The sequence below is a fragment of the Telmatherina bonti genome (assembly GCF_933228915.1).
Source record: "Telmatherina bonti genome assembly, chromosome: 3".
Classification (NCBI taxonomy): Eukaryota; Metazoa; Chordata; class Actinopteri; order Atheriniformes; family Telmatherinidae; genus Telmatherina; species Telmatherina bonti.
The window spans coordinates 14,323,599-14,395,687 of record NC_136621.1 but is presented as its reverse complement, the minus strand read 5'-3'; the positions used below and the strand labels follow the sequence as shown (position 1 = coordinate 14,395,687).

The 72,089-nt window shown below is 39.9% G+C and overlaps 3 protein-coding genes across 4 annotated transcripts in view; all 3 read left to right on the top strand.

Annotated features, from left to right (window-relative positions):
- Positions 1-40,049, top strand: part of LOC306774461 (ras and Rab interactor 2-like) — a 61,220-nt gene extending 21,171 nt beyond the window's left edge. The window contains exons 3-13 of one of the 2 annotated variants that reach the window (XM_079264500.1): positions 9,914-10,008; positions 11,790-11,979; positions 12,064-12,178; positions 17,611-17,683; positions 18,273-18,364; positions 26,153-27,520; positions 34,761-34,843; positions 34,941-35,166; positions 35,302-35,433; positions 37,793-37,956; positions 39,149-40,049. In XM_079264500.1, the coding sequence (XP_079120626.1) occupies positions 9,914-10,008; positions 11,790-11,979; positions 12,064-12,178; positions 17,611-17,683; positions 18,273-18,364; positions 26,153-27,520; positions 34,761-34,843; positions 34,941-35,166; positions 35,302-35,433; positions 37,793-37,956; positions 39,149-39,475 (2,865 nt within the window). In that variant the 3' untranslated portion in view covers positions 39,476-40,049. Of the gene's footprint in view, positions 1-9,913; positions 10,009-11,789; positions 11,980-12,063; positions 12,179-17,610; positions 17,684-18,272; positions 18,365-26,152; positions 27,521-34,760; positions 34,844-34,940; positions 35,167-35,301; positions 35,434-37,792; positions 37,997-39,148 lie in introns of both variants that reach the window. The other variant, XM_079264501.1, reaches the window with a different exon arrangement.
- A 3,665-nt stretch (positions 40,050-43,714) lies between these two features.
- Positions 43,715-61,156, top strand: LOC306774784 (NACHT, LRR and PYD domains-containing protein 12-like). The gene is made up of 9 exons (XM_079264955.1): positions 43,715-43,831; positions 46,310-47,952; positions 49,089-49,433; positions 50,723-50,890; positions 50,987-51,157; positions 51,279-51,494; positions 51,581-51,751; positions 60,337-60,510; positions 61,002-61,156. Exons 2-9 carry the CDS (start codon positions 46,328-46,330, stop codon positions 61,015-61,017), a joined length of 2,886 nt encoding a protein of 961 aa, XP_079121081.1. The 5' UTR covers positions 43,715-43,831; positions 46,310-46,327; the 3' UTR covers positions 61,018-61,156.
- A 5,155-nt stretch (positions 61,157-66,311) lies between these two features.
- Positions 66,312-70,821, top strand: LOC306754208 (elongation factor 1-alpha 1; the record flags this gene model as incomplete). Its single annotated transcript, XM_079238134.1, has 7 exons — positions 66,312-66,455; positions 67,113-67,292; positions 67,383-67,679; positions 67,860-68,010; positions 68,829-69,085; positions 69,180-69,414; positions 70,697-70,821. 7 exons carry the CDS (start codon positions 66,312-66,314, stop codon positions 70,819-70,821), a joined length of 1,389 nt encoding a protein of 462 aa, XP_079094260.1.
- Positions 70,822-72,089: the final 1,268 nt, after the last annotated feature.

The following is a 72,089-nucleotide window of genomic DNA, read 5'->3' as shown; positions in this document are numbered from 1 at the left end:
TGGTACCCATCTTTGCGGTTCCATCTGACCCAAAAAATGGGTCCTTTCAGACTTCAAAGGTTTCTGTTGATCCATCACAGAAATCTGAAAACCTGAAGAATCTCCCGATTACATTCGGAGCCCCAGGATCTGAAATTCCTGCAGACCTTTTTGAGGACAGGAAGCAGCCCCGTCATGAGGCTGACAAACATTCTGAATGTCTCACCGACAAGAGCCAGAGAGACGACAGAGAGGTTTGTGCAAAATCTGAAAAGCTGGAAGATCCACAGATCACCTTTGGAGGACCAGGATCAGAAATCCCCGTAGAACTTTTTGCAGACACAAACTTGCCGTTTGATCAGACTGGGAAAGACCACCGCATCAAGAAGGAACTGTATAGTTTTATCTTAAAGACGGGGTTACCAAAAGATCAAAGAAAAGTGAAATGTGGTAAGAATGTGAAGCAACGTACACCTTTGGTGCCCATCTTTGAGGTACCATGTAAGGCTACAAATGAGTCTCTACAAGAACCAGACTCTGCTAAAACTCCATCAAAGCAATCTGGAAACCTGATTAATCCACCTGTAACTTTTGGATGCCCGGAATCCAAATTACCAGTTGAGCTCACTGCAGAACCATTGGTTCTAACTCAAGAGGGTGAATCACAGCTTGAGAAGACAACCAGTTCTGTATCATCACAGACTGAAGAAGCTGTTTCACCACCTCAAAACACAAACCAGTTCTGTCATCAGGCAGAGAATCCAACGTCTGCCCATCTCATAGACAGGAGTCAGACAGACAACACAGAGGCTGAGCTGGAGAAAATATCATCTGAAAAAGAAACAAAGGTTCAGGAAGTAAAATTTACTGAAACCGTTTCATCTACGCAGCCTCCTGTCAGAAAACCTGATCACGGTTTATCTGTGATGTTAACTGACAACATTTTCCAAACACCTGTTGCAGACCAGGTACACCAATCTGGAGCAACTTCAGAGCAAGCAGCTGGACCAGACAAGCTTGCTACCATCCCTGCAGAGCAATCCATACAGGCTTCAACCAAAGCTACTGAGAATGAAACACCAGTTGCACAAGAAACAAAGTTTTCCATTGAAGAACAAAGTGCAACTGATCATCAGACTCAAAGGAAACGACGCAAGAAGTCCAAGAAAAATAGACCTATGGAGCCTGTCTGGGATCTGCACTTGGAATCGATGGACAAATCCTACGAGGATTATCCAGAGGAGTTTCCTCAATTACCAAAATTGGTTAAAAATCCATCAGATTTTCAAGACAAAGTGGAGTCCAACTCTGACATTTCTGTCAAGAGTGGACATTTTCCCACACTGCTGACAAAATCATCTTTAGATCATGAAAGTCAGTGTGACGACACCAAGAGCGATGATTCTAAGAACCACAAGGATTCTGAGAACCAAGAGAATCCCCTGATACCACCTGGAAACCCTAAAACGGATGTCCTTATTGAAGACCCTTCAGAACCTGTAGTTCTAAAACAACCAGCAGAACCACAGCCTGAATCAGTCCCTTCATTATTAGCATCAACACCTGAACCATCATCAGCAGAACTACATCTGATCCTAAAACTTCTGGCCAAAACATCAGCAAATAAGCAATCATCCAACATGAACCATGTTGAAGAAAAGGACGTCTCTCACAGCCCAGGTCTACTGATGATACCAGAACAACAATTTCATCAAACCTTGGCTGCAAAGGATGAAAAGATTTTAGCTCTTCAGAGAGAACAAAATTACTTGCTGAATCAGCTAAAGGAACTACATGATCAGGTTCACAAAAGTAAGATCATGCATTCATCAGCTTCGAAGCAGGTACAAAAACTACAAGCAGAACTATGTGAGGAGAAACAGAAAAGGGAATGTGCCGAGGCTTCTTTATCTGAGCTGCAACTTGAAACAGACCAAGCCATGACTGAAGTCAGCCAAGTTTATACCCAACTTCAAGGTAAACATGACACCAACGAAGAGCACGTGGCTCTCATGACTGAAGTTGAGCAGCTTAAAAGACAAATGAAATCTCAACAATCTGTTTCTGAGAAGGAGACGGCCATCCTCTACGCTGAAATCAGGAAGAAAAACCAGCTACACGCAGACTTCTCCATCAGAGTCGGTCATCTGGAATCAGCTCTCACTGCTGAAAGGGCAAAGGCCTCAAAAGCTGAGGCCTGCTTGGCCCACCAAGAGGAGGAAACATCTAAAATAAAGGCTGCTCTGGTCAAAACCCAAGAAAAGTACGAGGAGCAGAAAGATCACTGGGAGATACACAAGCACCAGCTTCTGGTTGAGGAAGAACACAGTGAAGCCTTCTTCGAAAGAGAACTAGAAAAGCAGGAGCAGCAATGGCAGAAGGAAAAATCAGATCTTTTTGGAAAAATACTTTCTCTGAAAAAGTCCATAGAAGAGAGAGAACAACGTAAAACCTCCTCTATGGAGAGCTTACACAAAAGAATTGAAAAGCTGGAAAACCTGATAAAAAGAGAAGAATGATCCCCAAAAACCTATCAGAAAGTGTTTTCTCCATGCTAGACATGGAGGAAAAAATGCTCACATGCTCCTCCAAATGCTTCTGAATCTTCGAAGATCATGGAGGAATTTATTCCTCAGACCTGTTATCATTACAGGTCATATATCTTGTCCTTTAACTAATCTCTTGACCTCTATCTCTTCTCTTTACCCCTACTGAGCACACCTAGGTCTAAAATACGTTACACTTGCAGACAGTTCCTGATTGTACTTTGGGAGTATAAAGGGTTGTGACTAGGGTGTTACCCTCAAAGATACTGCAGTTGTCTCTTAGCAGGGCAGTATGTACTTTCTAAAGTCCACAAAGCCTGTAGAGGAGTTTTGGTCTTTATAAGGTACAAACTGTCCTGTTAGGGTGCAGCGGCAGTGTCTTTAAGGGTAACACCCTAGTCATAACCTTTTGTACCTCTAAAGATACGATTAGGTAGGTCGTACTGCAAGTGTAGCTGTGTAGTTCAATGAAAATGCACAGCAATGAAAAATGCACAGCCACTCGATGATGACAGAGATGATGATTTCTTCGTGTTCAGCTGGTCTTTTACTTTATCCTTTATTCTTAAGTCTTTACCCTCACTTTTCTTTATCTTCCTTTCTTTTCCCTTAAAAAATTTAAATAAAAAAAAAAAACAACAAAAAAAAGAACTGTTCATTGTAAATCTTTTTTTTACATATTTTTTTTCAGATTATCAAAACGTAAACATCAAAACACTAAATGCAACAAAAACGTCATACATCATCAAAATAACAATTAGGAAAATCTTTAATCCGCTCAAACAATTGGCAGGTTTTTTAACACCTTATTATCCACCTGTCTTTATCGCTATTGTCTTGTGTAAATTTATGACACAATTTGCACTGGAGGAACTACATGAGTTGCTGTTGTGCTTTGGACTGTCGCTTATTGATAGGGTCCCCAAAGTGAAGCATTGCACATTTTACACCGGATGCCCTTCCTGACACAACCTTCTGCATTTATCTGAGTGAAGGCCAGTGGAGAACAAGGAGCTGCAGCAGCGCAGGGAGCAGGACTTAAACCGCCGACCACCAGGCTACATGCCAAGCAGCTTTACCACCCGAGCCACTGCCTCCCTCAGGAGGATTTATGAGTATTAAAATATAATCTTGAACACTATGTGTTGTCACAGTTTTATACCAGAATATGACATCAAGACTATTTGCAGCAATCACAGAAAAACAATAATAATCATTAAAAAAAAAATTTTTTTACACAGTGCTTTACATCAAGTAAATGGTCTGAAAGGGCTTTACGGTGGATAAAAGCATTAAAAACAGTTTGCTGTTTATAACCATGATGTGAGAAGGTGGAAATAAAGAGTTTTCCACTACGAGCAAGCAGAAGATGAAGATACAGGATCTCAAAATAAACGTTTCAGAGCTGATTTTTTAGACGACCTCCTTCCACAGTAGGGTAAAATGGCTGCAACGCCCCAACTTTTCTTTTTTACCTTGATGATCTTCTGGTTCAGGTAGCCCACAGACACTTTTAACACTAAAACTCCTTCAGGCTGAAGTTCCTCATTAAATTATGTACTGTACTGTAAATATCAGTCTATTAAGGCTTTCCTGGAAAAAACGTGTGGCAGGTCTCTACTACGCTGTCTGGGACTTCCACACAGTTATAGCCTCACAGTAGTGGAGACTGTCATGATATTATCAACATTATTGCCTTCTTTCCACCTGCACTTGTTTTACAAAGGACGACAGCCCGATGGCAGCGAGCGTTAGGAAAGAGCAGCAAAAATATTTCTGGTTCTTTTTCCTTCTTTAACTCTGGTGGATGCTCTTCAGCAGAAGCTTGTTGAGTTTCAGTGCACAATTCTCACTGTACCAGTCTCTGCAGCAGTTGCTGTGCATTGGCCTTCTGGGTGGCTTGTTTGAATATTTTTTATTCTGCTTTGGTGCTCCTGTTCTGTTTTTGCACCGTGAGTTAGGCGTATGTGTAAAATATCAAGAGTTCACTCTCCAGCATCATACCCGTGGCCCTGTCATGATACTTATTAGCATGTTTAATGTTATGGCACAGTTTTTCTATTAGGTCCCCTAGAGATTCCTGCCTCCTCTGGATGAGCTGGTCAGCTTAGTCACTATCTTAAAATCCAGGAGGAAAGCTTGGACTGATGCTGTTCCAGCAGACCCAATGCGGACCTCTGCCTGGCAAGCGGGGCTCATTTCAGGATAAGAATCGTCATACCGGCGGTCCACTGGTTCTCCTGGTGGAGACAGTTTTGGGGAAAACCATCTAATCCTCCCCACTTATGATGTCTGAGTGTTTTCTTTACCCCAAGTTCTGGTGATAGAGATAAAAATCAAATTGAACCGAAATTCAAAAATTTGTTTAGATTTCTCTTCGAACTTGATGACATTTCAAAATACACATGATTACATGATAAATTCCATGGTTTCACCAGAGATGCTTTATGTATACGGTGGTTTATTCACTGTACAATGGTGGTGATAATAAGATTATGCTGTGCTCTCATAAAACAATCATATCATAATGAAATAACAATTCTGCTCCATAATTTCAATAATCTGCGCCGATGCTCTATGAGCAGTTCAGAAACGTAAAAGTAATCCCTTAAATTGCTACTAGATCACCCTAAAATTATCACAACATCATGCACTCACGAATCCATGACAGATTCATCTTAGTTTTTTCCACTTAAAAATTAACATGTTTTTCACTAATTTGAGTGGCATCTTCATCTTTTTTGTATTATACATCAGTAATTACACATTTTCGCATTCACACTTGCTGTTATGTATTAACAGCCCAATTCTAGTTTTTATAGGTTAAGGTTATTAGCTTTGTAGCTGCAGTCATATTTACTTTGTAGCTGTATCTATATAATCTGCATTAGCCACAGCTTCAGGTAAATTAGCTCAGTTAGCTTTATAGCCGTAGCTGTAGTAGCTATTTTAGCTTGTAGCTGCAGTTATATTTACCTTGTAGCTGTATCTATATAATCTGCATTAGCCACAGTTTCAGGTAAATTAGCTAAGTTAGCTTTATAGCCGTAGCTGTATTAGCTGTCTTAGCTTGTAGCTGCAGTTATATTTACTTTGTAGCTGTATAATCTGCATTAGCCACAGTTTCAGGTAAATTAGCTCAGTTAGCTTTATAGCCGTAGCTGTATTAGCTATTTTAACTTGTAGCTGCAGTTATATTTACTTTGTAGCTGTATAATCTGCATTAGCCACAGCTTCAGGTAAATTAGCTAAGTTAGCTTTATAGCCGTAGCTATATTAGCTATCTTAGTTTGTAGCTGCAGTTATATTTACTTTGTAGCTGTAGGTATATAAACTACATTAGCCACACCTTCCGGTGCATGTAGCTGCAATTATGTTAGATAAGGGGTGTTCAGCTCCGGCCCTCGAGGGCCACAATCCTGCAGGTTTTCCATGTATCCCTCTTCCAATAGCTCAAACTAATCACTCATTGTGCAGAACTTCGTTGGCTGTTGAATCTATTTAATAGAAGCCAGGTGTGTTGGAACGGGGAAGCACTGAAAATCTGCAAGACAGTGGCCCTTAAGGACCGACTTTGGGCACCCTTGTGTTAGATATATTACGTTTGTAGGGAAGCATATTGCCTTGGTGCAATCTTTTTTTATTTAATCTTTCAAAGCCAAATTAAAAATCAAGTCAAAGCTTAAATAATTGTTGCTTTAATGTAAGGAAACAAATACAAACTTTTAATTTCCTTGGTAGCCTTTTCCATACTCATCAGCACTGTGAAAGCCTCAGTATGTCTGTGTTTGAAAACCCAAATACATAGTTTCCCACTGACTCCATGCATGGCTTTAACAGCGGCCCATGCAGAGAATCACTTACCTCCACACATGCACACAGAGTTGGATAAACTCTCCCTTGTGTTTGTGCATGGCAGCTGCAGCTCTGTTTTCGTCTGTCTAACTCTGCATCCTGTCTTATGAAGCGCGAATGAAATGCATAATGAGTGGAAACAAACCCAGATGAACTGTGCTCCATAAAAGTAAAACAAACTTGTGCTGTTAAATATTTTCCTGGATTATAGTCATGTTCCTTTAAAACTCATCTGCTCCACAACACTGTTGGCTAAGATCCAGTCGTTCCAACAGTTTCCTTTTTCACTGACTCTTGACCTAGGAATTTCCAGTCTTCTGCACAAGTTTAATTAAATGCCAGTCTCCCAACAGGTTAAGGCTACTTCAAGTTCTTTCCATGGCTGGATTAAAACTATATGAGGTCTAAAACTTTATGAACTTGTACTTTAGAAAAATAAGCTTCCATATATGATAAGAGTATAACCTACATCATCTTTGCTGTGATGGTATGTTAAAACACAATTTAGGTTTCTATATATCGCAAACCTTAAGCTGTTTTAAAGGTGTAACATCTAAATTGCTCCCAACAGCCACTTTATTAGGTACATCTGTTCAGTTGGTTGTTAACACAAATAGTTTATCAGCCAATCTCGTGGCAGCCTGGCAATCGGTTATTCTGTATAAGAAAATGAATCATTCTGTGGATATTTTTCTCTTTTTCCAGATGATATGACACTGTTAAGACATTTTACAAGACAAATCATTTGGTTTAAATAACTTGAGCGAGGCTGAATGCAGCTTTAGGGAGGTCTCAGCTTTGTCATGTCAGTCCTCCAGCTTTGTTTTTCACCGTAGTTGTTTCAGAGGCTTAAATCTTATCTGAATATGTCCATGAAGAGAAACATAAACAGCCTTATCTGGAGTTGTTTAATCTCAGAAACAGGCTTTGTTGTCCAGCATTAAACGTGCTCTTTAAGGAGAATTTCAAGGTTTTGCTGTTTAAGCCATCTGTTTACAGTGTTTGGATTTGTGTTTCTCAGGTTTTTGGTGGTGGTGGGTGTGTGGGGGGATTTTTTGTGCTAGCACATTGGCCGTTTTCCCACTTTTCACCAGCTGATGAGATTGTTGACACCGATTATCACCAGGCTGAATTCCACAGTAATGATGGAGCATGCTCCTGTTGTGAAATAAAGTTTTAACCTGACAAAAGCTGAGAGTTTGTGGCTTTAAAAAGAGCTGGCTCCACTTAGTCATGCAAGGGGAGGGGGATTGCAGAGCCTTGTGGTCTGGACTGGAGCCCAGTTTTCAGAGGAATTTTTTCCCTTTGGGAAATGATGCCTCCTAGTGGCTAAAATGTGGAAACAAATCTGTTTTTGTGTTTTTTTTCCCAGGAACTTCAAGTATCTCTTTGAAAACTGTTTGTTTAAGTGGATTTTACCACAACAAATGAAATGTTAAACATATGGTATATATATCTTATTTAGAGCTGGTTTTGACATTCTATGTGATGTGGCGAGATCCAGTCCTCTGTTTGAACTGCATGACCTCAATCATTTTTAAAGGCATTTTATTTCACCAGCTGCTCAGATCCAGGAGCCTCTGACTCCCTCACAGTTTTTCAAAGTAATTGGATGTAAAAATAATGATAACAATAATGAAATATTAAATTAGCACATTTACTTACTGGCTGAATTTTCAGCTGTGCCTTTTAATTGGTCTTAATTTGGTTATTATATGTTATATTAATGACAGCACTGTTATGGACTGGCAACCTGTTTGGATTGAAAGCTGTAGTCTTCAAGGACCCTGCACTGCATGTTGTAGTTCTTTCCAGCTGCAGCACAGCCTGATTCAGATTAATTAAACTGCTTGTCTGCTAAGGATTCATTTGGTTGTGTCAGGTGTATTAACGTAAGCATGTTTTCCTCTCTGTGTTGGCACTGGTGACCTGTCCAGGGTGTACTCTGCCTCTCGCCCAACGATTACTGGAATAGGCTCCAGCTTACTGCGACCCTGAATTAGAACGGTTAAGAAAATGGATGGATGGACAGATAGCTGTTTTAGTAACCTAATTGTACTTGTTTGCTTCCATGTTTTATTTATTGATTCTTGTCGTCTTACATTAAACTTTTGAACCACATTAACAAGGATTACTGTGGAAAACTTTCAAAGTTCTACAATTCAGAGATACATGAACAAATACATCAACTTCTGTGAGTTCTGAGGCATCCTGGATGGACCGTCACATCGGGGGTGATCACACATAGTGCTGGATCAGGGTTCATGTTGTTGGATCAGGGTTCTTCAGCCTTGATGAATAAAAAAGTTCTCATTGATTTTACAGAAACTTTTGCTGCCTTGAAGGCCACATCTTATTCAGGGATATCCGTGCAGTTGTCAATAAGATGACGAGGAACCACATTCGGTCTACATAACGGCACGGCTGTGGAAGAGCAGGGCAGGGGTACTGGACTGATCTGCAGTCCTTACAGGTGCTCAGTAGAGAACATTGGATAACTTAGAGACAATCCTGTACTTTTAAACAACTTAAAATGTGTTTTCATGAAGAATGTAACCCAAAAAGGAAGTTCATTTCTTCATCTGTGTCTTTGTCTGTGTCTGATGGATTTCAGAAGAACTGACAAATAAAAGATTCTTTCTTAAACACCTAAACTTGTCACAAGTAACATTTGATATAAGTGATGATTTTTTTTTTCATACATGAAGTGAATTTAAATTGTATTTGGCACCATCTTGATAAAAATAATTAACTCTGTCCTAATTATGACAAGGGAAATTAATTAGAGTTTGATTTCTGTTTCCACGGTTACTCCACTTCGGGATGAAGCGTTTCTTTGACTTGGGACGGTCTTTGTTTTACATGAGAGGCAGGGTGGAAGCGAAGTGGTTTGTCATCTGTGTTGTAGAGCAGTGACAGACTGTAAACAGGAAGTAGTGCGAGCAAATTCTGGTTGAATTTACAAATATAACTTACAAAAACTACTGCAGTTGTATCCTGTGATCTACATTGTTTGCCATTAAATTCCTGCTCTTGTATAGAAGTAAATACAGATATTACTGTCAGTGTTGGACGTTCTGTCTCCTCTGTTCTTTATCTCCTTGACTAATGAGTCCCAAACATAGGCCGAATTCAGGGTGATTTGTCTTATCTCTGTCAGCCTAAAAGTAACTCAACATGATACGAGCTGAATCCTCCAGGTCTTCCTGTCCAGTGTTTATGTTTCTGTTTCCAACACGAGGAAATCTTCCCTTCAATTGTTGCTGTGAGTCACTTCTTTGACAAAGTTGTCTCCGTCTTCCCTGACTGCAGGAAATGAGGTCCATTCACAGGAAAAATTACTAACTGCTTCCTTGCCCTTTGTTCTACATTTGTCCAGTCCAGTTCCCCCCTCGTGCTCCAGGCTCAGAATAGTGTTTTGTAATTCATGTTTAAGCAATGCTGTTGGTTTCATTTACCACTGTTTGCCCTCCTCTTGTCTATGTTGGACTCCTCCGTCAGTCAGAGCTTGTCCTTCTGTCTTTCCCCTTTAGCTGATTGACACATTTGCGTTGGAGATCGGAGAGCTGAAGAAGGAGATGGTCCAGACTTCTCCGGCTGTGGACACAGAGCCCATGTTGTTACCAGGGTAAGCCTGTTGTCACTCATTTCGTTCTTTTCTTCTTGGATTCAGATCTGTTTTACACGGCAGACACGCACATCGGGACCCTTTACAGTGTGTCAGAGGAGTGAGGATAATGGTGGTATTTCGTAGGAAATTCGAGCGATAGGGGAAACGTGTCTGTACCCGGTCAGAGTTCGCAGGAACTTTCAAATCCTGTTATGTACTGTTGTGGTTTGTTATTTTGTAGTCAACAAGGATCTTGAAAATCTCAGCGATAACATGCTGACGCCGGTGACCCTCCCCCTACAGCTCACAAATTAGTCCAGCAAGACTTCAGCAGTCCTCTGCTTTCAGGGCAGCCTGCTCGATTTAAAACATTTGCCAGTGAGTATGAACTGATTGTTAATCTAATGTTTACATTCAGGCTGTGACAGAGATGTCTGATGTGAATCCTGAAGGAGAATTTGTTGCAGAGCAGTGGCTCTCAGGCTTTTTCAACGTGGAATTATTTTTTATCCTAGTTGACGCCTTGAATGCATCTTAGTTCAATTGCTACATTTAACACAAATATTTTATAATTAAATTTCATTCAATCATAATAAAAAAAAAAAAGTTAATATATTACATCTTACATTAAACATGTAAAAGAGATGTTCAGACATCCAGAGGACATGTGATTATAAGTAAGTCGTCTCGGTCCAAATTCGAGACGACAAGGAAAAAGCAACAAAAAGTACAGACACGTTTAAGCTAAGTGAGTGGCAATATAGAAAAAAATGACAAAATTATAATCAAATATACAATAACATCATCATCATCATCCAGCTACAGTCTCATAGTTACATACAGGAAAATGTGATCTCCAGTTTGCCGGACCAGTAAAATATCACCAAAAATAACTTAGAAATAATAGCAGAAATATAATAACATAACATAATAAAATAACAGAAATAAGAATAATAAAAAAAATTCCACATTTTTAGCTTTGCTTTTGGTGCAAATCGGTACAAGTATGTTAGCAGAATGTTTACATTTAATAAATCATCCTTTTAGATATTATGAACAATCTGGAGTTTCTGAAAAATAAACTGTTTCACCAATATTTTGTCTGAGTTTATTATTTACACATATTATCTAATTCCTTATGGGCCCTGCAGTGTCCTCGCCCTGTGTGCCCAGTTGGAGCCCATCGGATGTGTTGCAGCAGGGAAACTCCTACAAATAAGAAGGCAAATAAGTGGAATATTCTGCCATGGCATGCCATGAGTCAGTCATCAAATCTCACCCAAATGAACCCTGAATGTTTGGGGAGAACAGCCGCAGTAAACCAGTGTTTAGTGATGTCTGCAGAGGATTTTGAATAAAATATGAAAAATAAACATTTTATTTACAAAGTGTTAGTTTTTCAGTTAATTTTGAGCCGCTGACATGAGAAGACTTTCCATAAAAATGGTCACAATTCCTAAAGGCTTGATGAGATATTTTTGTTCGGCTCTTTGAATCAAATCGAAACGTCTGCAGTTCGATTACAACTCAGTTGTTTCTTTTCTAATCCACCATGGCAACATGCAGAACCTAAATCAGGAAAACTGTGTTATTGTCCACATATTTCTGCACCTACCTTAAACACATTGTTCCAACTATTACTAAGGTTGAGAATGAGGTGAGAAACTACCTGGGACGCTACCTGACCTCTGATAATGTTCCCACTTTGATTTCACTCAGGAGTTTTATAAATTCTGCATCATGATTAGTTTCACCAGCAGGCGGCAAATGTTTTCAGTTTCAGCATTTCTCATCTGCAGGTTGGAGAGCGGAGTTTACCTGCAGGCCCAACACTGTGGCGGGTCGGGGGGCGAGAGGGATTCTGGGTACGACTCCTTGCGGAGGAAGATGAGCATGTTGGAAAGGTTGACTCAGACTCACCCGGTGTGGCTGCTGCTGCTGGTCAGCGAAGAGGAAGCCACTCGCATACTGCTCAAACAGCCGCCAGGGGTGAGGGGTCGCCGTCCTCACGTGCATGTGGGTGTGTGATTATTTTCTGAGAGGATGTTGTGTTTAATGTGTTCTGTGAAGCAGGTGTTCCTGGTCAGGAAGTCTGCCACTCTGCAAAGGAAAGTTCTCTCCGTGCGCCTGGATGAGGATCAGTCAGAGACTCCCATCAGCCACTTCCCCGTCAGGGAGAGTCAGTACAGTAAGTTAGAAGTCTGTTTTTACTAAATTCTACTGAAAATTACTCAGAAAAGGTTCTCACACTGTCCTTTCAGATGTTCAGAAAGTGTTGACGTCACAAATCAAACATCACAAAAAGCGTTTAATAGATGGTAGATAATAAAACTGCTGTTTAAGTTTCTTTTTTTTTTCCTTCCAAGTTTCATTTCTTCAACTCAAAAGCCTTCGTTACACTGAACTCTGAATCAAACGTCTGCCTCTACATGTTGTGTATAAACACACACACACACAAAGACACAAAAAGAGAAATGAAAGTGTCACCAGAGGCTGAGTGCAAAGCTGAAATGAAGCTGTTGTCAGATCTGAAGTGTGGCCTACCGGCTCTCATGACTCACGCTGCTCAGCTTTAGATCAGATGTTTATGTTCAGGACCGCGGTGACCTGAGGCTTGTTGCACAAAACCGAGACGAGGGGTTAAGCTGGGATATCTCAGTCTACCTGGCTCAACTCATCCGTTATGCTCATCAGTCACACAGAAATGGGACAGTGGAAAGTGGGATATGTTATGACACAAGTTACCATGGAGATATATTCTGTGAAGGGAGCCTGCTCCAGACCAGGCTAAGTTCTAGGCTCTATTTAACCTCATCCCTTATGACAGTCAGCAGTCCCCGCAAATATAAACAATATTTATTCCCCTGTCCTCTGCACATTGTTGTCACATTCAACTACATCCACCGTTTATTGTTTAAACGACTATTAATTTGAATGATTCTGATGAATGATTTTGGATTCACATTTTCCCATGGACTACATATAAAATACACCATTCATATAAACACACAAAGAGTAACATGATGTTCATTTATTAAATAAAGATAAATATGAAGCTACAGAGCGCTCCACTACAGTGGTTTCCGAACGACACCGAAGATGCTCCATGATGTGAACAGTGATCATTAAACAGGGTTGTGTTGCTCATCTTGCGATAGGTACTGATAGACTGCAGAGCTCTGAAAGACTTGGAGTCATGGTCCAAACCAGGCCACTTTCCCACAACGCTGACTGATTAGCTCTGAATCACAGGTGTCAAACTCCAGCCACCGAGGGCCGGTTTGCTGCAGATTTCTGTCATCTCTGTGCTCCAACACACCCGACTGAAATGAATAAAGAGGTTGACAAGAAGCTGCTGGATCCATTTGATTAGAATCGGATGTGTTGGTAGAGACACACACTAACCTTATCTAAATGATAACTTATCTAAATGATAACTTATCTAAATGATAACTTATCTAAATGATAAGATGTAGACTGTTAAACCAATCAATGCACATCACAAGCAATGTAGTGTTCATTAAATAATATGAAAAAGTACCCTCTACTTGAACATTAATGCTGTGAAAGGATTTTTTCTTCATGGCACCTGTTTGGGATTTTATTAAGTGGTATATGTGGATCTGGTGTACCATTGTAACACAAAGCAATGAGTCTTCGACTATGACTGTCCTGTAATTTGTCATTTCTGTTGCCTGCAATCCCATAAAAATCTTCTGATAAAGACATTTGGTGGTGCTTTAGTGGCTACACAGACATTTACACCATTTCACTCTCAGTTTCACCTGCAATTTAAACCGATTCATGATCAGAGGACGGGTGTGTTTTACGTTTTCAGAGATGTCAATGATTCTTCACAGATTATAGTGGAGATTGTTCCAATATTCAGGCAGTCTGCAATACTTTACCATGCGTTCTCTCTTTGTGTTAAAATCATAGTGGCGTTTCCTTCTTTTCATTTGGTCCTTGACTTCATACACTTCCAGGAGGATTTCCTGCTCCGCCGGAAAGAACTACTTTCCGGCAACTTTTGTTGCCGTGGCCGATTAGTGAGTCTGTGATAGAGGGTCTATTGAGGAACTCACAAAAGCTGATCCAGGATTGGTTTCACTTGACTTGATGAATCCACGTCTCCTCATCCAAGCTTGCTCTTTTTGCAACCAACTATGCGTGGATGGTTACTTTGGATGCAGCTTAGTTGTTTATTCTCCACATCTGAGTTCTGCCTTTGTGCAACAGGCCCCTGAAATTTAAGTACAGTGTTTACCAGCCATGTCTGAAACAACAGCTCTTATTTACTTCAGAAAGATGTACAATACCAGTCAAAAGTTTGGACACACCTTCTCAATCAGTGGTTTTTATTATTGTTTTTTAATTTTCTTAATTGCAAAGTACAACTAAATACATTCACAAAACACATGTGGAAATGTGTAGGAAACAAAATAGTGGAAAATAAACCAGAATATGTTTTATATTTTAGATTCTTCAAAGTAACCACCTTTTGCTTTGATGACAGCTTGGCACACTCATGACTTTCACTAAATCAACTTCATAAGGCAGTCACCTGGAATGGCTCATCAATAGTCTCAAATGAGTTCCTGGAGGTGTTGAGCACTTGTTAGATGCTTTGCCTTCACTTTTTGGTCCAAAACATCACAAACCATCTGAAGTGAGTTAAGGTCAAGCGATTGTGGAAGCCAGGTTGTCTTATGCAGCACTCCATCATTCTGTTCCTTGGTCAAACATCCCCTACACAGTCTGGAGGTGTGTTTGGGATCATTGTCCTCTTTAAATACAAATGATGGTCCCACTAAGTGCAAACCAGATGGGATGGCATGTCGATGAAGAATGCTGTGGTAGCCATGTTGGTTAAGTGTTCTTTGGATCTTGACTAATTAATCAACTGTTTCACTAGCAAAGAACCCCCATACCATACCACGTCTCCTCCTGCATGCTTCACCGTGGGAACCACACATATAGGAACCATCTGCTCAACTTTTCTGCATCTCACAAAAACATGGCGAGTGGAACAAAAAATCTCATATTTGAATTCATCAGACCAGAGCACAGATTTCCACTGATATAAGTTCATTCCTGATGTTTCTTGACCCAAATTAGTCTGATATTCTTAATTTGTCTTTTATAATCTTAAGTAGGCATTTACCTGCCTACACATTTATTTGATAATTTCTGATTTCATCTCAATTTGTGGCTTCCCATCTACCTAACCCTAAAGCTCACGGCAGGTAAGAAATACATGCCAAACATGGGCCAAGGAAAAAACACACCAACAATGATCTTAGAAAAGCAAATGTCTGCCCATCAATCTGGGAAAGGTTATAGCATAAAGTATTTGGAGTCCATCATTCTGCAGAGAGAAAGAGGAAAGGAGTGGACATTCCAGCAAGTTATATGTAAGCTTAGATCAGGGGTGTCAAACTGTAATTCACAGAGGGCCAAAATTAAAAAGAGGAACAAAGTAGAGGGCCATACTCATTTTTTTTTATTCAGAAAGTGAAAGCTATTATTCGTGTTTTTATTAACTTTGAGATACAGTACTGTATTAAACATTATCATATATTAAATAATAGGCCTACTTTTGCTCAAAGTGGAACTATTATGCATTCCAGGCTAATTTATTTTTATTTCTGAGACCAGAAGGGCTGGGATTGATCGAGTTATTGTCACAAATCGCTTTATTTACTTCAGATCGACCCTCTCCGTAGGCTGTCAGATCAGCCTGTGGGCAAAACGAGTGGATTGAGACTCTTCCGCATTAAGCCCCGCCACCGCGCTACATCGGGAGCGCGCACCGCACCTGCTTTCGCCGTCATTGTAACGTCTCATAAACAGAAGGATTAGGCTAATATGAACTCAATAAAAAACACAAAATACAATGTCAACACATAGCATACAGCCCTACATGTTGGAACCTGAATCAGAGCCTGAAAACGAAGTGGAAAACAGCAACCCACAGCAACAAATGCAGCAGGATGTCTCTCTTTGGTAAACTCACCAGCCATCGTTGGAAATAACTTTATCCGACGTTTTCCACCTGCCTGATGTATTTGTACATGCCCTTGTTAACCAGTAGAAGGTAACCAATCACCGAACCTTATCCCCCGGGACGTCACAAGGATTTCGAAGTAGAAAAAACTCTCTAAAACGACGCGTTTTTCATTGCCATGGAAACCGAACACAGAGAGTGCTGGAACTCAAACTCAAACATGCGTTTAGGTGATAAAAAAAACAGTGCCGTTCACATGTCTGATGAGGATTCAACACTGTAACACTGTAGAAAGCTCAGAAAAGTCCAAATACCATCATAGCACCCCTTTAAACACTGAACCCAGAACAGGCTTGAAAAACTGAAATAAATATCAGACCTCTCTATCTGGAACTTTTTAGTAATTTTATTTGTAACCTGAATCTTTTCATCACAGACCATCAAGGCCAACATCTAAAAAGAAATCAAATCTACATTTTTTGGCTTCAAAGTCGGCAAATCGTCGGGTAAATTCAGCGCTAAGTAGATCGACTTTTTCAGCAAACTGTGCAAAAGGCAACACGGCGGTAGAGATCTGCTCTCTCATGACTCTGCAGCACAAAAAAATGAGCCAGGTTTTCTTGCTGCATCTGACTCTCCCACAAGCGTAACTTGGTTCTAAAAGCCCTCACGCCTTGTAATAGTGATGACGTGCGTGCGCCCCTGAAGCTGCAGATTGAGCGCGTCGAGGTGGGGGCGTTTTCTGGTCCGGAGTCTAGCTCACCAAGACAGCATTGTGGGACTTGTACAATTAGTGGCAAATGCGCTGTATAATGGATCGGCGGGCTAGACGTGATACATATTTAAAAATCATCTCGCAGGCCAAATATAATTTTTGTGCAGGCCAAAATTGGCCCGCGGGCCTGAGTTTGACATGTACGAAGAAGAAGCCCAAGTTCATGGCATTAAATTAGAAAAAGACTGAAGAAGCATTCTATTCTCTGTAAAACATAACATGGCTGCACAGCTCAGGTTGGTAAAGCTGCATCGGAACAAACTCCAAAATCTCTAGAACAACGTGTCCCTTGGACAGACCAGACCAAAGTGGAGATGTTTGGTCACAATGAGCAAAAACCAACCTCATCATGTCAGCACAAAAACCTCATATCAACTGTCGCGCACAGTGGTGGAGGAATGATGATCCGGGCTTCTTCTGCAGCGACAGGATCAGGAGACCTTTAACTCCTCTGGATACCAAAGTATTCTGGAGTCACATCTAAGTACATCTGTCTGACGAAGACAAACAGACCGACTCCAAACACAGCCGCACATCTACTCGACAATGACTGAAAACTAAAAGATCCAGTCAAAGTGCAGACCTCCACCGGGCTGAAATGCTGTGTTGGGAAGAAACAAATGCTGGAAACTGCAATGAACTGAACCTACGTTGGACCAGAATTCACGGACATAAGAGACTGATGATGTCATACACAAAACCATTTCCTCAGTTTTACATACTACTATATGCTGGCATATTTTATGTTGGTTTTTATGTCATATTGTTCATGTTGCCTTTCATCTGCAGTCATATGTTTTTCATTCTAAGACCATTTTCCATTTCTGTTTGTCTGCAGCCTTTTCTCTGGAGGGATCTGGGATCAGCTTTGCAGATCTGTTCCGCCTTGTGGCTTTCTACTGCATTAGCAGGTAAATCAGCTTTTGTTGTGTCATCTGGCTTCTGCGTTTTTTACTGCAAGCTGCTGTGGCTCTTTGATTGGACAATGGAAAATCTATGGGTGAAAATAACGTTTGTTGACTAAGCAGTCCACTCTCACTTCTTGTTTTAAAGCATCCCTTTCCTCAGGAGACACAGACGCACTCCAGCAACACACACAGGAAGTTAGCTGCACTGCAAACAACAGCAAACACATATATACGTCTGCAAAAATCCACCACCAATCAAACATTCATCTAAAACATCCGAAATGTTCAGGATTTTTTTTATCAGTGTGTTTTTACTTAAAGTTCTGTTCCCACTACGCCTGTGACTTAATGGAAACAGAGAGTATGTCACTGATGTTTGACAGCATTTTCACTTCTCTGTATATCAGAGTTCAGGGTGTATTTTGCCAACCAAAGTTGTGGCATCATCAGATTTGTTCATTTTCAAATAAAAAAAACCAACACACTTGTGTCACACTCCAATCTCCTTGTTCTAACGTTTTCCTGTTTTTTCTGAAATACTTTGATCATTTCCTTCTCATATTTTCTATCGACATTGTTTTCTTTGGCTTAGAGATGTCCTGCCATTCATGCTGAAACTCCCAGAGGCCATCGCGTCTGCAAAGACCCAGAAAGAGCTGGAGGAGGTGGCTCAGCTTGGACCAGGTAACATCATCCGTCATCTGCTGCAAGTTTAGCAACAACTTATTGACTTAAAGCTGGGGTAGGTAATCTTGCTTAGAGACATTTTTTTTCCCACTCTGGGTGAAGTGGTTCCTCATCCTGATAGTAGTCTATACATTTTGTAATCATGAACAATAAGAAATATAGTTAGACCCCTCAGTTTACTGTAAATCTGTAAAAACTCAGACCAATCCAAATGTTCGGGCCGAAATGAAGTTGTTCATTTCCTATATTTCGTAAGCTTCTTCTCCCGGCTCCCCTCCTCCCCCTCCTGCAGTACATACCTGATAGCTACACCCTGCATTTGAATAGCATGTTAGGATGAAAATACAAAGTAGTGAAGAAGAAACTCGGAAGCATGGCTGAGAAAATGCAGAAAGGATTTCCCCAACCCGGCTCGGTTTATTCGGCTCCTCCCGTTAAACAACTGAGAAAGAGAAAATTGATGGTGGAAAAAGCTGCGAATAAAAAAGCCTTGGATCATGCAAGGAGCAAAACCAGAGGGGGAGGAGCCAAGACAGGGTGCCACTTTCACATCTTGCTAGCTCCCCAACATTACCCATCCCAACTTTAAAGGGTTATTGTGGTTACATTTAGCCAAGCATTTTTGCAATAATGCCTCTTTGCCGGTCTGCTATCTTGGCATTATCCGCTCCGCTGTTGTAGATATTTCAGATGCAGGTATCCTGAAAGATCTGGAAGAAGATTATTTCAAGTCTAATTATTAATGTTTGTGCTTCAGATTGACTGAAAGTAAACAGAGATTAGTAAGCAAAGAGGGAAAAAGTGGCTTTCCTGTTGATTTACATTTCACTGATTAAAAAAACAAAACAAAAGAAGTTGAGACAAAGTTGAGATTTATCTATTTATTCATTTAATCTCAGGAAGTAGCTCCAAGAGCTGTTTTTTTCTACTACCCTCACCTTGTCCACAGTGGGAACCATACAAAGTTTCATGAGGTACTTTTACCATACAAAACAATCTGGGCAGAGTGGTGTTACTTTTCAGTTTACCACAAACCTTCCTGGGGAGCTGGAACAACTATGGAGTTTCTAAACGGTTCAGCTTTTCTTTTTATTTCCATCTCTCTCTGTCTCCGTTTGAATGAATGACTCAACAATATCAAGTCAAAGTTCAATTTCAACCTCATGAAAATGTGAAACATTAACAGATTCTTAACGGAAAAATTGAAGCTGAAGTGCCTTTCCGGTTGGCTTTATAAGTTGCAGGGAGACCAGCATGACAAATCACAGCTCAAAGGACTTGAGCTGCCTGATTTACAGAATTAAATGAAATGAAAAATACTTTATTTAACCCTGAGATTAAATGAAAATGTTGTAGTTTTACTTTTTTTTTTTTGTCTTTTAGTCAGCCGTATTGTCCCAGAAAGTGATGGTGGTAGGTAGAAATAACTGCACATTTTTGACTTGCAGCAACTTGAATAAGCCTCTGAATGGACATGTAGATGATATCAAGAACTGTCCATTTTATCCAGCAACTATTGCAGCATTATTCACTTACAACAAGGTCCAGGAGCTCCAGATCGATTTCTAACACAGACACTGGATCTTTGGAAAACAGTGTGTAAATACATTAGTCTAGTTTTAATTTCCTCCCGTTTTCTCTCTGCCTTACCCTTGACGTCTTTGCTTCCCTTTTCAGTTCACGTGTGTTTTGGTCCGTGAGTTTGGTGTTAAACTGCTTAATCAGAGGATCCTGCCGGTAAACAAGTTTCCGTTGTCATGGAAACTCGAAGGGAAACAGCTTGAGCAGCACAGCCTATGAAGCAGCATGAAAAAATCTCCTGAAAATAGTTTTACAGTGCACATTATAGAGAAAAAAAAAGACCCGTATTAAAAAAGATTAACTCAGTATGGTCCGATTTACCACAATTGCCATCTCTAGTTAAATTAGAATAGCATACTCCAGTAGTGTTTCCAGAATGAGTCACCTCTCGACTCTTAAAAAAACTTGCTAGCCACTTATGTTCTGGCACATTTGGTCAAAATGCAGTATAAATTTCTTTTACAGAGGTGAGAAGTCCCTCACAATTCATTTAGGCTATGACTAATTCGTACAAAGAGCAGGATGCGATTAGCTTAGTTTAGCTCGGCCTAGCTTAGCATAGGTTTTAAGCTTAACATAAGGAAGTAAAAATGTCTGCCTGGTTCTCAGCAAAACAGCAAATCTATCCAAAAAACCACGTAAATTCACATGATGTATCTTGCTTTTGTCTAAAAGATAATTAAAAATAATTAGTAGAACTTTAAAGCTTGTTACATACCCCACAAGACACAAGAACTGAGTTCTTGTTCTCGAGGCCGCAAGAACAAGAAAAAAACGTCTTGTTCGTCAGGTCCATTCATACTCCACGAGAAGCACGTCTGCAGTGGGGAGGGATCACTGCGGGGGTGGGATGATGTCTGCTTTTATGTGCGAACCCGATTGTTACCTCCACCAAGGAGGCTGTTTTCCCCGGTGTCTTTTTGCTCAAGATAACTTAAAAGGGTACGAAGGGATTTTTTATAAATATTTCAGGAGTTGTTGCAAATGTAAAAATGAAGAACTGATAAAATTTTGCTGGTGATCCGGATCACTGTTTGGATCCAGGAATTTTTAAAAGGGTTCTTTAACATTGTGCTTGGCGGAGGTTTCCGCTCTCTGCGTGCTTTTCTAGTTTCATATTTAACAAGCAACTTCGTCCACGGCAAGGCTGGTCATGCACGCGGCTGGGTCCGAGTGTTTTAATGCCACATGTAAAAATGTCCGTACTTTCTCACCACCTCGATCAGCTGTTTTATCAAAGCAACCCGTTTTGCCGGCAACAGCAAACACACGGAAGCAGCAACTCCGCTTCATGCTTTCTCTGTGTTAACAACGCCCACCTCCAATGTCCGACCAATCACACGATACTTCTCGGAGCCGCGCAAGAAAAAAGTTCTGCCAGCCCGGTGTGTCAAGAACTGTCCTCAAACACGTCCATGAGAACAAAATGATGTCATTTTCTTCTCAGAGCCTCTAGGACAAGAAAAAAGTTCTCGCTTCTCGTGGAGTATGTAACAGGCTTAAGCAGTGTATGCAAACAGTGCTTTTCTCTGGTATGTAGTGGCTTTCATTTTGCTTTACACAGAAAACAGATGAGCTAAAAACAAACCACAGACTGAATGAGCTTCTATCCACATGTGTCCTGACCACAGCAAGGTGAGGTGGTTAAAAATAATTCACCCACAACAGATAATCTTATCCTACCGGGGGACTCTTCTGTGTCTTATGTTATCTGTCAGTTATTTCATACAAACACTTTGTCTGAACTCCACCAATGATACTGCACAGGCAACATTGACTAGTTTAGATGCTTTGACTTAATTGTTTTCGCCCAAAACAAAGTTCGTAAACAAAACGCAAAGTAAGAAGTAAAACATGCAACCTGTAATGTTGATGCAAAAAGAAGCCTTCAATAGTGAAACTGATTATTTCTGCTTCATTATTTAATGGGGCTAAACATTAAATAAATATATATAATATTTTAAATTATATTTCCCCACAACCTTTCATTGGACTAAAGCCTGTTACATACTCCACGAGACGCAAGAACTGAGTTCTTGTTCTCGAGGCTGCAAGAACAAGAAAAAACGTCTTGTTCGGCAGGTCCGTACATACTACACAAGAAGCAGGTCTGCAGCGGGGAGGGATCACTACGGGGGGGCGATGTCTGCTTTTATGCGCGATTAACCCGGTTGTTACCTCCGCCGAGAAGGTTGTTTTCCCCGGCGTATTTTTACTCAAGATAACTTAAAAGGGTACGAAGGGATTTTTATAAATGTTTCAAGAGTTGTTGCAAATGTAAAAATGAAGAACTGATTAAATTTTGGTGGTGATCCGGATCACCGTTTGTATCCAGGAACTTTTTAAAAGGATTCTTAAACATTGTGCTTGGCGGAGGTTTCCGCTCTCCGAGTTTCTAGTTTCATATTTAACGAGCAGCTTCGTCCGCGGCAGGGCGGGTTGTGCACGCGGCTGGGTCCGAGTGTTTTAATGCCACATGTAAAAATGTTCATACTTTCTCACCACCTCGATCAGCTGTTTTATCAAAACAATCCATTTTGCCGGCAACAGCAAACACACGGAAGCAGCAACTCCGCTTCATGCTTTCTCTGTGTTAACGACGCCCACCTCCAATGTCCGACCAATCACACGATACTTCTCGCAGCCCTGCAAGAAAAAAGTTCTGCCAGCCCGGTGTGTCAAGAACTGTCCTCAAACACGTCCGCGAGAACAAAATGACGTCATTTTCTTCTCGGAGCCTCGAGAACAAGAAAAAAGTTCTCGCTTCTCGTGGAGTATGTAACAGGCTTAAGTTGTTAGGATAATGAATGAATAAATTATATTTTCCTCAATGTAGCCAAACAGTTTTTTATAAACCTAAGAAAGTACTTGTAAAAACTCACTAGAGAAAGGCGGAAATGGGATTGTGTCTCTTAAGACTTGACCTTGACCCAGGAGCTTTAAAGGTAGAGTATGTAAGATTTTCAATATTTTCAAAATAAATTAACTACAATCATAATTAGATAAGTTTTTTTTTAAACATGTAGGTTCCAGTCTGTTCATATTTGATGCGTTATTAAATTACAAGTTTAATTAATGACAAAGACCCTTCTTGAATGTTTTCTGACCAGTAAAAAAAAAGTACTTCTTTTCCACCAGTAGGGTGAGTATAAGCCCATTTATTGCAGAGCGGCTCTGAGCTACAGATCACAAGCGATTCCTGCCCTCCTTGGAGCTGGCAAGGAGGAGGGGTGAGCGGTTAGTTTCGCTCATTACTGCCAACCTGTGGTCATTTGTGGAGGTAGCAGTTTTGTGGTTTTGCTCACAACCTGGTGTTTGCCACCTGGTGGTGGAAAGAATCGACTTGAACTCTTACATACTCTGCCTTTAAAGTCTTTTATTTATCACTCTAAATAACTTCATACTTTCCTGAACTGGATTTTTGTTTAAATTCTCCGTAATGCGTGGAGGATTTGTGCATCCATCATGAAAAGCATTAGCATAATCGTTTGAACACACTTCATCATTCTGACTTATTTTTCTGACTAAATGACTGCTTTTTGCTTACAAACATGAAGTGAAAATCAAAACAAAGCAAAGTGTGTGTTTCCAGAAAATATTTGTTGTGAGTTTGCAGAACTTATTTTCATTGACTCTGTCTCTGCAGAGTTGATTTGTGGCTCAGATGCTGTAAAAACTACCATGACTCTGCATCCGCCTGTGGAAACCTCCAACATAGCCGAGGTCTTACTGTGGCAGTGAAGGGCGTGGCCAGTTGAGAGCTCTATACTGTCCAAACACACACACACACACACACACACACACACTGACATACCATCACACCATAGTCAGAAAACAAACCAGGCTTGCAACCCTGAGTGCAAAATAGCATAAGCAGTAAGCAGTGTCAGTGCTGCTTGTAGAGATGACACATCGTCATTGTGTTCGCGTGAATGCATTCTTGAGTTGATGTGGGTGTGAATATGCAGGCTCGTGCTTTTTGCATTACTCTTTGTGACACTTGAAATTGAGACGAAGACACTGGAAGTTCTGGGTGTGGGCCAGCTGCAGAGCTTTTCTTAAGGAAGACTCTCCTTCCACTCTGAAAAGTTTCTATTAAAAGATAAAAGCGTGCAGTGGAATCTTGGCGTGTGCATGCGAAAAACCAACTCATACGTGTGTTTGCATCATGTTGGCCTCCTTACTGAGCGCAGGGATTGTTGACAAGCTGGCTTTGAGTCATTTCAACTTGACACTGGACTGAGAAGTGTAGAGCAATGTTTAATTGGAGTATGATGAAGCTATTTCTTTTATGATGTTATCAGTTTCTCACACCACTGTGAAGGAATTTTGACAGACCTATTGGGTGACCATGAACTTGTAGAAGAGTGAGAACTGACCCTCAAAAAGCCAAGTGATTTTTATCATTTATCTTTTTTTTTAATGTAAAAAAAACATGTTTTCAGATAATATGTTTTCCAAGAAGCATTAGTTTTCATATTATAAGGCTAAAATTAATGTAAAATTGATGTATTTTTAGATGGAGCATCATAAAAGCCAACCAAACAATAAAACAGATTTTATTAGTTAAGTTAATTTACGCCCATATTGTGATAACAGTCCAACATTCATTTTATTTGTCAAAGTATTAGATTCCCAGATAAATTGATAGTGAATCCACAGTGTCTTGGCTACATTATGGTGTTTACTGCATTATTTATATCTTAATTTGTTCTCCAGCAGTAATGGAAGTTCCAAACATGCCCTCATTTTTCCTGTTCTGGATCATAGTATCCAGAATTTTTACAGAAACCAGATTTATCTATTATATCTTGTAAAACCTGTTGGGTGTAGTTCCTTGCACATATATATATATATATATATATATATATATATATATATATATATATATATATATATATATATATATATATATATATATATATATATATATATATATATATATATATATATATATATATATATATATATATATATAAGAATCCATCCATGTAACGCATGGATGTTTAGCTCTGTAACACCACAATCCTGAAGGTTTTTTTTAATGTATCCCTTCTCAAACAAGCCTGACTCAAATGAATGAGTCGTTGTGCAGAAATTCATGTTTTGTCCGTTTAATTTGAGACAGGTGTGTTGGATCAGGAATACATCAAAAACCTGCCGGACAGTAGCCGTCCAGGACCCACTTTGGACACCCCTGGTGTAAAGTTACCAACAGACAGACACAAGCGGATAAATGTCAGCACATTTGAAAAATTATTTGGGAAGCTTTTTGGCTTTTTCTTTGTGTTGAAGTCAAACAGTGAGCAGCACATGAAAGCAGGATTCTTCGGGTTTTTTATTTGGATCAGAGAATTTGGAATATTGTTCAGCTTTTGACCAATACAACAAATCTCTATCAATCCAGCTTGCGTTGAAGAATTTCAAGCAGAACTTATATGACTTAAGTTATAAGAACCATCTCAGTTTTCTAGTATTTAACTAGGTCGATATGAGGTTTTACTGTTTGTTTAACTTGCTGCCACGGCGTCAGCTGCTCGTGGCTCACACGCAGCTGAGAGGACACCACGGATTTCAGTCCCCAGACAACAAGTTATCATAAGACATCCGAAACTCCTCCACCAGCTGAAGCTGGTGCCTTCATTGGTCCAGAAATGTAGGAGTTAATGTTCCTATTTTTAGACCCGCAGCATTAGTCATCATTCAGCTTTTGCTTCGGTCACTACAAAGACACGATGAAGAGTTTAAAATTCACGTCATCTTCTTCAGACTGTGATGGAACCGCTGGATTGGAGCTTTGAGCTCACGGTTTAGGTAAACAAAAGGATCTGAAAAGCAGTCATTCATGGAAGCTTCAGGGAAATAACAGAGGAGGAAGAAGGGAGTGGTGGAACTGGAACTGTGTGCTCTGTGGTGTGTTTAGTGCCCTCCCACTCTGTCATTAGCATGGGCAACTCTCTCTCTGTGTGTCTGAGTGTGTGTCGGCAGCCAGTGAATCAGAGCAAACACACGTCCGCTGCATTTCTGCGACAGATTGGAAAAAGGAAACTCTGAAAAGCTTGAGGAGACGTTTAAATCGTTGGTGAGAAGAAGCCGAGAGTGGGTTTCCTCCTCTGATCCTCTCCGTCACTGAATTCATGTAGCAGCTGCTGTTTTAGAGCTTTTGTTAATGTTTGTTTCTGTGTGTGTGTGTGTGTTTTACAGGCTTCTGGGACTCAGTCCTGTGCAGTCAGCGGCGCTCCTCCCCCCAGCCTTGTTGCCGTCTGAGCCGGACCCTCAGCCCCCAGCGGACTAACAGGAACAGGGAGGTCGAAGGGTCGCAGCGGCGTCATACCGGGACTCAGTGCGACAGCGCACCTCCGACCTTACAGCCCCACACTCCTCCACCTTCCTTTCACCTGGAGAGCAGATATCCCAGCGGCCCCCTGTGCTTCGTGAACCCCCTCTTCCTGCAGACACATCCCAACCAAATCTGTGAGGACCCCCCGCCTCCGCTGCCCGACGGTGAGAATGCGGGTGAGTCGAAGCCGCTGAGCAGCAGCCAGAACAGCGACCACCACGTTGACCAGATCAAACTCAACGGTAAATCCCGCCCCCCTCCTCCTCGCCCCCCTCCTCCCCGCTCAATGCCACGCCGCCGGCCTGCACCGCCTCCACCTGGACCTCCAGCAACCACCGCCAAACCCAAGAGCATGCCAGAGGCTGCAGCCGCAAGGCAGCAGCAGTCCAGCCGGCGCCCAGCCCCCGCTCCGCCATCAATGGGCAGTAAGCCGAGCAGCCCGCCCAAAAGCACCACGTCCTTAAACCCGCCGCCGCGGCCCAAAAGGCCCGACCTGGAAGCCCACCGCTGTCATATCGCTCTGGATGATGAAACCATCGCCAAAGCCCTGTCCCGTGCCAAGCTTCCAACCTGCCAGCCGCCAGCCGCCGTCCCTGCTGACCCCTCGCCGGAGCAGAGCGCCACAAGTCCGTCAGCTCCTCACGAGCGGGGACGCCAGCGGCTCAGTGACATGAGCATGTCCACTTCCTCCTCTGACTCTCTGGATTATTCACAGTCTCCTGGGTTCTCTCTGGGTCTTCCTCCGAGCCCATCTCAACACCTCAACCACCAAGACCCGGTGGACGACAGCAGCGAAGAGGACGAAGACGGCGAAGAGGAAGAGGAGGAGGACTATGGCGTGGGCCTAGAGGCAGATCTGGAAATGCGCCTCCGTCCCTCTTTCAAATCTCGGAGGCGAAGGGTCGGCGTGAGCCTGAGCGGGGGATCCTTCATCCTGCCACGGGCTCTGAAGGGACGCTTCAGCAAGATGAGCGGCATGCTCAGCTCCCTCATGACGCCGGAGAGGCGGACCGTAAAACGGATTGCCGAGCTTTCCCGGGACAAGAGCTCCTACTTCGGCTCACTGGTTCAGGACTACATCAGCTTCGTTCAGGAGAATCGAAGCTGTCACACGTCAGGAGAAGACTTTCTGCAGACTCTCAGGCAGTTTATGACCCAGATGAAGGCGTACCTGCGTCAGAGCTCAGAGCTCGATCCTCCCATCGAGTCCCTCATACCGGAGGACCAGATCGGTGAGTCTCTTGGCTTTGCTCTGAGATCTGCTGGTGGCCTGCTGCCTCCTGACTTGGTGAAGCATTTCCACATTGAGGTGTAGGCATTTGTGTGGTGTTTGAGCCATATCCTACTTCTGATTCCAGATTCAGTTCTCTACCTGTTTTCATTCCTTCACATTTGAGAAGTAAAACTGGAGTTTCTTCCGCTGCCATGTTCCCTGAGTTGGTTTCCACGACATTATCGTGGAAACCAAACCTGTAGATGGTGATTTCCATATTTGTCTGCCTCAATACGGGTGTTGGGTAACAGAAATGCCAGTGTGCTGTGCCGACTGATTTATTCTTGGCTTGTGCTCGCTGGCAGGATTTCACACTGCAGCTGAGGCTGAATCTGAAGGGAAGAGATTTTACTTAAATGTTCGTTCGAACCAAGAAAAGCAAATTTATACCAACAGTATGAGAACATAAAACAGTCCTTATTTATACGGGACAAACTAACAACAATGTTATTGATAGTTTTTACAGGGAAAATTAAATATGTCGAAGCAAAGAGTATTTAAAATAGATTGAAGCATTAAGAGTTAAAAAAAAATAATGACAAAAATAGTGAAAAGAGGGGAGTTTTCCTTTTGGTTTTCTTTTTTAACTCTTCACTTTGAAGTAATAAATAAAATGGAAAAATTATTTACATTTTAAAAGGATTTAAAAGGAGGATTTTTAGAGATTGCTTTACATAATAAGTGCTTAAAAACTTAAAGCAGCGTCAGTGTGTTTAGCTTTAACTAACTTATTTCTGATACGATGTGCATCTAGCCGGAATTCATCGTTCCAAGACAACAAAACCCAATTCGATGTGAATAAACTGCAGCTTTCAAAGTCAACAAGTTAATGCAAAGAGATGAATGTTGAATTTACATGTTCATTTCTTTAACATATAAACAACAAAGTTACTACTGATAACATAACATAACATATCACTGATATTGGCATCGTTTTGGTCAGAGAAGCTTATTTTGGGCATGTTTGTGCTTTTTCACAACAATCTGATCCAACAAGAATCACTTTATCATTATTTATGAAGTTTCTGACAGTTTTCAAGCCTTACGTTTAGACAATGGCTGCAGCATCTAACACAGCAAACCACTCTGTCTGGTCTACAATCTCTTCACCAGTAAAATGTAATTTATTTGTACTGGTATCGGTACTTGGTAATGGCAGGTGCTAAAAAGCAGGTTTTTGCACTGGAAAGAAAAAGTGGTATCGATGCATCTGTGGAAACAAATAAAATCTGTTTATCAGAGTAAAGCTGGTAACACGCAGGAAGAGCCATAAACCAGTCAACATTTTATAAACTAGCAGCTTTATTTGAAATCCAGCTCTTTCATGGACAGGAAATCAGTGTAGAGATTTCAGAACTGGTGTAGTATGATCCACTTTTTGGTCATTTATTTGTTGGACCTAGAAGCACACCACGTTAGGAGAAATAAAGTCCACTGCAGAGAGATGTGTGAATCAGCTTTTCTCCAACCACATCTCTAAAACTGTTGGGAGTTTTAGCAAAAATGTGAATAAAAAAAAACAGAAAACGCTGATCTTGAATTTACTTGACCTGTAAAGAGTAGTTCCAAGGTGATGTTAGCATTGTGTAGCATCCCCTCGTCTTTTAACTGGAAACATCTGGAAAGTGAGGAGACCAGTTGCTGGAGTTTTAGGTTGTCCCATTCTCAATAGTCTCACGAGTCCAGACCTCGTTGCTAAATTTAACTTTAATAGTTCTTCAGATGTGTTATACTGGTGGAAAGTCCAGACTGCTGGCAGGTTTGACTCGTCTCCATTTCAGTTCAATTTAGCTTTATTTATATAGCACCAATTCTTCTAGTGCCTTCATCTAAAGGCACTTTACATATAATCAGTTTGAGCCAATTCATTCTCATCCAGTCAGTATTCATACAAGCCAGTTCATAATAAATAATAGGAAAACCAACGGATTGCATTAAATCTTGACTTTGATTCAGGCCTCCATCCTGATCATGCATGGTGCGCCAGTTTAAACGAGAAAACTCCCTTTTACCAGGAAGGAAAAACCTCTGGCAGAACGCGGCTCAGGGAAGGTGGTCATCCGTCTCAACGGGTTGGGGTGGAGAGGACATGGAAGAGACACCAACAAAGCAAGACTACTTTAAGACCAGGGAGACCGGAGTAGACATCGGTTAATGATGCCGATAGTGTCACAAGTTTTTACATTGAAGATAAGGAGCAGAGAGAGGAAAGGAAGTGTCTGGTGCATCATGGGACGTCCCTCAGCAGTCTGATGGCGGCATAACTAGGGGGATGGCTAAACCACCCCTAACTATAAGATTTATCAAAAAGGAAACTTTTAAGTCTAATCCTAAAGGTTGAGAGGGTGTCTGCTTCTTGAACCCAAACAAGGAGGTGTTTCAACATGATGCTCTTCCTCCCATCGTACTCTTGGAAACTCTGGAAACCACCAGTAAACCTGCAGTCTGAGAGGGAAATGCTGTGTTAAGAATATATAGAACTATAAGATCTTTGATATGCAATGGAGCATCAAGAGCTTTATATGCATGGAGAAAAAAAAATTAATTACATCCTAGATTTTTTTTTTCCAATTGTCTTTGAATGAGTTCAGTTGCAAATTCATCTTATCTGCAGCTTTTATAGTTTTGACCGCTCAGAATAATCTCATCAAACTGCCTTGTTATCAAAGCTGTCTATAACTGTTATCAAGGCTCCACTGAGTTAAAAATATCCCTCTATAAAAACAACATTTACTCTCAAGCATTCTCATATTCCACATCTGCAGCACTAAACTGAGCAACCTTGAAAGAGAAACGTTTAAAACTGCTGAAGCTTTGAGTGTTATGTGCTTATTAGCGCTACAGAAGTGCCACATTCGTCACAATGACAAAAGAAATACAACAAATTCCCTCTACAGTGAAGTAAAATGGTTGTTTATCGTCATAATCAGAAAAAAGCTGTTATTTTTATTTTATTTTAAGGTCACAAACTGACACGGTACCAGATGATCTAATGAGGAAAAGGGACAGTCTGTTGTTGTGAACTAAAACCAACTCGCTTTGCATGAATATGTGAGTGTGTGTTTGCACACAGCTCGCATCCCTTGTTCATTGTAAAACAATAACAGCAAAGCCTTGTTCCCAGACAGAGGAGTGGTCTATTCTGACCACAGATCCACTCATACAGATGTTCCCTCTGCACAGGGACACGGTGGAGACATGTAGAGATGCAACAGGCAGGATGCTGAAGGTGGAGCCTGAGCTTAAAGTTGGAGGTTCTGTTCACACGACGAGGCTCTTCAGTGGGCTGTTAGGCATCTGTGGAGTTTAAGCTCTGTGGAAAAACATCTCAAAGGAGAAGTTTAGATTTGTTTATGTTACAGACGAGCTTGCAGTGGAGGAGGTGAACGAGGAGGGCTGTAAATACATTCAGTTTGCTGTCATGTGTGTGTTCTTATAGCCGCGATAAATAACAAACAAACCATAGATGTTAAACATATGGACCAAGGCGGGGAGCAAAACCAGCTCGCCAGAGCGTCCAGTCTGGCTCATTAAATGGATAATTAAATGAATGTGAAAATAACTTAAAAGATATTAAGTGCTTTTTTTTGTAGATGTAACTGCAGTTCTTCATTTGTTTATGTAGGTTATATTTTTTAATGTCTAAATAAAAGACATTTTCAAGGCAGGGAGATAACTTGTGTATTTTTTTTAATCAATGGATTTAATTTCTGTTTGAGTCGGTTCAGGTCAGGATTACTATACAGATGTGGAAATGTACATATGTGCATTTAAAACAACTTATAAAGCTTGAAAATTCCTGAAATCATGCTGTGAAATATTGTAAATTTCACTGTGAAATGTTTAGTGATGTTGATCTTTCCCTGATTTGTAAGCTCATGTATGAGTGCATGTATCAGTGAATATGTGAACGTACCATCTGTAAAATAAATAAAATATGTTTTAAAAAATAAAATATATAAATTAATACAAATATTTTGGCCGGTAGTTGCTTAGGTACACTGCAGCCCCTCAAGACCTTGCATTGAAATACGCAGGTATAAAATAGATGGCTTTAAAATAAAATAAAGTAAATACATTTTCAATAAAAATAAATTTTAGATAAAAATATAGTGTATATAATAAACTTAAAAATGAATTGTTATATGAAGTTAACAAATTTACTTAAAAAGTTACTAAATTTGAAATTTAGTTAAATATAATAAATTTCTATGTATTTTTGTAAACTAAATGTAAACTAAAAATGTAAACTAAAAACAATGTATACATGTTCAATTTATTGAATGCATATTTAAAAATTAACATAGTAAATGATAATCATGCTAAACTGAGGCAAAATACCAGTGAAACTAACAGGGACCAGGGAGTTTTTCTATTAGGCTGCTATTTAACTGGTGGGGCCCACCAGGGATAAGGTTGTGCTTTATGTGGCTACTGAACTAAAATATGTTTGACACACGTGGAATAAATCTACCACACTTGGTCAGACATGAGGAGGACCGTTGTGATGTTACGATTTATGCTCATTAATTCCGCTTTCTTCTGACTCAGCATAAAAAAATCTCCATCAGAGCGTGATGCCCATCCACCTCAATGCTGTTGCAAAATATGGATGGTTATTAGCATAAACATGGCATAAACTTTGCCTGGAGGCTGGAATGGTGGAGAATGGATGCTTGTGTCAGTCTAACCAGCAAACAATAAAACACCACTGTGTCAGTTCAGCAGCCTGCATATGAAGCCTGTATGTGTGTGTATGAGATACTAATGGAGCATTTTTTAGGTGTAGATACTCAGAACTGGTTCTAGTCTGGTAAAATACTTGGGCATGTTGGTGCAACCAAAGGTCAGGCTCTAACAAACCAGCTACACTTTAACTGACTTTATTGTAATAGTAAATATGTAACCTGTTTGAGGTTTTAGTGTTAAATACAGGTTTAGTTGTTGGTTGTGAAAGAAAACGAGATGCAGTTCCTATAAATGACACATTAGATGATAATGACAATAAAAAAAACCCATAGAGTTTGACCAGTTCTTACAGTTGAATAAATACAACTTCACATGAACACACAACATGCGGTTGATTCATCTAACAAAAACTAAACTAAAATGCCGAAGCAGTTTGTGGAAAACTTCATTCACATCATGATTAAACAGCTTGTACTGGTGTAATGGTTTCCTGTAGCCTCTCAGATGGTTGTACAGAGATTTTCTTCTTTCAGTGGAGCTTCACTTGATTGAGATTAGCAGCATTTTTCTTTCTTTCTTTTGTGCTATTCTGTTGTAGCTCTGCCAATAGCTAGATGGACTCCCATTTGACTCTAAAATACTTTGGCATCCAGAGGAGTTTGTGATCCGTTGAGTAACTGCAGGGTGTCCAGGTCCTGTAGCTGCGGGACAAGCCCAGATCATCATCCCTCCGCCATCGTGTTTGGCAGCTGGTGTGATGTATTTTTGTTGACTTAATGTGTTTGGTTATCACCAAACATGCTGCTTTGCCTTCTAACCAAGCTGCTCCTCTTCAGTAAAGAACATTGTTCCAGAAGTCTTGTAGTTTGTACGGATGCAGCTTTGCTAACCTGAGTCGTGCTGCCATGTTGTTTTTAGCGAGAAGCGGCTTTCTCCTGCAACGTTTCCAAACAATCCCCACTTCCTGTCGTTTTCTAAACGAACTGTCATGAACGTGGGAGTTTGAGATGTAGTTGTTGAGTTTGTTTTTACAGTTTCTAGAAGAGTTGCAGGGTCTGATCCCATCCTCAGATTGATGAGCAGCAACACCTGCTTTAAGGTCACATGCTAATTAAACTTCAGCTTTTATAGAGGAACTCATAAAAATAAGTTATTAATCTGTGTATTGATAGGCAGAACCTGGTTGCTAGTGACTCTCTTAACTCCTATGGAAGTAGTACAGACGGACTGTTCCTGCATCATCGCTTCTCCATCAGGACGGATGAAGCATTTATTTGGTTTTTATTTCTTTAACACCTCCAGTGTCAACAAGTCATTGTTTAAAGATGTTGTTCATGGTAGTTGTTCATTTATTTCATGGTAGAAGTTTCTGGGTTTTGCCTTCCCCGCTGTGGAAGTTTGGATGAGAATTTTCAACAGTGTTAAACTCCAAGCCGACAGTCACAGTTAGACGATTCAGCATGAAGATGACTTATAATATGTGACTTTAAAACGAAGAAAGATTGCTCATAACCTTCATGAGAAATACTGACCTTTTTTTTTTTTAGATCATGAGACCATTATTACTCAACTTTTTTATACTAACGTTTAAATTGAAATGAAAAGAAAACTGAATCAAATAAAGAAAAACGTCATATGTAATCAAGTTACAATAGATTTTTCTGTCTAACCACTGAAATGCTGCTTTAGTTTTACATTTCTCTGTAAGATTGCCCCTAATCCATCACAATCATAACGTCAAATGATGGCATCTTTCTTTTAATGACTTTTTCTTTTACATTTAATATTTTTTAAACTTTTTGTGGCCTTTAACAGCACTTTGGTCCATATATATTGGGATGTAGTTAGTTTAAAATTTGTAGTCTTACATCACTGTGTCAAGATTAGCAGCTTTGTTTGTTTAATCAGAGGTGAAGAGAAACTTCACCGCTTGATAAAAAAGTAAAAGACAAAACTGAAATAGAGAAAAAATGGCAAAATAACACACATATATACATATACATACATATATATATATATATATATATATATATATATATATATATATATATATATATATATATATATATATCAATTATGCTAAAAAAAAAAAAAAAAAACTTTTGCCCTTACTAGAAAAGCCATTTTTATGTATGATATAAAATTATTTACAATTTAATTAAGAAAAGTTTAAATTGCATTTGAGAACGATGATGAGAAGCTTCATCTCGTTTGAGTTTCGAAAGTTTGAGTTTCAGGATTTTTGATCCGTTGTGGGTTTTGTCATCTGCGGTGGCGAAGTGTGTGAGTGATACATCTTTTGTGCTGGAACTGCTGAAGGTACAATATTTTCAGTAAGTGATGGGACGGCTTCAGTTTAGTTTTGCTGGAAATGTGCCGACGTTGCCCAACAGTCATTCAGAGGAAAAGTTACTCATCTCCAAAAAAAAAAAAAAAAAAAAAAAAACTGCATGTGTGAGCTTGTTTCTTATCAAGTGTGTATTTGTGTGTGCTGCCTTTATCCTTTGCAGACCAGGTTCTGGAGAGAGCCATGCACAAATGTGTCCTGAAGCCTCTGAAGAGCATGATTGAGGTGGCTCTGCACGACTTCCAGGTGAGTCCGGACGGATCCACCCCGGTATGTGAGAGGTGTTAAGACATGAAATGACTGATCAGTAATCTCTTGTAATTCCTTTTAATCCCTGCTGCAGGTGAGCAGTGGAGCTTGGCAGCAGCTCAAGGAGAACTTGGCCCTGGCGAAGATGAAGAAACCCCAGGATCTGGGGGTGGACGGGGCCGTGCCCCCCGACTCTGTAGCTATTGAGAAAATTCGCCACAAGTTCCTAAACATGAGGAAAATGTATTCCCCTGACAAAAAGGTGTCGCTGCTGCTGCGAGTGTGTAAACTCATCTACACCATCATGCAGGATAACTCAGGTACAGAAAGACCAGATTTGGTTTTCGCCCTCATCTTCCATGGCAGACTCACACTGTCGACTTTTCCACCCTGTGTCTGACCTGCATGACCGCCACTCCTACATAACGCTCTGCATCCGGTCTGCTTCCTTCCAGGGAGGATGTACGGGGCCGATGACTTCCTGCCCATGCTGACTTACGTGGTGGCCCAGTGTGATATGCCACGGCTGGACACAGAGATCCAGTACATGATGGAGCTGCTGGATCCGTCTCTGCTTCAAGGAGAAGGTAGGTCCTGTCCATCTGCTCAGCGGTCTTCTCAAAGCACTTTTACAGAAACCGTCCAATTCGATCCAATCACTGTGGACCAGTTAGCACAAATTCCTTATATTGTCCACATTAGTCCAATTTATATAAACTGTTTTGATACAAACCAGTTTTAAGAATAATTTCCAAGCAAAGAAAACACACAATGGAATCGAGTTTCTAATTAATTCAATTCTCCATCCTGAGCTGCGACGACTAGACGTTGGGGAGGAGAATCAGGAAAAGAAACTTCTATCAGAGCCAGTCTCCAGAACCAGTTGTCTTTTTTACAATTCCATTTAGAAACACATCGTTTAACATGTTTCTGATTGCGCTTTGAAGATGTCAGTCGGCGTTTTTCTGGACTTTGACCAGAACCAAACTGACTGGATTTAGTCTCTATGCTAAGCTAAGCTAAGCTAAACTAAGCTAAGCTAAGCTAAGTTAAGATAAGCTAAGTTAAGCTACGTTAAGCTAAGTTAAGATAAGCTAAGATAAGCTAAGTTAAGATAAAGTAACAGCATAGAAATAAAACAGAATCAGAAAGATGTTATAAATACTTAACTTAGGGCGCTCTGTACAGGAGGTCAGCGTGGGATACACGCAGTACAGAACATGTTTGCGGATACTATGAAGCAGAAATGCTAGCATGTGGAACACAAACATGACAGAGATACAGGTAGAAGACTATCAAGTACTGGTATCCAAAGCAAACACCGTTCAAACCCCAAGCGCATATATATACATAACAAAAACATGAGAACAGCACTGTCCGCTTTACAGCTGCTGGTAATTTCTCCACTTCAAGCAAACTTCAGAAACACGGTGTCCGATGAAAGCAGAGACTCTGTTGATTATAACAGCTGATGGCTTTCTGAGATATTTAAGTGTGTAACACATCTATAAAAGTACCAGTAAAACTGCTCAGGTTATTTTTGTAGCTTCTACTTTTGCACAGTTCCTCATCAGACATTACTTTACTTGTTCCTAGAAGAACTGGGCTTCTAGCAATGTGAAAGTAATGTGGTTTTCTTTTCTGAGATAGCCATTTACCTGCTCTTCTGTATATTTTTTTGGTTATTACACTTTTGTAGTAATATCACTGCTCAGTTTTCTTTTGAGACTAAGATTTTGTTGTGAAGATATACATAACTTGGTTTCAGTGTGTCGTTCCAGACAGGAGGAGAAAAAGTAGATCTTGTGATGAAGGGGTTCAATAAGAGTAATACTTATGCATTACAATGATGAATGGATGCTTTAAGTTAAACTTTAAATACAACTGAAAAGAAGCAGAGATGAAGAAGCCTCTGACTGAAGCTACCCAGTCTCAATGAGTGCCTTCAGGAACTTTTTCAGAGTTGTTACAGTTTTTTAGCTGCATGAACTTTGGTGGATTGTTATTCATTAAGACCTTTTTCTTTTTTTATCCCTAAATTTCTCCTGTCAAATCCATGCTTTCCTACACGGCAGATGTGTTGCATTATGTTAAACTGACATAACTTCACATAAGCATGTGTTGAGGTTGAATGTACAACACCAGAAACTGCTGGAATAAATAATATTAACAAACGTGTGTTTAGAGTGTCATGGAAGCTGAAGAATAGAGACATGACTAGTATTGACATCATCTCAGTTTTCTTGTGGTGTGACTGCAGTGAGAGATTTAGGAAAAAAAAAAACCACTGATGTGAGTAGTGTAGAGTATGTGTTGTGTTGTTTATTATCAGTTTGTGCAACAAAATCAGCGTTTGGGGCTCCAGCTCTGTACTTGTGTTGTATTTAAACCAAAAGTCTGAATTTTAGAGTTACTTTTGGGGGGGGGGTCAAACATTTAGTTTCAGCTTTTTTCCTGTTTTATTCAGAGATGTTAAGAAAAACTTTCACTGTTTTCTGTTTTCCAGGCCTAAAGTGTTTCAGTACTCTTCCTTTTACTTTAAATTGGTCAAAATTCAGCCTGAAACTATTGAAAACATCCTCATGAAGTGTGATCTTGGTCACTTGTTAGCAAGTAAGTGGCAATTTTACTGTGAGCGTTTGAGCTGAGCTGAGTGGAGCCAGACGGCTCCGTGAGGAAAATTGATCAAATGTGACCCAGAGGAAGGAAACGTCTTGATGTGCAGGGTTGGAAATTCCTGTCAGTGTTTGATCTGAATGGTTTGGAGCCGGTTCAGAAGCCGCTCCCTCCCTGAGTGAAATTCTTTCCAGTCGGTGTTAATCCACCTGGCACGTTAGCTTTACGCCAGACACTCAATATGAGAGACTTCGTTTCACTTCTGAAACATTTGACCACAAAATGTAGCTGAAAACTCCCCCGTGTTTTTTTTCTCTCTTTTTCCTTTAGGAGGCTACTACCTGACCAGCGCCTACGGAGCCATGGCCCTGATCAAGAACTTCCAGGAGGAGCAGGCAGCCCGGGTGCTGAGCTCCGAGGCCAGGAACACGCTGCACCAGTGGCACCGCCGGCGAACTGCCCAGCGTTCAGTGCCGTCTGTGGACGACTTTCAGGTATCACGCCTGACCTGAGCCCACCTTGAGCATCCAGGCTGTGAGTCTAAGTTGTACCATTTCCAAAATAAATCCGACCTCTTGCAATGGAAAGGTGCATGAAGATGCTGCGCTCTCGCCCACGTCCCTGAAAAGGAGCGGTACTGCTAACCATCACGATATATCGATTCAGTGGGTAATGATTCACAGTTTGCCGATTTAACTATCTCTGCCACAAAACCATCGCAATTGATCCAATTCAGGAGGCAGAGATGGTTCTGAGGCAGCGTCACCTGTTGATTTAACACAATAACATCCATTCATTTCAGATCACAAACAAAAGTAAAATGTCACGTGTGCAAACACACACTCTTTCTTCAATCCATCTCACATATGATTACTGTACCGATGTTTGGTTGATATTTCATGCTGCTGGATTGCAGATCATTGAATCGATGTAGATCAAAATGTTGCCAGGCATGTAGCAACCAGTAATCTAATAATTCAGGCTGCGTTATGGCTAATAGGTTAATAACTTACCAATGATGCAATCGTACCTATTTTTGGTGAGCAAACTGCACCACAACTGCAAAAAAATCTTTATCTCTCAATACATTATCAACTGCAAGTTTTTCCGAAGGCCAGTAAAAAGAAAAAAAAAACCCAAAACAATATTGTTACTTATGAAATTGTTGGCTAAAAGGAGGTCAGCAGGTCAGGTGGTGGGGCTGCTTGTCTTGTGACCTGACGGTCTGCGGTTCCAGTCCTGCTTCCCTACACTGCCGCTTGTTCTCTGAGGCCCAGTCCGTAGCCCGGATAAATGCACAGGGTTGCATCAGGAGGATGATACCTTCAGCGAGACAAGCTGGAAGGACAAACATTACATAACTGCCTCAAAAACATAATTGCATTATTGACAGTTATTATGCTATTGGCTTTTTTCTATTTAAAATAACCGAAGATTATTATGTTATTTGCCATTATTACATTATTAGTTGCTACAACCCCTGATACTAACATGGAAGCATGTGGATCTGGATGTGAGGAGCTGCGACTGTAGCAGAGAGCACCCTCTAGTGGAATGACAGCTTGCAACACCTTGCATGTGAACCCGTCTGGTTTATTCATTTTTCATTCATTTGTTTTTCATTCATTGTGGAGGAGTTTTTTTGTTCTGTTTTGTTTTGTTAATTTATGATTTTTCTCTTTGTAGAACTTCCTCCGAGTCGCCCTGCAGGAAGTGGGCTCCGGCTGCACAGCCAAAACCATGTTGGTGCACCCATACACAACCACAGAAGAGGTCTGCTCACTCTGCGCTTACAAATTCAAGATCTCCGACCCGGAGAACTATGCACTCTTCCTGGTCCACAAGGACACCAGCCAGCAGCTTGCTCCGGACACACACCCCCAGCGAATCAAAGCTGAGCTCCACAGCCGGCCGCTCACACAGGTTTTCCACTTCGTCTACCGGAAAGTGCCGAATCTGAACCTCTGCATCCCGGCCGTCATGCAGAACGGAAACTGCCTTCAAGTTGAATAGAGAGCAAACGTCTTTACGGTGCCTGCAGGTGTATGTTTTGTAGATAGATTTTAGCATGTCTGAGTGGAAGCAGGGAGAAGAAATAAGTGATTTTAGATTTTTCTTATGAACCAGCAGCCGGTTTGGGTTGACTCTGACCACGCTGCTGTTTCACTCACACATGTGCAGACTGGCAAAGATCAGCAAAACCCTGTTTATACTGGATGTTAGAGTGTGCAGTGTTGAAGGAGGTGAGACGTTTGGATGTTGGAGGTTAGATTACACATAAAAAGAGCATTTTATGTAACTAACTATTGCCTTAACTACTGTTCCAGGTGCCTTCAAAAGGAGTAAAACATACCGTTTGCTACTGAGAGCAGTAAAATGAGTCATTGTTAAAACGTTTTTTTTTTTTTTTTTTCTATTATGCTACAATTGCAGGTCAATTGTAGAGTGTATTTCTGTGTAGAAATATTTTTATATTCCCTGAATTGACAAAGATTTGTATTCTGATTTAATATGTATTCTGTACTGGACTCGATACTGGACTTATTTATGCCAGTAATTTCTGAAAGATCCGTTTAAATCGATACCGTGCCTGTTTGTTAGGAAAGGCTAAAAGCTGACGGTGGAAATAAAATTCTCTGAATGACACAACTTCTGGTTTCCTGCTGCATATTTTTCAAAGAATTTCGTTAAACTTTCTTTTATTTCAACTTATAAACTGTACATTTAGGACGCGTACATGCATAAAGCAGTGAGAACATCTGATGGGAGTGAAATGCTAAAGACTGACTGTAGACTTCACGTTGATCCCGACATTACCACCTTTTGAAACTGTTGAATGAGAAAGACACTAATTTTCTGGTAACAGAGTTAAAATACAATCCTAGTCAAAAGTTTGAACCCACTTTCCCATTAGATTTAATAGGGAAGTGTGTCCAAACTTTTGACTGGTATATCTTAAATTCCAGTGCAAGGACAGCAGTCTAAGCTGAGATCCTGAATCTACTTCAGATCTACCAGAGGAAAACCGAGGCGCTGCAAGCCACATGAGAGATACAACCATCCAGCTGCATCTGCCTCCAAGCTACTGAATCACACTTCGTTTGAATGAGGCCTCCTCATCAGAAATCACATTTATGGGTTCTTTTCTACACAGAGGAGCAGGAGGTGACCGAGCTCTTCGTGCTGTCATTTGGAGCAAGGCTAAACTTCTTTCAAAATAAGTTTATTTATCTTGTTTCCATTATTTTTCATTAATTTAGACCAGGGACAACAGCAGGAATGCAGATGAAGAGATAAACTGACGGCTTCACCTTTCAGCTCAGCTCTCTGTTCACATCTGTCAAGCTGTCACTCTCAACAACCCCCACATATCGTCCACCTGCAGCTGTCAGTGCCTGCTCAAGGTTTCTGCTTGATTAACCCAAAAGCAGCAAACTATCCACAAAAAGGACAGTTTCTGGAAACCCTGCTCTCCGTTGACTGCCTCGGGAAAAACTGTGACACACTAATACATCACTTACCCCTTTTCACTTGGTTGTGTTGATTAAAGTGTTTCAGTCTTTGGCAAATTATTACAGCTGAGTTTGAGTACATGTGCAGCCAGATAGGATAGCAAAAAAGACTCCACCAGCAAAACAGTATGTGTGCTGTGAGGTGATGAGATGAAAGAATGCAGGTGAGTAATAAATTCAAGGAAATACCTGGTAACATTGTGGTTGTGGAAGAAGACAAAAGCAACTGAGGAATACTAGCGATAATGCCGGGAAACTCAGAGAGAGCTGGCTAAAACCGGACTGTTAATACCAGCTGTATGCAATTGGAAATGAGCTTAGGACAAGGCGCGTCTGAAACCAAACACAAAAATGTATTTGGCACAAAGGATTAAAAACCAACAGATAAAGTCAATGTTGAATGGAACCTGTATTAAAAATTTTAGACATTTCTCCACTTTTTATCAAAACTTATTTTGCTTTTTAGCCATTTTCATATGCTTAGCATTTTCAAGTTATTATTTACTATTTCATTATGTTATTACTTACTCTTGTGCTTATTTTGTGACTTGGAAAATCATTTACTATGTGAAAGTGTTTATAGGATGCTTACAAGACAACTGCATACATGAAGATAGAGAGAGAGAGAAATGGTGCCTATTTGGCAACGCTTCAGTGGAAAAGGTCAGCCAACAAGCGAGAGGTCACAAACTGGCCTTAGACCTGAAAGTTTGCCAAACCACCAGCACCTTATCTGAACCCAGATGGAGGCACCAGCACAAACCACAAGCCCCTCCAGGAAAGAGATATTGTACTTTGTACATGACTAAGATAAATTGAACCTTTTGTCTTCAGTTGGAAACAGAAAATCAGAAGAGTAAATGACTTTACCAAATAAGGTTGTACTCCATGTTTATTCTAAGAGCCTAGTATAAAAAGAAAAGCTTTTCTTTATTCTCTTTCTCTCCGCTTTGCCATGCTGGAAGGATGAAGCCTCTGAATTGTCAGGTCAGATGAGTCTAATGAAGACTTTTTTTTTCTTTTTTTTTTTTTTAATGTTTTGTATCTCTTTATTTTGACATACACTTGAAATCATGAATATCTTTGAAAGAGGTGAATAAGCTGTTAGGCCTTCCTTAGATTCACCCTTTTCCCATTTTCAGATATTAATTCTGTAGTACAAATTTAAATCCATGTTCTTTTGCTATGCTTTTTTTATATACATTTTTTTCATGGATATTATGATATAATTCAAGTCATCTTTAACTTTTTCATTTCATTACATTGCTTTAATGAAAAGAACACAGGACACAGGTGAAATGGATAAACTTAAATGAACCCAGGTGAACTATTGAACAGAGACAAGGTTATTGTGATTTTGCTATTTGTGTTCTCTTTTATGCTTTTTTTTTTTTTTTTTTTTAAACCATCTGTAAGACTTTTAATGTTTCATTCAAAGTACTTTGAATTGTCTTGTACATGAATGGTACTATATAAATAAACTTGCCTTGCCTAAACAGGAAAAACTACAAAATAAAAGAGGAAACCAGAACTGAGAAAACACATGAAACCACCACGCCATAACAAAATCAGTTGATCTGATCAAGGGTTCCCACCATTATATCAAATGCAGTTGAGTTTCAAACTCACCACTCAACTGAATCAGCTAACTGCTGACTGAAAAGGTCAAGCGTTTGTTGGATGACTATCCATATGTAGGAGCAGTGTTTCTTGATTTCAGGAAAGCATTTGATACCATCAACCACCAAGTCCTACGCAGCAATCTCACATACTTCATCATGAAGGAGTGTCCATAAGATCTTGCTACAGATCCGTTAAGATCTGTAATATTGGCTGCTTCATACGCTGCTTAGGCTCCTGCTCCATGTTGCAGAGATGTAGTCTGGCATGAACTGCAGAGTTTGTTTGGAGCTGAGCTTCTACATGCACATTAGTAATGTACACTAAGACTGTGTCCAATGACAATATATATATATATCTATATACAATATGTATATATACAATATATATACATATATATATATACGTATATATACGTGTATATATACATATATATGTGTATATATATATATATATATATATATATATATATATATATATATATATATATATATATATATATATATATATATATATGTATATATACATATATATGTATATATACATATATATATACATATATATATATATATATATATATATATATATATATATATATATATATATATATATATATATATATATATATATATATATACATATATATATATTAGGTCCAGCAGTACTATGCAAATTCTGTAATACAAACACTTATTCAAAATAAATAGAAAAATAAAATAAGAATCCAGAATATTTATGAGATTATATCTATAAAGCACATCTTGCCAAAGTAAATTTACTGTTGAACACAGTAGGCCCAGACCATCATTCTGCTTGCTTCAATGTTTTGACAAGACAAACAAACAAAACAAACCTAATGACCATCTTCCACGTGTGGTGTTTACATCATGTTGTTTAGGGTTTAGGATACAATCTTCATAGCGGCTCCAGTTTTAAACGCTGCGAAATATACAAACTTATGTTTAAGTCAAAGCATTTCTGGCTGTATTTTGTGAGTTCTGCTTATCGGCAGAGGGCTGGGTCTAGAAAATAAGTCTGAAAGGCAGCCATGGGTCCTCCTCTTCCTCCTCAGGAAGTCTACGTTCAGCTTCTCCAAATGCCCATCGGGTCGATGCAGCCTTGTAAACACTGTGATTTTATTTGAGAAATGATGTCGGGCCTGTTGTGTGCTTTGGTGAACAGGCTCCTGCAAAACTCGATGCGTCCTGTCTGAGCTTCATGGGTTTTCTGCTTTTCGGTAAGTTTGTCAGCCATGCTAATGTGTTGGTTAACACACATCGTCATCAAGCTGCTGCACCTCGACCAGGCAAAGTACGTTCATGTTTCTTCTCGGTAAACTCGCTGGGGTTGGTTTCAGACGCGACGTTTACTTTCATTTTGAATTTGATCCCAAGCAACGAAATTTTAGCTTCTTCTAATTACACCGTATTAATGATAATAAGTAACTTGTGGTATGGTATGGTCATATGGTAAAGCTTGGTATAGTTTATTTGTTTCACAGTTTGTTAAATTGTTCACCGTCTTTTATCTAGCTGTAACGGGCAATGACCGGAGTTAGTGAGCATGCGCAGAAGAACTTGTTAAGTCTGAAACATTTTTCTGTAGTTTTGAAAGCAGAGCTTAATAACAGAGGTTTTTGTTTACAGTATTACTGAACCAGTACTGATCCACCTATCATTTTATTGTAGTTTTCCTCCAAGCAGTTTGACCCTTTTGTAAACTTTAAACGTACTCTAGAGCAAAGTTTCTCCAGGCTTTCTGAAGGTTTTCTCCTGTTTTCTTTAGACTTCTCTTCTTTTCCTGCACATTTTCTAGCAAGCTTTTGTAACTAATCACTATTAGAAGAACTGGTCACCAATTTGTTCCTATTTCTTTAGTTGCATCTATTAAAAGTACAGAAGAAATGACGAGAGGCAGGTTTAGTGATTTATTCAATGAATAAGGCGATTGAAAATGGTTTACATAATAAAAACATTAAAAATGAAAGAAATAAAACAAATCAAAGAAATTAAATAGAACATTCTAAAAAACAAAGAGACAAAAGAATATGCACAGTGGGTTACACATGATACCATCAGTGGCAGTGTGTGTGGTAAAATTGATTCAGAAAGAAGGTGAAAAGGAGAAAGTCAGACATGATTTGAGAATTATTGTTTAGAGGAGAGTTCATGTTTTCTAGTAGTTTATTCCAAACATTAGGAGCAAAGAACTGAATACTGATTCTTTTTCTCTGGATGGAAAGCAAACTTAATAACATTTGACAAAGTCTTCTTGGGTCAGGACAAGGTCAGGCAAAAAAAGATAACATGAGAACCAGTGTAAGACCTAAAAAAAATAAAAAAAAAAACTATAAAGAGCAGATGAACAGGATCTTAAAGTGATGTCCTGAATGAAAAGGAACAAACCCTGCAAAGTTCTGACATAAGATCTGACAGATGCATCTGGACCTTCAGTAGATCCATCTATTGTTAGCCAAAGCTTTATCAAAGATTTTCTCCATTGCAAGGTGGCTGTGAAGAAGCCATTTTTAAGAAAGGGAAACTGGGAACAAAGGCTGAAGTTTGCCACATGACGTGAACTGGACTGAAAATCAGTGGCTTCTCTCTGGCTGGGCTCTCCAGAAACGCTGTCCAAAGACATTGACATGGGGTGGAAATCTGAAATGAAGATCCTGAGCTTGAAATAGTCTTTTAACAGATATTTATCAAAACTTTTGTAAAGGAATTAGACAGAGTGCGACAAAGTCTGCATGAATTTGAGGCTGTTTTGTAGGATCAGTCAGTACTTTGTCCTTCAGGTCATGGCCTTTCAGTTTTATAACTTGACTGTGTAGAGGATTTAACCACAGTCTTTAGCTTGGACTTATAAGACACGTAAACAAACCTTCTTGTTAGTATAAATTAGTATAATCCTAGGAATGAAGCCTGTTGAAACTTTAGCTCTAATACACAAGCAGAAGAAAGTGTTATGTAGATAGAAAATAGTAAAAAATAATTATGTACGAATAAGTTTTCTTCTAAACATGTTAGATTAGTTAGTCTCTTTAAATTCTCACTTGAGGTGAGTGTTAGGTTTTTTTTTTGTTTTTGTTTTTTTTTGTCTCTGTCGGCCTTGCAATGGACGTCCGTTTCAAATGTCACTGTCCTGTACAGTCATGTTTCATTGGAATGGTTGTTAGCCAATGCCTCCACAAGAGGGCAGTGTAGAGTTAAGCGTTCACCTTCAAGTTCCCACATCAGATTCTGACAGTAGAAAAGTGAGGAGGTGATCATGTAAAATACCAAGAAGAAACATAAAAAAAATAGGCAGTGCAGTTAGATGGTGCTCTGTGGGGCCATTAAAACATTGGCATCTTTTTTTTTTGTTCTTTTTGCAGGTCACACATCAGCATTACTGTCTAACATTGCTTTCACGTCTTCACTGTAGTATTACTTCATTGTACTGATGTGTACATATGTACAGATCTCCAAGAACCCATAAAGTCGACCAAATTAAACACGTAAATGATTTAGAACATAATTGAAAGGCTTCATATCCATCTTCTGCATAGAGCACAAATGGGCCTTAATTGTTGCTCTAGGGTTTTTGCGAAAACATGCCAGCAAGCATGTTTTCGCAAAAACCCTTACTGAAACACACCCCTTGTTGTTGAGATAGAAGAAACACAAAGTTATGTTTATTGTGTTTCCTTTACTATATGTCTCATCTTTTACAGAACATCTGGGCCTCTACGATGAATATCCAAACCTGTCTTAAAACTGTACTGAGGAACAAATACCAGAAACTGAAAGAGGAATATTCTGAATGCTTGCTAATTCCTTTGAGGCTCAGCTATCGGAGGATCAAGCAAGAACTCTCCCAAGAGGATTTGCACCAACATGAGTTTCGACGTTTTCACGTCTCTGAAAATCCCAAATGTGGTACTTTTGAATATGACCCAGTCCTCGACTTGTTGTCGTGCGAATGCAATCACAGCTACAGCAAAAAAACAGTCCTCACTATTGGAGTGAGTGGCATTGGAAAAAGCACAGTGGTGCAGAGCTGGGCTCTTGCGTGGGCAGAAGGGGTCTGCTTTGGCGTTCACTGTCTGCTTCCTTTCAATTTTTGGGAGTTAAGTTTGATAAAACACAAACTGAGCCTAAACGAACTTCTCTCAGAATTTTACCCAATTTTGAAGAAGCCTGATGCCTCCAGCCTGAATGACGACAAAGTGTGGTTTGTCTTTGATGGACTTGATGAGTTTAAACACCAGCTAAACTTCAGCTGTCCGACTGTGAGCGATGTTTCTGCAACCTCAATGGTAGATGTGATCATCGTCAATCTGATCAAGGGTAATTTGCTTCCCAGAGCGCATATATGGATAACAAGCCGATATTCTGCTATAACACAAATTCCTGATTGCTATTTGCTTAAGGAGACCGAGGTGCTGGGGTTCACTGACCAGCAGAAGGAGCAGCACTTCTATGCAATAATTGGAAATGATGAACTGGCCCAGAAAGCCATTGACCATGTGAAAATCACAAAGAGCCTGGACATCCTTTGTCAGATACCTCCAGTATGCACCATTGTGGCCAATGTTTTGAAGGACCACCTAGAAGGAAAAGATAGATATAAATTCAGTCCTCTGAGCATAACCCAGATCTACACTCTGGGTTCCAAAATGCTGGAAGAGTCCAACTCCGACATTCTTTCCAAGCTGAAGAAGCTAGCGCTGCTTCTGATGGGGGAGGGTAATGTTATATACGAGAGTGATCTCTCAAAGGTGCACATGAGTGTTGAGGAAGCATTCGATTTCACAGAAGACTGCCCACTGGTGCTGAGAGAGGAGATGGGGCTTCACGGCATCACCGTGTTCCGCTTCTGCCATTCCAGCATACAGGAGTTCTTGGCTGCATCAGCTAAACTGGACAAGATTGAGGCCCAGGATCTTTCTCTTCGCTCCAGTTGTTGCCAGAGTCTGGTGGACGAGCAGCTAAACCACCCTGATGGGAAATTTGACGTCTTCCTGCGATTCATCTTTGGCCTCATTAAGGAGCGCCAGTTGTTCGAATCGTCTGACAAGCTCTTTATACACACCACAATGATGATCTTCAAGTATTTCTCTTCTCCTGCTGGCGTCAGTTTGTTTTACTGTCTGAGGGAGTACAACAGCCAGGCTTTATTGGACGAGGTCAAGTACTGTCAGAGACTAGGATTTAACCCGAACCCAGAGTACACATCGATGTGCTGGGATTTATTGTTGGAAAGGATGAAGAGTGTTGACGGGCTGCAAGAGGATTTTGAGCTGAAAGCATCAGAGAGATGTGATGAGAACCTCCTCCGGCATATACCGGATATTTATAAGTCAAGAAAAGCCATGTAAGTTTATACTGCCTTCCGTTATTAGTTACATGCACTCATTGGCTTCTTTATCAGGTTAATTTTGTTAGTAATGTGTTGGACCCTTTTTTTCTTTCAGAACAGCCCTAATTATTGGTGTAAAGATTGAACAATGTGTTGGAAATATTCCTGAGATTTTACTCCATATTGACATGATAGAATCTCTCAGTCACAAAGATTTGACATGAAATTAATTATGATTAAATTTATGCTGCCTTGGCAAAAAAAAAAAAAAAAAAAAAAAATTCCATAAAACACAAAAAAAGAGTCACAATAATGAATGTTTCCAGCTTTTGATATAACAAAACAGTTCAAAGCAGTATCCTTTCTTTAAGCTTGTGCAGCATCAGCATAATTTGAGAGGCATTATTTTCACCAAGTTCTCGTGTTAATGAGGAGAGAGCAAGAACATTGTGTATCACACAGCACACTCAGGCGCACATGCATGATGATAAGTTCGCATTCCACCACATCCCAAAACTGCTCTCATGGAGTGAGATATGGTGACTGTGGAGGACTTTGGAGTAAAGCAAATATTCAATAATGCAGTTGGAGATGGTTTAAGCTTTGCCACTTGGTACATTATCCTGCTGAAAGTAGTCATTAGAAGATGCTACACTGGTCATGACTGGACAGACATGGTCAGCAACAATACTCAAGTAGGCTGTAGTGGTTAAACCATGCTACTCCTGGTAAAAATTAAAAAAAAAAAAAAAAAAAAACTAGATCAGCAGTTTTTGAAATACTCAGGCCAACAACCATCGCATGTTCTTCCTCATTGATGCTTCATCAAGTCATCTTGACCATGTCTACAAGACTATTGTGTTGAGTTGCTGCTATATGATTTGCTGATTAGATATTTATGTTAATCAGTTATTCAACAGGTAGACCTGATAAAATGTGGCAGATGAGTACGTATTTCATCATTACTATTTACATTCAATGTTAATGGATGTACCATAGTAGGTTAATACAACCTCACATAAACAGCATTACATGTCACACTCTGTTCAACCAAACTGAATCAAAATGGAGCACCACCTTTTGAAGGGTGGTGATGAAACTATAGCTGGCAAATTATTCCTGAGGTGTGTTTAACTCTTTCCTTCTCACAGGCTGCGGTTCTCCAACCTGACAGACAAATGCTGTCCAGCCTTGGCATCGGTGTTGAGCACGAAGGAGGTTTACCTGAGAGAGCTGGACCTGGGATACAACAGCATCAGTGACGACGGTGTCAGAGACCTCGCAGAAGGGCTGAGCAGTCAAAGCTGCAGATTAAAAGTTCTCCGGCTGCAAGGCTGCAGGGTGACCTCACAAGCTTGTCAACACCTTGCCAGGGCCATGACACTGACCCAGAAACTGCAAGAGTTGGATCTTGGATGTAATGAAATAGGAGATGAAGGACTCCGATATCTTTCCGCTGGTTTGAGAGATCCGAATTGCCAGATAGAAACACTCAAGTAAGTATTTAGAAGTTAACCTCTGGAAGTATTCTTATTGTACACTTCGTAGCAGGCGTCACCACCTTCAGACTTCTTGGGTCACTGTCCTGCAGGTTTTTGATGTTTTCCTGCTTCACTCGAATAAAATGGTCCTCAACTTCTTTTTGTCCAATTCTGCTGAAGCCGTCTCATGGCCCATTAATTTGAGTCAGGTGTGTTGCATCAGAAAAACATCTGAAACCAGCAGATCAGTGATCTAGGAGGTACACGCTGCTGATTCCTGCAAAGTAGTTTTGTCATTCATATCAAGAAACTCACTTACTTATTTATCATTAATATTGATAATAGAGTCAGTCATAATGTGTTTAGCTTACAGAAGCATCCATACCCAGAATGCATTGGTTTGTGGAAACCTCGGTAGCTGTAGTTACAGCTTTGAGTTGTCTGAGAGATAAACTTATTATCCTCCTGACGGATTGACTTTCCCAAATTTTGTGCTCCCTTTAAATAAATGAGCATAAAAATGATCATTCCTGTTTAAATGAATGACATAAAAGACGCTCATGCTATTATCATCAAATACGTTCTTGTCCTCTGCAATGGACCAGAGATGTACATTTTCTGTCGTCTGCTAATTGCCGGGAGAAGTTCCGGCCCAACATGTCCCTGAATTGAACTAAGCAATGAAGAAAATGAATGGATGTCTTCTGACCTGCCAGATGTTGCATTCACCTTAAGCAGGTTTAGTGCAGTGCAGCATGGACCTTATCACTCAAATGTTATGATGAGTATTTGGATGGCTCTTGTAAAGTTGGGTTATTGTGACAGTTTGGTTTCCTCGTGCTCAATTTGCCTGGATGTTTGAAAAGAGTTTAATCTCTTCCAGACTGCTTTGCAGACTCAGATTTTTCAAGCCAACATTTGGGATTTTTGTGATTCCATTGTGATGGAATCACAAAAATACGTGACAGGCGGTAATGCACGCGGACATGAACTGAGACCAAATTTGGTTCAAACCCACATTGTTCATAACCTACTTTGAAAAAGTTTAGTTCATCAAATATAAACATTGTGTGGTTCAGTGTGAAAATAAAGTGATTTTATTTTTTTACATGATAAATAAAAACTGTCGTCCAGTGATTTTTTTTCTTTTTTTCGGGAAGTTAAATGAGTCTGATTCTTTAATGAGCATAACTTGCTTTCTGACTTCCTGACATTAGACTATTCACTAGGAAACAAAAATATTTTTTAAGATAGAATTCTACTTACACAAATGTGTGTTGTTGTTTTTTTTTTTTTAAAACCAGACTTTCGCAGTGCAACATCAAAGAGAAGGGCTGTGGTTATCTGGCCTCGTCCTTGCAGAAGAACCCGGAGTATCTTAAAGTTTTGGATCTGAGCATCAATGAAATCGGAAACAAGGGAGCCAACCAGCTCTTTGAAAAATTCAACATCTCAAATCTACATAAACTGGAGTGAGTATGACTGTGTAGACATCCTCTTTGTCCACATAAATAAAGGGACTTCCCTTCTTTGATAGTATTTTGTCTATCTTCATGTCACGATGGCAGGATGTACCACTGTGGCCTCACCGAGCTGAGCTGTGTTCACATCAGGGAAGCTCTGAATCTGGAACGCAGCACTCTGGTTGACCTCAATCTGAGCAACAACAGTCTGAAAGATGCAGGATTCAAGCTCATCTGTGAGGGCATGTACGCGTGGTGTAGTCTGGAGAGACTCAAGTAAGGATGCCTCGCTCTTTGTGGTCAAGAATGTTCAGATCAAAATGAATATGTGCAGGAACCGGCGCTTGATAAGCCAAAATGACTGACTGATCAGGGTTTTCTTTTTGTTTCCCTTCAGTGTTTCAAGATGTGGAATCACAGGAAGGGGCTGCGCTTTCCTGGCGAAGGTGCTGTGTTCAGTCTCTCAGCTGTACAGCGGGTTGGTGCAGCAGACAGATTGGCAGGCGGTGGAGCTGAGAGACCTGGACCTCAGCATGAACTGCCTTGGAGACAGCGGGGTCAGACAAATATCCGATGGCCTGAGGAATCCCATCAGCCACCTGAAAACTCTCAAGTGAATGAACGTTTACATAAACGTTTTCCTGCCATCATGCTCTTCTTTGAGATGAATGAACGCAGCATCGTTTTGTCTCATTTCAGCCTGAGTCACTGCAACCTGACTGATGATTGCTGCGCTGAGCTGGGAGCAGGACTCGGCTGCCAGGAGAACATCAGCGAGCTGGATCTGTCTGGAAACTATCTCCAAGATAAGGGAGTCAGAAAACTCTGCATGGGAATCAGGAGCCCCCTGTGCATACTCAAGAAGCTCTCGTAAGTTCTTTTTTTTTGTTGTTTTTTGTTGACATTACAAAGAGCTGCACATTTGCTTGTCAGGGAGGCTGTGCATACAACAACTGTAATACCCAAAGAGCTGCAAGAACATCTTAAGTTTAGCTACGACTTGTAAAAGAACAAAAAGAAAAAAAAAATATAAAGCATCAAGTCTCCTAATAGCATGCAGGACAGTGTTTTATGGTCTTATGAGACCAAGTTTGAACTTTTGACATTAATTACATAAGAATGAACACTAAAAAGAACTACATACTCACAGCGAAGCATGGCGGTGGTAGCCTCATGCTTTGGGGTTGCTGTTATTAAGCTAAAAGAGGGGTTTTAATCAAGGTGGAGGGAATCCTTTTTTCTTCTTTTTATCTCCAGCAGCCATGTTTTGACAGTAACTGAACAGGTGAGAGGTCAGAGAGAGCAGGGAAGGGCATGCAGCAAACAGCCCCGTGTCGGGACTCGAGCCTGATCCAAGGAGGATCAGAGGAGCTGCAGCCTCTGTACTTAGTAGCTGCTCAACCAATTCTGCTGTGCCAGGAATTTTGGCCAGTTCAAGCACTTGTCATTTTATAGCCCAACACCTTCAGACGTCTGCTAGTATGTGGAAGCTCAAGAGGAATTTCCCCTTTCATCATGACAGTGACCCCAAGCAGACATTCAGGTATTCATAAAATATGGCCAAGTTATGATGTAGCAGGTTGATGGATTGATCCCCAAGCAGACTGAGTGCTGGAATGTCCAAATATGCAACCAGCTTATTGTATGTTTTCTTTTTTTCTTGTTTTCCCAAATCAGATTAGTTTGTTTGTTTGCCTTTTAAATTTAATGTAATATATAAGTAGTTTAGTCAATTTTTTCTATTCTATATAGTCGTAGTGAAGAAGGAGCTGAGCCAGAAGTTTAACAGTCAATCTGTGTTCCTATCCTCACCTATGGTCATGAGCTGTGGGTCGTGACCGAAAGTAGAGATTGCGAATACAGGCAGCTGAAAAGAGTTTCCTCCGCAGGGTGGCCGCGCTCTCCTTTAGAGATAGGGTGAAAAGCTTGGTCATCCGGGAGGTGCTCAGAGTAAAGCCGCTGCTCCTCCACATTGAGAGGAACCAGTTGAGGTGGCTCGGGCATCTGGTCAGGATGCCTCCTGGTGAGGTGTTCTGGGCATGTCCCTGCAGGAAGAGACCCCGGGGAAGACCCAGGACACGCTGCTGGCTTGGGAACGCCTTGTGATCCCTCCTGATGAACTGAGCTTAGAGTGCTGCCCTCACAACCCGACCCTGGATAAGGGGCAGAAAATAAATAGATGGATGGATGGATGGATGGATGGATGGATAGACAACTGGACAGATGGATGGATGGGAGAAGAAGAAAAAGAAAGCCCTATTTTAGCCCTTTTTTACCAAATAAAGTTGGGATTTTTATTTGAGCTGTCAAAATTGACACATTAACTCCAAGTTAATCTCAAGTTAATCTTAATTTTTTATGGGATTTCTGTTAAAACCAAACAAATCTTCATCTTGCCATATTAAAAATCTGAATCTGCCATTATTTCTGCAAAGGAAGCAAATTTCAGACACTTAGGTGCTTTGTGAACCGAACTAGAATAAATAAATAAATAAATACATTTTAAAAAAGCACTTTATCCTCCTTGTTTCTGAAGTTTCTGACAATTTTCAAGCCTAAATCTTTTTCATCGTGTGTCCATCAAAAGCAAAGCTCAAAAAGACTGGGACCACTTCAGAACATCGTTGATGAGCACAGATCAGGGGAGTCGGGTAATTTCACTCAATTTGAAGACGATCATGTGAGAATCTTCCACGGTATTGTCACCGTACACATGCCCTTGGTTTCAGTGCAGAAACACAATGTACAGACTGAAGGACGCAAGAGATATCATATTATCATTTCACCTTCATGTGGCCAGAAACACGACTCTGCAGTCTGTGTTAACTATATTTACTGAGCAGCACAGTTTGACATGTTTCTGCCTCGAGTTGATGGAGATGGGTTTGGATGTCATTCCTATGTTTTCTCATCTCCCCGCAGTTTGTTCAACACAAACATTGTGGATGCATGTTGTTGTGGATGCATGTTGTTGTGTAAGCTATGCGCGTGCTAGAGGAGCTGGGCACTCAGACCATATGCATAATCCCGAGATTTCTGTTTTCATTTGCTTAACTTAAAGGTTTAAAATTTATTATTCGTACTAATAATGTTTTATGAACTAATGGTAATGATGATGTTTACAGACTCTCTTTAGGTTCTTTTTCTTTGCAACAAATATTGTGGGATTTATTGTTTTAACAAAGGGACTATTGTGGGTGGGGAAGGGAAAAAAACCTTTGCCTGTAGCACCACCTGGAAACAGCTGCATCCAACTGGAGTCGCAGTTGTCTGACAAGCACAGATCTATCTATTCTATTATATTCTCTTCTACAGTCACTGAGCAGACACATTTTTATTCAAAGTGACTTACATATGAGTGAGAACAACACAAGCATGAAATCAAACAGTAAAGGACATCATAGGAAGGTGCTCGTGGACTGTCCAGTTGGACGCAGGTCCTTACATTAAGTGCTATAGCCTTATTTTTTGTTTTTGTTTTTCTCCCTTCCCACCCCACAATATTACCTATGTTAAAATACAAAGAATTAATACTATAATGGTTGATGCAAAGAACTGGGTTAAGTTCTCCAACTTTCCAACAAATATAGCTGTACTAAGTGTTGAAGTGCTCTCTTGGAGAGCTGAGTCTTTAGCTTGAAGCAAGTAAAGTGCGATTAGCAGTGGAGTGACATGAGCTTGTTTGGGTTGGTTGAAAACCAGACGCGCTGCAGTGTTCTGGATCATCTGCAGAGGTTTAATAGAACATGCAGGCAGACCTGCCAGTAGGGAATTGCAGTAATTGATGCGTGAGATGACCAGAGCCTGAACCAAAAGCTGAGTTGTGTGTTCTGAGAGCAAATCGGCAAGTTCGGACAACCGAGGCAACATGGACCTTAAAGGTCAACTGCTCATCCACCATGACCCCAAGATTCCGGGAAGCAGACGTAGGAACAAGTGTGATAGAGTCCAGTTTCACACTTAATTGCGAGTGTAAGGAAGGATTGGCTGGACAGACAATGAGCTCTATCTTGGAAAGATTGAGCTAAAGGTGGTGAGCCTTCATCCATGCAGAGATATCAGCAAGGCAAGCTGATATTCTCATTGAGACGGTTGTGAGGAAAAGCTGAGTGTCATCATGTCCTATACTGTTTGATTTCTTGCTTGTGTTTTTCTCACTGTCATGTGGAAGTCATTTTGGATAAATCCTTCTGCTCTTCTGACTTGAATTGAATTGAATTGAATAGAATAGAATAGAATAGAAATGTGAGGCTCTGTTCAAACTGGAGTGAAACGGAGAGACTTGAGGTCACTCTGGGAGTCTTATTGAACAGAAGGGAACCTTACCACATGGTTGATTAGATTGTGATGACGCCTTGTACTTGCCGCTGCTCCCAGAGCTCCTTTCAGTAAAACAAATAGTTTCTCCAGGTCTTTCATTCCTTCAGCCATAAAGCCATTGAATTCTGTCTCCAGTGTTTTTATTTGACTGGGACTGTTGCCCAGACCTCTGTCTTTTTAAAGATTTATTGATATGTTCTATACTTATTCTGGTCATATTATGTTTTTTTTATAGACCATTGTTGTGTGACTGATTGTCGATATGTGATGTGGGTAAGCTACAAATGAATTATCCTTTTGGATGTTAAAGTTGTCTTATGTCTTAACGAGCCAGCGTTGTGTTGACACATAACAGACAACTGAACATCAATCAAAAACCAAAAACTTGTGAGCTAAACACAATATTTCAGCATGGTGTGCAGTGGGTCCAGAAAAAAAAAAATGATTAAACTAGACTAGTGAAGAAGTAGAAATGTCATGACTAACAAAACACCAAAAACTATCAACAGCCAATGAACAGGATCTACAGTGGGGCTCCAAAGTTTGGGCACCCCTGGTAAAAAATTATTTTAATGTGCAAATGAGGAGCTTTAAAAAGATGGAAAATCTCGAAAAGGCATCAAATTACAGTTTAGACATTCTTATAACATGTAAAAAAAAAGTTACATCTTATTTCCATCATTTAAACCTTCAAAATAACAGAAAAGAAAAGATGGCATCTGTAAAAGTTTGGGCACCCTGCAGAGTTAGTACCTTGTACGCCCCAAATTTGACAACAGAGACCTGACAGTGTCCTGGATTGTTTACAGTTAGTGTCTGGAAAGACCAGGTGATGTCAATCTCAAAGGTTTTAAATGCTCAGACTCATCTGACCTTACCTCAACAATCGGCAACATGGGTTTCTCTAAGCAGCTGCCAAGAACACTGAAACTGAAAATAGTTGATGCTCACAAAGCAGGAGAAGGGTGTAAGAAAATAGCAAAGTGTTTTCAGATGCTAATATCCTCTGTTCTGAATGTAATCAAGAAATGGCGGTCATTTGGAACAGTGGAAGTTAAAGCAAGATCTGGAAGACCAAGAAAAATATTAGAACAGCTCACAAGATTGTAAGAAAAACAAGTCAAAACCCAAGTTTGACTGCACAATCCCTCCAGGAAGATCTGGCTGATACTGGAGTTGTGGTGCACTTTTCCACTATAAAGAGATACTTGTACAAATATGGCCTTCGTGGAAGAGTCATCAGAAGGAAACTTCTTTTACGTCCTTATCGCAAAAATCAGCATTTGAAGTTTGCAAAGGAACATATAGACAAGCCTGATGCATTTTGGAAACAAGTTCTGTGGATTGATGAGGTTAAAATTGAACTTTTTGGCCGAACTGAGCACAGGTAGGTTTGGCGAAGAAAGGGCACACAATTTAATGAAAAGAACCTCTATCCAACTGTTAAGCATGGGGGTGGATCAATCATGCTTTGGGGTTGTATTGCAGCCAGTGGCACAGGGAACATGTCATGAGTAGAACGAAAAATGAATTCAATGGGATTTGGATGCTAACCTAATGCCATCTGTGGAAAAAGCTGCAGTTAAAGAGAGGATGACTTCTGCAAATGGATAATGATCCTAAAAACACCTCAAAATCCAGGGTGGATTACATCAAGAGGCATGAACTGAAGGTTTTGCCATGGCCTTCACAATCTCCTGACCTCAACATTATTGAAAGTCTACGGACAGACCTTAAAAGAGCAGTGTGTCACAGATGGCCCAGAAATCTCAAAGATCTGGAAGACATTTTCAAGGAAGAATGGGTGAAGATACCTCAAACAAGATTCAAAAGACTATTGGCTGGCTATAAAAAGTGTTTACAAGCTGTCATATTGCCAAATGGGGGAATAGAAGGTACTAACTATGCCGGGTGCCCAAACTTTTGCAGAGGCCATTTTTTGTTTTCTGTTATTTTAAAAGTTAAAATGATGGAAATAAGATCAAACTTTTTTTGCCATGTTATAAGTGTCTAATCTGTAATTTGACACCTTTTGGAGATGTTTCATCTTTTGTTAGCTTCTTTTTGGCACATTAAAATAAACTTTTACCAGGGGTGCCCAAACTTTGGAGCCCCACTGTAAAATATCCAACATCCAGCAAAGATCTTTAGTTGATCTGTATGCTGTTTGTTGAAGCTTTATCAGGAATGGTCTCCATGGAACGGGAAGGGAAATGAGGAGAAAACATCTGAGCTATGACACATGACACAAGGACTGGATTGAAAATCCGTGGCCACAGGTCTGATGGAGGAATGAATCTTCCCCAGAACTAGGACCTCAACATTGTTGTAACAGTGTTGTATCATCTGAAAAGATACCAGAGAAAATAGTAGAAACAGTCATAGACATCCTTCAAAAAGTCTGGAGAACCTTTCCTGAAGACTTCTTAAAGAGACATGAGAAATGTCAGAGAAACAGAATCCTACCTGCATGAATATACTATCTATGGTAATTTGATGGGATCATTTCTCGTGTTTAATCATTCTACCTGCATTACTATAACCTGTTGAATATGGTGGCATACTTGGATGGTAGTTCTCCCCGTTTATGTGTGGGTTCTGTCCAGGTACTCAAGCTTCCAACCATTGTCCAAACACATCCATATTTGGTTGGTTGGTTAATGTTAATTGTCCCTAGGAGTGAATGCGAGTGTCAATGTTTACTTTTCTCTCTGTGTGGTCCTGTGATGGACTGGCAACCTGTCCAGGGTGTACCTTGCCTCTTGCCCAGTGATAGCTGGGATAGGCTGCAGCCTCCCCACAACTCTTAATTGGATTAAGCGATTAAGAAAATAACTGATTTTGATGGGATCACACTGCCAATGTTTCCAACCTTTTATAAATATGTTCCAGTTTGATTTTTGAACACCCTTTCAGCATCATTTCATAAGGCCATACCTACAGATTGTATACATCATTAATCCAAATATATGTGAATTAATGATCTTTACAAAAAAATTAGGTGATAACATCAACTGTGCCATTCCTTAAAGGTGGAGTATGTAAGATTTTCAATATTTTCAAAATAAATTAACTAATAAAATAACTACAATCATAATTAGATAGTTTTTTGAACATGTAGGTTCCAGTCTGTCCATATTTGATGCGTTATTAAATTACAAGTTTAATTAATGACAAATGACAAAAAGCACTTTTTTTTACTGGTAGGCAAACATTTAAGAGGGGCCTTTGTCATTAATTAAACTTGTAATTTAATAACACATCAAATATGGACAGACTGGAACCTACATGTTTAAAAAAATCTATCTAATTGTGATTGTAGTTATTTTTTTAGTTAATTTATTTTGGAAATATTGAAAATCTTACACTCCACCTTTAAACCCACTAAAATTATGAGTTAGAAATCAGTGTGGACACATTAAATACTTCCAATGTTGTAATTTGACAGCAAAATAAACATCTATACTTGAGCACAGTGATGAGAGTAGCTTTTTACTTGAAGGAAAAAAACATAGAACAGATGTGAGAAATGGTGGATCAGATGAAAACTGTTCCTGGATGAAGTGTAAAAAACAGTGTCTGTCTGATGCCTGCTCTTCTTTTCTGCAGATGTGATCTCAAACAGATTTACCTAGACTGAATGTAATTGTTTTTTTATGTAGTGATGCAGTCAGGTCCAGAGATATTGGATTCTTGGGTAAAAAGGCAAACAGCGGTGTTAGTGTTAACATCTGGACTGATGTGTAAGATAATGAAAGAAAAACTTGTTTTAATATCTGTATAATAATATGATATAGAAATCTATTTTCAGGAGGCCTCCAAATCATTGAAAAAAAAAAGAATATGGCCGACTTTTATCAAATAAATTTAACGTTATTTGGCAACATCTTGGCGAGAGAAGCTGATATTAAGCTCGTAGGCACTTTGTTACTGCTGTTAACCAAATCCATTAAAAACACTGTTGTCCTTGCTTATGAAGTTTCAGCGAACACATGAACACAAGCAGCTAACCCGTGAAAACACCCGGTAACCAGCTGTTCTGCTGCTGGAAACTCATCAACTAGTTTCATTAATGTAAGGAGACAAATTAACATAGTGATAAAACAGCTGCTTTATTGACATGTTTTCAGCACTTCATTGTAAGTTTGTAAATAGCTACATGTTCACTAGTGAGTGGCTCATATGGATCAGACTACCATCAGCATCATCATCCCCGGTAGCTGATGAAGGTCCTGCTCCAGGCCTACGGTCAATCGCTGTTGTAAATTTGGCAGCTTTTTTCTTTCATTGTGCAGTTTTTCTCCTCCTTCTCTCCGTTTCCTCTCCTCAGTTCTGACTGGTAGCAACATTCATCTGCATGGAGCCAGAAAGGCTTTAAAGTTTGTGACTGGTTCAGCTTCCTGTCTTTCCATAACAGAACCAATGAGATGCAGATCAAGGTGTCTTATGGTCAGCAAATTAAGCTCTGTGTTGATTCTTTTGATGAATTGCTCACAGAAACCACAGTGAGGGGGGGGGGGTTGCAATCTGCTCAGGCTGAGTCTTATGGACCAGTCAGCCCAATAAATTTCCATTGACCAACTGGGAAAATGTTCGGTACGCCAACTGACCAGTCTGTCCCTGGGTAATAGTGATGTATTGTGATCTCAAACCAGTTATTTAAAGCCCTTCATGACCACCAGAGAAGGACACTGTATTGTTACTTTCCTGACAGAATGTACACAGGATGAGACGCAACACACACACACACACACACACACACTTTCTCACCCAAATCACCAGCAGGCAAAGCACTGAGCTGCTGCAGCTGTGTGAGCCACCATTTTCCAATATGAAACACGGAAGTCTGTGTAGAAAATTAATAACACAGTGCTTCTCGTCATGTTGTTGTGTACTTTCAGAGTGTTTTGGGATATCAAATAAACAATGAGGATGTTACTGTTTTTTTTTCTCTGTTTAACTTGTCAGTACAACAGCTCCACATACACACTTGTGTTAATGAAAGATCTGATGTTTGACTCTTGTGAAAGGCTCTGTTTGGATAATAGTGCAAAAAGTAAAGTTTTTAGTACTGAATATTACCTGATTGTTTAATACTGAAAAAGTGAATCATTTGTGTTGTGTTTTTCCCCCAGACTGAGGACCTGTGGCCTGAGCTCCAGAAGCATTCATTTCCTGACAGCAGCCCTGCAGTCAAACCCCAAACATCTGACAGAAGTGCACTTGATGGGCAACAACCTGGACGACTTTGACATCAGAGTGCTCACAGATCTCATAAAGAGCCAGAATTATTCCCTGCAGATTTTAGAGTGAGTTATTATTTTACTAATGTCACTGCAGATTTATTTCCATCTCAGGCTGATGGGTGCTGCCCTTTAAAGGCTGTGTTGTCAGCATTTGTATTCATACAATGGCAAAGAAAATCAGTGATTTATATGAAAAATGTGTTTCATAGAAGAAAATTTACATTTCTTTCAGTTTCCATCAGAATTTTGTTAATGGCTGCACATAGATGGATGGTTTTGATATGATGAAAGCCTCTTAACGGTGCAGCGCAAAAGCAAGCTGTAAATACAAGCTTTGATCACTTTGAAACCCAAAAGAAGATTTTTGCTAATTAAATAACAAAAACACTATATATTCACATCTTAGAAGATGAAGAGAATAAAACAGTCAAGGAGACTGGGACATGGCAGCTTTTCATAGTGGATGATGAGATTAAAAAAAAATTCCTTGAAACAAAAATGTCACATCGGATCAAAACACTCATGTACCCTGTTTTTGTTTTCTTATCTTTCAGTGTCACTGCAGACTGAAGACACAACAAACTCCAACTTCTCTCCGTTCAGCTGAACCAAGAAGCAGGCACCTTCATGACTTTAAACGGAAATTCACATTTGACTTCATCTTACATAGTATTTTATAGTTATTTGAAAAATTATTTTTCATAAAAATGCCAACTGATTTATTGAAGCTTCAACCTTTAAACTTTTTTTAAGCAATGTTTGTCAATGTTGATGTAAGAAACTTTGTAAATAACTACTGTTGTGTATTCAGCACGTGCCATACTTTGTTTGCAGACGAGCATTAATAAATAAGAGAATTGTTATTGCACCAAGCTGAGCAGTGACTTCAGTTCTTACGCTGCTGCGGAGCTCCATCTGGTGGTGGAGGCTGGTATTGTTACTAAATGACGCATATGACGGTGGTTGACACAGCATTACCTTGTCTGCGTCTGGTAGGACAGCAGCGCGGCCAGCAGCAGCATCTCCTGTTTCCTCCCAGCGGACCAGTCAACGCAACTCGCAGGTAGGAGGTAAGGTGACAGATCTTTTCCAATAAAAAGAAAAAAAAAACCATTTATTTCTGTCGTATCGGTTTCTCTTGTAATTGAAAGGGGAGTTTTCTCTGAGACATGCAATGACTCTTATGTAATTGCATATCACTAAGTATGAATACAGCTGAGCTGTGTGTCTTTGTGAGTGCTGTAATTTGATAAAGGCGAGCAGTCCCCACAGAAAAAAGTGCAGAAGGGTGTGGAGGGTTGGTTAGGCCTGAGTGGCGCAGTTTCAGCGGAGAATATTCCAGCTGGCAGTCATGCGGGAATCTTGTGTCACTCATCATTCCGCTGCCTGAGGAGAGAAAACACCTCCGTCTGGACCAGGAGGATGCTGAGACGCGCAGACCTTCCCCAAACGCCCTCAACTCTGCAGAGTCACGATTGACGCCTGTTTATTGCGGCAGAACGCATTTTACTGTAATGTTTATCAGCCAATCGTTAGTTTTAATTAAGCGAGACTTCATTTTTGGGTCGACATCTCTGAACAGGCGAGACATGTGCGCATGTCTGAATAAACACCAACTTTAAACGTTATTCATTTATTTTGCCATCTTGTGACATTAAAAGACCTTTAACCTGACACACTTATTTTCCTCAACTAATTTAATTCGACACAAAACATTTTGTAGAGTCAGAAGTTCAATCCTCCCTCTTATACCGCAGTGCGCATGTGTGTGAGAGCGTGCACATTGGCAGGGTTCAAAGGGGGACCCAAAGTTTGTCATCTTCATTCAAACTAATTAACAGCAGACACAAAACGACGGTGAGGGTAATCGGTACTACATCTAGTTAAGTATTGAATTCAGAATATTTTATTAAAGGATACATTTTATACAAATTAAAACTATAAATGGAGATGTCGCAACAAAAATAAGTGCGTGACTGAATCAGCTGCTAGGCTAGCTTTATCTTCACCTTTGCTCTATAAATTTAAGCAGAATAAAATAATTTAATTTCAGATAGTTTGGAAAAAATGTTAGTTTATTTGTTGAATGGCTATAACAGCTAAATTCAGACAGCCAGTTACCCTCGCTTGCATTTTCCTGAATCTTCTGGAGAAATTAAATTAATGGTTAGCTAAGACCGCTTAGCTAGTTGGAAGCTTATCTACTTTTTCAAGATAATAATACTCTTTCTATTAAAACACCCTTTATTACAAGTGTGTTGTGACATGTGACAAAAGTCTTATGAACATTTTTTTCCAAAAAAAGAAATGCTTACAGAATCATTGTAAACATTGAGAACATTAAAAAAAAAAAAAAAAAAACTTTTCAAAATGGTAAAAAGAAAAAAACTCCTACAAACTATTAGATATGATGTTCTTAAACTTAAATAAATGCAATAGTATTATAGTAAAAAATTCTAAGATATTACATAAAAATCTGCATTAAACCAGTAAAATATTAAAACGCAACATAATTTAGCATGCACTTTTATTACTTAAAACTGATTTGGAAACAAATGGCATGTTTTGTATTAGCACAGTGGCATCGCAACATTCAAAAGAAGTATAGGTTTGAAAATTTTAACCGGCAGATATCAAATTATCCACTCTAAAGTAAAGATATTGTCTGATCAACGTTTTTCAGTTTTACAGAGGAAACAGAAATATCCAGGACTAATCAGTGTCATTTAGCATGTATTCATTTATTCATTCATTCATTTTCCTAACCGCTTAGTCCAGTTAAGGGTCGCGGGGAAGCTGGAGCCTATCCCGGCAATCATTGGGCGAGAGGCAGGGTACACCCAGGACAGGTCGTCAGTCCATCACAGAACCAGCATAGAAGGACAAACAACCACTCAGACTCACATTCATTCTTATGGAGAATTTAGAGTGATTAATTAGCCTAACATGCATGTCTTTAGACGGTAGGAGGAAGCCGGAGTGCCTGGAGAGAACCACGCATACACAGGGAGAACATGCAAACCCACACAGAAAGACCACTGTTCAAACCTCCCCTCAGCTAAAGATTGAACGAGTGACCTTCCTGCTGCGAGGCCGCAGTGCTACCCTCTTGGGCTGTGGCGATATGCTTTTGTCCCGATTCCATTGGATTCTGATTTTTGGGGTGCCGATTCAGTTTAAATTGTGATTCTCACAATTCTTTGATATTCCTGATTTTTGTAAACTAAAAACTAAAACAAATGTACAAAACTTGTTTTGCTTATAATTTTTTTCTTAATTTCAATTAGGAAAAACAACAAAGTGGCCAGACCATCAGTCTGCTGCTATATTGCCCAAGAACACAAGTAAAAAGATTAAAAAATAAATAAATAAATAAAAAAAAAATTATCATGGATAATTTGCATTTATTTGAAAAAAACTCAATTTTTTAACAAAAGAATCTATTTTAAAATTGTGAAGCAAAAACTCGATATTCAATTTTTTTTTTTTTTTTATTTGATTCCCCCCCTACTAACCTCTACGCCGCTGTTCAACCCTGAAATATAGTCATTAACAGATATTCTTACAGATAAAACCTAAATCTCATATCCCAATATAGCTCATTTTATATCCTCATAATGATGTAAAATTGTTTGTGTAATTTTGTGTCAGTCATCAGTTATTTGTCAGATGTGCTTGGCAACGGCAGCAGTGATCTCCTTCCATCTGCAGGAACGATGACTGTGTGGCGTTCCACGGGTAAAAGCCTGTTGCAGCATTTGTGTTTGGAGTTTATTATGAATCCTTTTCGCCACCACTCGATGCTAATTTTGTGGCTTTTGCTCATTGACTCTGTATTCTTTGTCATGATTCTTGCACAAATTATAAAATAAGTTAGTTATGTGTGAGTCTGTTGTTGTGACTGGGAGCTGGCATATTTTACAAACATCTGTTGTCCCTTCCCTGTCGGCCTTTTTATATCCAAACTACATCTATGCGACAGAAGTTGCTCCTCTTTAAGGAACAAGCTCATTGGTTTGGGTTTGCTGGTCATCTTTTAGTCAATTCTTCTGCTCTGAAAGGCATCAGCTACCATCTTCCTCCATGTCTCTTTATATATTGCAGAGCGCATGCTGTAAAGCGCATCTTGACGTAAAATACTGCAGTAAAGCACCTTATTGTGACGTAAACGATAGAGCCTTGTATGAAACAATTGACATTTTATGTGGTCCGGGTTATATATACTTGTCATGTTGTCCAGCCCTATTTACAGATTATTTAGCATGTTATTGTTGACATATAGTAGTTGTCTAGAAAACGTCTTGTCTGATTGTGGATTACTCGTGGATTTGATTGGAAACACATTGAAGAAATTGCATGCATGACTGCTTTATTTGCAGTCTACACTAGGGATCACCAATCCTGGTGCTCAAGATTTACCAGTGTTTCCCTGGTAAAAAAAACAAAACAAAAAAACAACGGATTCAAATGAAAACGTTCTTGAATAACTTGCTTTCAACCTCTGCATCTGCCTGTTAATAAGCCATTGATTGAGTCATGTGTTGCGACTGGAAAACGAAAACCTGCCGGATGGTAGAGCTCATGGACTGGAGTTGTTGACCCCTGGTCTATACTAGGGATGCACCGATACTGATACCAGCATCGGTATCAGTTTAATACCAAGCGTGTGTACTCGTTTTGGTATTAATAAAAGTGTACCGATACCATGCTAGTCAAGCTAGCACAGATGTGTTTGATGACATGCTTCGGACATGTTTTTAAAAGAAATAAATGCCTTGAATGTTAAAATGTGACATTTTTTTGTTACACTAATAGCGAGATCTTTGTTTCAAAACCACACATTTATACTTGTATTTAGTTAAAATGTACCAAATCAAAATAAAACTTGTTGAAGTTGTTAGATCTGTAATGTTACTATATTAGTGTTGTTTAGGTAACTGCAGAAAGGATAATTCATTACAACTTAATTAAATCTTACACAGTTATAACAGCAATAATAACCATAGTTACAATAATGCTCACATAAACAGATTTGGTACCGGCAAATATTGGTATCGGCAGATATTCAAATTTCAGGTATTGGTATCGGATCGGAACTCCCAAAAAGTGGATTGGTGCATCCCTAGTCTAGACCATCTTAGACCTGCTCCTGACAGAACAGAATCTGCTTTATTTGTCATTGAGCCAGCGTCCTGACACAAAGTAATAATCTTTGCAGTCCTTAACCTCTACAAAAGTAGACTCGATTATTCTTAAGACAAGTTTAAAAAATGTGCAAAACAGAGTTTAGAAAATGCAGAAACATTATTCTGTTTGGAAATGTTCTAAAGACCATTTTATAGCATTTTTACCTCCACCATAAAATAGGCCTTTATAAAGTCCTCATGCCCGGCTTATCTGACAAAGGAAGGTATTATTGTTGTTAGTATTGTTATGATGATGTTAGGAGGTCCTGTGTTGCAGACAACTATACTGAACTATACTGACTAATACAAGTGATTAAAAGTACAAAGAAAATCTGCATTCGTTCTGATCTGATCGTTCTTTTGTTTAAAGATCTAGTCAAGGTTTCTTTGTGCTTATCCATGTCATGTTTTTTTTTTTTCCCCTTGTTTGCTGTTTTTCTCTGACAAGCATCTCTGCAGACCTGAGTTCAGTATGGAGTTCTGCAGTGCAGTGTATTTCAATGTTATCGACATTGTATGAGTCAGCTTTGCGTGTCTCACTTAATTTCCTCTTCTTGCAAGACAATTAGGATTTAAACAAAGTAATGAATCCTGGACACAAAGTAAATGTCAGTGTGTGGGAACGTCTCTTTAGGTTCTGGATTTTGGATCTTTCATTGTGTTGCAGAGTGAGCAGCGATGGGGAAGGAGAAGCTCCACATTAACATTGTGGTAATTGGACATGTGGACTCTGGCAAGTCCACCACCACTGGCCACCTCATCTATAAGTGTGGGGGCATTGACAAAAGAACAATTGAGAAGTTTGAGAAGGAAGCTGCAGAGGTATGACTATTTCTTCCTCACTTACACCACCGGTCAAAAGTTTGGACACACTTACCATTAATTCCAATGCGAAAGTGGGTCCAAACCTCTCACTGGTAGTATAGATTTAAAACGAAGCAACTGTACCCAGTAGTTGTGGTCCTGCTCCTACAAGTACAGAGAGGGGGAATACTGGTAATGAATAATGCATTACAATTCATAATGAATGCCCATGTTGGTATTTTGTTTCAGTATCTTAATTACAACGGTGCGGATACAATAACACTTAACAATTAGGCTTCTTATTCCAGCAGTCATACATTATTTCTGAATGAATTCGGTTTCTTTATTCGCTCCTTGTGTAGTCAGTGTTCTGTGATGTGCCACACAATCTGGCAAAATACAAAGGAAATATTGATTTGCATGTTTTATACATTTACAGGTCATTAAATAATGACGTGTTTGTGAAGAATATTTATTACATTAAAAAAGCATTGTCGCATATATAGTTAAATTAGTTTAGATTCTAACTTTATAAGGAACATTGTACTACAAACATATCTATGACTTGTTACTTTATTTCAATTTGCATTTTTTTCTGATGACGAAAACTTTTATGAGTTAAAAGACATGTTTAGGACAAAAATATGGTTTTCATCTTTCCCTTTGCATGTCTAGATGGGAAAAGGCTCCTTTAAATATGCGTGGGTTCTGGACAAACTGAAGGCCGAGCGCGAACGTGGCATCACCATTGACATTTCTCTTTGGAAGTTTGAGACCAGTAAGTACTATGTGACCATCATTGATGCTCCAGGACACAGGGACTTCATCAAGAACATGATCACTGGGACGTCTCAGGTAGAGTTTAAATTAGATGGTACAAAGAGAGGAAAGTCCTTGAGGAGGTAACATGCCCTCATATCTTCTTTGTTTCACCGCTGCCTTCAGGCCGACTGCGCTGTGTTGATCGTGGCCGCAGGAGTCGGCGAGTTTGAAGCTGGGATCTCGAAGAACGGACAAACCCGTGAGCACGCTCTCCTTGCCTACACCCTGGGAGTGAAGCAGCTCATTGTTGGCATCAACAAGATGGACTCCACTGAGCCCAACTACAGCCAGAAGCGCTATGAAGAGATTGTGAAAGAAGTCAGCACTTACATTAAGAAGATAGGTTACAACCCCGACACCGTGGCCTTCGTGCCCATCTCTGGCTGGAACGGAGACAACATGTTGGAGCCCAGCCCTAATGTGAGGCTGCACACTGAATTATTCTTTGATGTTAAAGGAGTAAAGTGCAGTTATACATCTGTGTTTCATATTGAAGACAATAACTTTAGGATGACTTTACTTTTGCATTTGGATAACTGTAAATAAATATATTACTGCTGGATTCTGAGCTGTAGAAGAAAAGGTTTTCTTCTTCTGCAGATGACCTGGTTTAAAGGCTGGAAGATCAACCGTAAAGATGGGAACGCATCAGGAACAACCCTGCTGGAGGCTCTGGATGCCATTCAGCCCCCCAGTCGCCCCACAGACAAGCCCCTTCGCCTGCCTCTGCAGGATGTTTACAAGATTGGAGGTGAGCTTGGAGCCATAAAAAGTATGAATGACAGATTTAACTCAAAAGAAAACATTTAATATATTACTAGCAGGTCTGCCTGGTAAATACAACCAGTAATTGGACTTTATGATTAAGGCTAAGGTCCGATAATCAGGGAACCTGATCAGTGATAATATTAAATAAGTCGAGCAGCATGGATTATGTTTCACACCAAACAACACAGAGGTTCAGCACCGCACAGATGTTTTCATGATGCTTTGGTCCCTCAACAAACTTCTACATCCCTGTCAATGTGGAACCATGGTGGAACCCGCAGTAACTAAGCTGCACAAGAACGTCAAGCTCATCTGTAAGAAAGGCTAGCAGTGTTCAACCAAATGTGTCCCATTTCATTTGGTGAAACTTCAACTTTGGAGACATCCTCAGCAGACAAAAACCTAATATATACTAAAATACCAAAAGTGGATTGAAGGACAGCCTCCTGGACAAGAAACTCAACCTGGAAATGTCATGTGGAGTTGACAGACTTTGGTAAAAGTTCAAGGCGAAATTAGAATAAATGAATAAAATTAATGGTTTTAATCTTGTTAAAATGTCAATTAAATGATTTTTAATTGTCAGAAGAAAACCTGAATTAAATGAAAAGGAGTTCTGCTTTGAATCTACTTTGCTTTGCTACTCTGCTCCGTTTATGAAGTTCTGCCTAAGTTGTTGCTGTTAAAGTATTTTAGGAGTGAGAGCAACTTGCTCAGGAACAGCTGAAGGGAAAGAGGTCTTAAGCATTATTTTTGTGCATCAGTTTTACTTATAAACCTGCTAACCTGCCTCTCTGTCAGGCATTGGTACTGTACCTGTGGGCCGAGTCGAGACAGGAATTCTGAAACCTGGCATGGTGGTGACCTTTGCCCCCGTCAACGTCACCACCGAGGTGAAGTCAGTGGAGATGCACCATGAAGCCCTGACCGAGGCGTTGCCTGGTGACAACGTGGGCTTCAATGTCAAGAATGTGTCTGTGAAGGATATTCGCAGAGGCAACGTGGCAGGAGACAGCAGGAATGACCCGCCACAGGAGGCAGCCGGTTTCACCTCTCAGGTCTGCTCACAGGAGTTAACGCTCAGAGAGATTCTCAGTTTGAAAAGCACATCCAGGAATGTTTGTGTTCCTGTGCTTTCCTCCTTTTTCCCAGGTGATCATCCTGAACCATCCTGGACAGATCAGCGCTGGCTATGCCCCCGTGCTCGACTGCCACACTGCACATATCGCATGCAAGTTTGCAGAGCTAAAAGAAAAGATCGACCGTCGCTCTGGAAAGAAGCTGGAAGACAATCCAAAGTCTTTGAAATCCGGAGACGCTGCCATTGTAGATATGATCCCTGGGAAGCCAATGTGTGTGGAGAGCTTCTCCGAGTACCCACCGCTGGGTGAGTTTTCTGGCCTGCACCACGATGCCATTAACTTTTATTTTAACCTCACTGACGGTGCAAACTTTACCCCTTTATGGGTTATTTAAATTATATAGTAACACCAAATAATAATACCGAAAAAATCAGAGAATAAATAAAAAGAAAACCTCTGGAATAAAACAAAATACCGTTAAATTTTAAATAAATCAATAAAAATTCATGAATAATGACAAATAATGAATACTTGTAATACTACTTATACTTATATATTCAGTATTATACTACTTATAATATTGTGCATGTGATGTCACATCACCTGCGACTACTTGATGTAGGACCTGTAGCAGGTGAGCTGTGGGACGTTCCTCTGCCTGCTGCTGCAGAAACCGAGATGCTTGGATTTCAGTGCACTTGCTGTTAATGTATAACATTTATTCCTAAAATGGTGTAAACTTTTTGTTTTGAACCAGGGACCTGCACTCATTAAGATGTAAAAAAAAAACAAACAATGTTTCCCAATTATTGTATTTTTGGGGGAGTGGAAGGGAAGCAATCTGCCACACAGCAAACCCAGTCTAAACTGGCTGGTCTTATGTATCTTATGTAGACATGTAATTGTATCATCAACGCACACACAGGTCTGCCCTCCTACAATCAGACAGAGATCCCACGTTGGAATTTCTCACGTCAACCACATGTAAACATAGGTAGAAATGATCATATCTCCCTGGCCAAGTGTGTAATTTAAGAACAACAACATTGTTTATAAGTTATTGATCAAATTAGTTGTAAACTATTGGCATAGCGGATATTGGCCAAAAATCATACCAACCATCTCAAGTAGGGGAATTCTTACTTGGAGAAAATTATCGGTCACTGACTAGTCAGAATCTCAGAACTTACTGATCTTTCCTTCATCTTAGTGAAATTTATTAATAGTTTATCTAACTTTGCAACTGGTAAAAATCTGCAGGCTAAATCAAATCTGCTGAGCTTTTATTGCCATTTATTGCCAAAATGTGGGTGCCTTGACTTATCGTAGCTATTTACGTTGTTTTAATGGGTTCAAAATTACTTCCTTTGGTGGTTTTGGAGATAATTGCTCACAATTCTTTTATTTTGTATCGCAGACATTTCAATACGTTAAACAATATGTCAAAAATGGTGATTTAAAAAAAAAAAGTCAAGGTATGAGACACATAGGGTAAACTGTAAAAGTTACATAAAGTGCTTCTCTTGGCAGTTCTAGTGTTTAAGTTAATCTAGATATGTTTGGTTTTTCTCCATGATCCCTCCTCAGGGCGGTTCGCTGTCCGTGACATGCGTCAGACGGTGGCAGTGGGAGTGATCAAGGGTGTGGAAAAGAAAGCTCCCACGAGCGGTAAGATCACCAAGTCAGCACAGAAGGCGCAGAAGGCCAAATGAACGTTGTGCTGGGCTGCTGCCCCAAACGATCAGCGTGGCCGAAGACACACTAGCACCCCACCCCTTCTGCACACCATAGTCAGCGTCTGGTCTATTATCACAATGCATCGCAAAAGCAGACGAAGGAAAAAATGTAACCTCTGCACAGTTAGCAGCTAACATGTTAACTCACTGTCACATGTAAGGTTTGTTGTCTTGGTGTAATAACAACAAGCTGTTAGCCGTTATAGTTTAAGTTAAGCTGCTTGTTCATATAACCAAATACATGTAGTTTCAAGGTAGACATGCTCTATATTCTGGTCTTTGTTGAAGTAGTGCTTCATGTTGTAGCTTTCACGAGAAAAACCAAGACATGCTCACTAACCAACGTAGACCGACAGCCTGCATGTTTGCTGTTAGCGCATTAGAGAAGCTAGCGCCTTGCACTTTGCTTGTCTTAAGCTCCCTTGTAGTAGCACTGATAAATGTTACTGTAAAGTTTGTGCACCTTAAATGCTGTTATTTGTGAGCATACATTCATAAAATTAAAGATGGTTAAAGATTGTCTTTGTTCCTGCAGTTGAACCACAAAGTTTTCAGTTATGACAGAAATGTTACAAAAACAAACTTCACTTAGATTTTCCTTTATTGATGGATGAGAATAAAAGTTCAGTTGCATTTTCATTACATTACAGGCTTGATTAACCGATTTGATTATTACTTGTGTAAATATGTGAACATAATTTAAATAAATTAAAATAGACAGAATGTTAACATTAATAATGGCCCATTTTATCCCCTCCTCATGAAAGGAAAACAAAGTAAAATGCATCGAATCAGACCATTTTCAGAGACAAAATGAAGACTGCAACCATTTCTTAGACGGCAATTATTATGAACCACGAAGCAAGGCACCAGAATGCTGTATGTACTGAAGACCTGGGGTTTTCTTTAACTTCTTATTTAGCTTGATGATTAGCATTCACTCTCAGCCATAGGTAGGGTTAGATATGAAAGCCTCTTCATGCAAAATATATTAAAATATCTGAGGAACTATGAGTCCTATGAGCGAACTGAAGTCAGGTCTTACACATATCTAGTAGCTGGATGATGTGTAAACAGGGCGTGCACGTAAAAACCATGCATGCTCCTTTTCTCACATGTTGCCTGTTAACTTATAATTAAAAAGAACTAATTGGGATCTATTTATAGTAAATTTTAAGATCTTAATAAAATCATTTCTGTATGATGACATACAGTAACAAATCCCATCCCAGTTACAGCAAACT

Coding starts and splice junctions, on each gene's coding strand:
- LOC306774784 (XM_079264955.1), top strand. CDS start 46,328: ATGAATATCCAAACCTGTCTTAAAACTGTACTGAGGAACAAATACCAG. Junction 51,495..51,580: donor AGCCACCTGAAAACTCTCAA/GTGAATGAACGT, acceptor GTCTCATTTCAG/CCTGAGTCACTGCAACCTGA. Junction 51,752..60,336: donor TGCATACTCAAGAAGCTCTC/GTAAGTTCTTTT, acceptor TTTTTCCCCCAG/ACTGAGGACCTGTGGCCTGA.